Below are 62,942 nucleotides of genomic sequence, written 5' to 3' on the forward strand. Positions count from 1 at the left end.
CTGTACATCACCCACTTTATTTAATTTATACCTAGACAACGCAATCCGAGAATGGAAACAGCGGCTAAACATTTTAAATATATCCTCTGATTATAATAGGAAGAATTTTATAATGACACTCCTATATGCAGATGACCAAGTAATAATTTCTGACAATGAAGACACGCTACAAAGAGCATTATTTGAACTCCATAAAATAACTCTTAATTAAAATTTTGATATATCAAAAAACAAAACCAAATCTATGGCATTTCAAGGAACTCATCTGCTAATATGTAAACTTGTATTAGACAATAATATAATTGAACAAGTAAATACATTTAAATTTTTAGGATGTTCAATATCATATATTAAAGTGGTAGATATTGGAAATAAAGTTGAATTTTTTTCAAAAATATGGGGAACAATTAAAAGAACTTTAAAAAATAAAGTAAGAAAAGATACGATGATAAAATTTTATAAAACTATGGCAGTTCCTGCAGCTCTATATAGCAGTGAAACTTGGACAATGACAAATAGAGATAAAAGTAGACTACAGGCAGCAGAAATGAGGTTTTTAAGATCAATTCTGGAAGTCACTAAAAGGGACAGAATCAGAAATGAAGATATAAGAAATCAATTACAGATTTTTAACCTAAATGAAGAAATAGACCATCACAGAAAAAATGGCTAGATCACGTAGACAGAATGGATGAGAGAAGATGCCCAAAGAAAATATTAAATTATATACCAGAAGGAAAACGAAACATAGGAAGACCAAAAAAATGATTGAAAGACCAATGAACTAATAATTTGGAGCGCGCAACAAGACTTAGTAGGGCTTAATGCATGAAGAAGAAGAAGAAAATATATTATATACGTACACAGTATTAAACTACATGTGTACATTTATGCGCGCATTAAACTTTCAAATACAAGAGCTGGAACAAAACTGGCGAGCTCATACACGCTGAAATAATACACGCTGCGGAAAACAACTTTTAAACTGTTGTTGTTGTTTTCTAATGCCAGGCATTTGACAATAAAGTCATTTGACCTCTTGCACTCCAATATTTTTCAAAGATATTATCATGACCAGCCACTGAAGCACAAATTTTGAGACTTTTAAACTTTGCTAATGTATGTGGGGTGTATTCCTGATAAAATAACATAGAGCCAGCTAATTTACCACTGCAGAGTTGACTGCTTGGACACAGCAAATGAGAATACTATTCTCGAATCAGGTAGTACATACTGTAAAATTTCACAGCCCTTAAACAATAGCTCCCGGCCTTGGAGATCAGCTTCAACCCTTCTCTATTATTAGTACTGTTAGATCTACAAACTGGTTACTCCACCTAGTAGTCTGACAGTTCTCCTTAACCGAAAGACTCAGAAACGCCCTTCGCTCATACAAGCTTTCTTTACCATGGGAACCAAGTGCTGTATGAGAATGGGAACCCAAATAATTTCACCTCTACAGTATTGTAAGTTCCAATTGACATCACTTGGTGCTTGTAACAGTTGACATTATTCTATTCAGCAGACAGTTACAGGTACTATTTATACATACTAGGTTCAAAAAGTTCCCGGAATTTGCTAGCATCATAGAAACAACGTACCTTAAACACTATTCTACAGCATTCCCTTCAAAATAGTTGCCTTCCGCAACAACACACTTTTGCCAACGCGTGTAGAGTTCCTGCAAGCAGGCCTGGAAGCCATTTTGTGAAACCCGTCTTAGTGCTCTCGTCGCGTTTGCGATAACCTCTTCAGCATTGAATCTCCGTCCTTTCAGATGACTTTTCAGACGGGGAAACAGAAAGTAATCAGGTGATGAGAGATCAGGAGAGTATGGTGGATGATCCAAAGCAGTTATGTTGTGCCTGGCAAGAAAATTCTTTACAATAATTGCGCGATGAGCAGGTGCATTGTCATGCATAAGGAACCAGTTTCCTTCTCTGGACGTTTCCTTCTCACTGCGTCCCGGAGGCGACGGAGGATTTCTACGTACAATTCTTTCGTTACAGTACGACCTTCTGGAATGAACTCATGGTGGATGAGACCCTGAAGAAAACTTCCAACATAACTTTGCCTTTGGAAGTGTCCCTAGGAAATTTCTGCTTCCGAGGGGATGTTTTCGATTTCCACTCAGATGACTGTCGTTTAGGGACTGGGTCGTACAAGTAGCACCAAGTTTCATCACCAGCAATAATTTTGTTTAAGAAATCACCATTTTCATCAGCCATACTGATCATGTCCCCAGCAAGAGTCATTCTTGTTTCTTTCTGTTCTGCCGACAACATTTTCGGAACTAACTTCTGAGACACGTAATGCATGTTGAGATGCTTGTGAAGAACATTGTATACACTTCCGACTGATATTCCGACCTCTGCTACTATCTCTTTTATGGTTTTACGTCGGTCGTCCCTCGCAACATTAAGCACACGCTGAGCGATTGCTTCATTTGTTGCAGTTGTTGGTCGGCCGCTGCGTACGTCATCTTTGATGCTATCGCGGCCACCAGAAAAGCGTTTATGCCAGGCATACACTTGAGTTTTTTCATTGCTGCTTCGCCATATGCTTCTTCCAACAATCTTAATGTCTCTGCAGGAGTTTTGTGTAACAAAACACAGAACTTCATGTTTGTACGTTGCTCTGTGGACATAATTACAAAATGCGACGAACAAACAAAACACTATGATAAACAATTGCCTACAACTCAAAACCAACAATCGCCATTATCAACAAACTTTAAGGAAATGACATCATGAATGTTACCAACAAAACAAATGTATAATATCCCTTGTTATATATTAATACGAAAAATGGTAGTAAAATTCCGGGAACTTTTTGAACCTAGTAGTACAACTAAACACTGTTCATAACAACTGAAAAGAAATTCTTTTTTTATTTTAGAAATACGGTAATAACTAGAATTAATTATTAATACGCGATAAAATTGTGTTTTACACATAAATAGGTGAAGGATCAACATTCAATCTACAGCAAAATCTGTGAGGGCTGTGTTCAACAAAGTAAATGTGACTCAGGTTTCATACGAGCACATCTGTTCCACTTTTGTTTCTTCATCTCCTTTTCAATGTTTTCCCCTCTCCTTAATCTAGGACTACCACAACAGACTTACCACTTTTATGGCTATTAAAATAGTGCCATTTACTAGTATTACAGCTAGCCGTAAACCAACTATAAATTTTAATGCATTTCTTATTATTTTATGTTTCTCAGCTTGGCATTCGACAGTAAGTTACGCGGAGACTTAACATCTCGGACAATTCAGAATAATTACTTCCTGCTCTATCAAAACTGCTCCTGAGAAGAATTTTTAAGGTATATTTATCTTGTTGAATTATCTAATCATACCTTGTAATTTTTTCTAAGGAAGTGTAGTATTTCTGTTCTCTTGTTTTAATGCAGTCCGGGAATTAGTGTGTGTTCCTGCTTCTTTTATTCTTGTTATATTTTGTGAAGTTAAAGCACTAAATTGAGAACTATTCCTGAGATTTTATCTCAATGTAAAATTGAGTAAAGTTTATACAGAGTGGAAGGATTTCGGTGATAGTCCTTTGACAGTCGAATCCCGAGCATAGTGTAACTGGAAAAGTTCTGTACCTTTTGGGCTTACATTTCTCAGAAATAATTATTTTTTAGACTGTTGTTTCATAATGACGACTTTTCAATTCTCATTTTAGTATCGAAATGTCATTTATTTCCGTATTCATAAATTAGCGTGCTTAAAAGTAAATTTCCATGCCTAGAAGTACTTTTAAGCATGCTAATTAGAAATACTGAAAACACAAAATCCAACTATTTATTATAAATATTCACAATACAATTATTTAATTTGGAAACTGCAACATTTGGAGATTGGATACATACATGCACATTATTCACTTCCAAATCACTCATTTTTATAATTATGTTTTATCACTTTCATTATAACAATTATTTATTCCAAATTGCAGAAAACAATTTTCTAACAACCTCGACCAGCCTCGTAGTCAGACCTTCTGGCTATAGTTCATGAGGGCCCGTGTTCGATTCTCGGTTAGAGCATAGGAATTTTTCCTGTGTTCGTCCATGGTTTGGAAGTTAGGTTAAGTTTAGATTTAAGATCTCTCCTGGCACCACATAATCATCCTATCATATCATCAGGGTAATGTAACTCCTCCCCTTCCAGGCACCCCAACCTCAGAAGTAGGTTACAACTAAGCCAAAGCCAGGAGAGAAGACCAGAAATGTTGAAAAGACAACTGGTGGCATTGGGAAGGAAAAGAACTTCCTAACAACCAGCAAAACAATCACCATAGCCTACTATATGAGTATATCCGAAGGCCGTGATATCTATCTCCATCCATACAAATGTAATACTCTTTCGTCTTTAACATCAGAAGTTCGCTATTGCGAGAGACCTAATCAACAATTTTATTCCCTTTAAAATAGCCTATAAATACATTAGGGATTCTCGAGCGACTGCCTAAAAAATCTTGTATGAAACACATGCGAAGCTAGCGTTTTAAGCATGAGCAGTGAAGATTGTCCACCGAACTGAAGAGGAGGTGGGCAACACTACAAATTTGTAGTTGCCCACTTCCTCTTCAGTTCGGTGGACAATCTTCACTGCTCATGCTTAAAACAATATCATTTCACAACTTATTGTATAAATAACTATATTATTTTTGATACTATCATCTTTTAAACAAATTTACAACCACACATTTTGTGAAATGTCTACATTACACTTTCCAGTTGCAACAAATAATTTTGCATAATGTTGTTGTTACATTTATGGCTTAAGAGTAACTACTCTAATATTAATACTTCAATTAATAATAAATCAGTTTAAGTAATGGGTACCTTGTAACGCCGTTACAAGAGCGTACTTCACCTTAAGCCAGAGCACCGCGGGGACAGGATATAAGGGCAATCTCTTGGTGACTGCCATGGGTGCTGCATGGAAGAGTGTTTCCGTCTGTTGGCAAGTGCTACCAAATAAAAAGATATAGTGACGAAGGAAGATTACATTCCTTTCATCTTAAAGATTTTGTGTGTGAAGTTACTGTTACTGAGCACTTTCTATCCTATTTATATTTTCGTGCAACCATTCACAGTTGAGATGCAGCTTTTTGCTTGTTTCATTCTGTTTGAACCAGCGGCAGATTTTCAGGGGAGGCAAGGGAGGCCGTGCCTCCTCTAATCTTTTACCAGAACACAATATAACAGTATTAATTCCAGCTGAATTAAGATTACAGACAAGTTATAGCAAATGACAAACATGTTTCCTTTTATATTAATTTTACTATTCACTACGATTAAGATGTAAGTTACATAAAGTCGACCACATCTAGTTGGTGATGCCCACTCGCTATCCTGTAGATAGTACAAATAATTACTATCGAAAAATAACAGATAGCGCTGTAACCTGTACAGTCGACATCTAGCAGCCTGCAGTGTCCATGCGAGAGCGGGAGAGAGGAGACAGCTACATCACTCTGCTCCACAGTAACCATGACAACAGCAGTTCAACCAATAAGATAGCTGGTTAGCGAAGTGTTTAAACTTAACTAGAACACACGAGGGGAGCCGAATTTGGAGATGTCCTACCCACCACTGATAACTGTACTGCTGTACTGCTTATAGTCACAGCTAGTTGCGGCTGTATTGGGAAGTTCTTTCTCTTTCTCTCTTCTTGGTTTTAGAAAATTGAGTCATGTGTTGTTAGTCTTCTCTCCCTGCATAAAGGTTTTTTTTTATATTGGTAGATTTTTCTTTTGTTTGCGGGTGTTCCTGTTTTTTCTTCTTTTGTGTTACGAGATATATTTATTTATACAGTATTATAATATATCGAGAGTTTAGAAACAAATGCAGATTTGTCTCTAGCTTCTTCTAGTAGCAGTTGCTCAGTATGTGACCTAATTGATCGGCTTGCGAAGAAAGAGGATCGTCCAGTGAATTTGCAGTAAAATTAGGCTATGTAATAGCCCCAGATTCTTAGGTTCCAATCAATTTTGTTGCTATCGCATTACTCTCGAAATATTGCTTTTCTTATTCGTTTTATGTAGCAAGACGTAACATTCTCAATTTTAATTTGACTTAAAAAGATCTAATTCGTAGGTTAATTCTTATAATGTCCTAAAGAGAGGCAATCTTTACCAACCTGTTGTAATATATTAACAGCATGTTGTTTATTTTTATTTATTTATTTTTTTTCGTACAATACTATAAATTCCTAAACAAAAAATTTTAAATCATATACAAATCCTAAATCATAGATCGGAAAACCTAATTTTAGTTTCTTAAAACCTATAAACTCTGTGCTTGGTAATGAGGTATGTCAGAGGCCTTATACTTTTAATATATTTAATGCAAACTCATCAATCACGACTTGGCCTCCTCAACTTTCAAACCCATCGTCCGCCACTGGTATGAAATGAAACAACCCAGAACTCACCGCGTGGAGGTAGCTGCATGTCGAGTTCCGCCCTGCCCAACCCAACCTCCCAACCATAATGGGCAAGAGCATTCAATTAATCATTCTTTGTCACTTTCAATTAATGTTCACTCCCTTCGACTTGTAAACAAATAAATAAGAAAACAAATAAAAAAGAAATAAAGAAATAAAAAAGAAATAAACAAACAAAATAAACAAATAAATAAGTAAATAGGTAAATAAATAAATAAATAAATAAACAGATAAAAACAAAAAAAATAAACAAATAAATAAGTAAACAAATAAAAAAGGAATAAAGAAATAAAAAAGAAATAAACAACAAATAAACAAATAAATTTTAAATAAAGAAATAAATAAATAAATAAACAAGTAAGAAAGTAAATAAACAAATAAAAAAGAAATAAACAAACAAATATATAAACAAACAAATACACAAACAAACAAATAATAATTAAGTAAATAAGTAAACAAATAAATAGGTAAACAAATAAAAAAGAAATAAATAAACAAACAAACAAATAAAAATATAAACAAATAAATAAACAAACAAATAAATAAATAAACAAATAAGTAAACAAATAAATAAACAAATATATGAACAAGTAAATAAATAAACACTTAAATAAGTAAGCAAGTAAATAAGTAAACAAAAAAGAAATAAACAAATAAAAAAAGAACTAAAAAACAAACAAATAAATAAACAAACAAATAAGTAAATAAGTAAACAAATAAATAAGTAAAAACCAAATAAACAAACAAACAAATAAACTAACAAATAAATAAAGAAACAAATAAATAAATAAGTAAATAGGTAAATAGGTAAAAAATAAATAAATAAGCACATAAATAAAGAGATAAAAAAGAAAAACCAAGAAAAAAGAAATAAACAAACAAATACTAACAAATAAATAAACAAATAAATAATTAATAAGTAATATAAGTAAACAAATAAAAAAGAAATAAACAAGTAAAAAAATAAACAAATGTAAAAATAAACAAATAAACAGTAAATAAGTAAACAAGTAAACAAATAAAAAGAAATAAACAAATAAATAAACAAACAAGGAAAATAAATAAATAAACAAGTAAATAAATAAACGAGTAAATAAGTAATCAAATAAAAAAAGAAATAAAGAAATAAAAAAAATAAACAAACAAATAAATTAACAAATAAATAAATAAGTAAATAAGTAAACAAATAAATAAGTAAAGAAATAAAAAAGAAACAAACAAATAAACACTTAAAGAAATAAATAAATAAGTAAATAGGTAAATAAGTAAATAAATAAATAAATAAAAAAAGAAATAAACAAATAAAATATAAATAAACACATAAACAAACAGATAAATAAACAAATAAAAAAATAAAAACATAAATAAACAAATAATTAAAAAATAGACAAACAAACAAATAAATAAACAAAATACATAAATAAGTAAATAAGTAAACAAATAAAAGACAAATAAACAAACAAACAAATAAATAAAGAAGTTAACAAATAAAAAGGTAAATAAATAAACAAGTAAATGAGTTAAAAAATTAAAAAAAATAAACAAATAAAAAAGAAACAACAAATAAACAAAGACATAAATATGTAAATAAGTAAACAAATAAATAATAAAACAAATAAATAAGTAACCAAATAAAAAAGGAAAAAACAAATAAAAACGAAATAAACAAAAAATAAAAAAATAAATTTTAATAAAGAAATAATTAAATAAACAAGTAAGTAAATAAATAAATAAATAAATAAAAAGTAAATAAACAAGAAAGTAAATAAATAAAAAGTAAATAAGCAAATAAAAAAGAAATAAACAAACAAATATATAAACAAACAAAAACACAAACAAAGAAATAATAATTAAATAAATAAGTAAACAAATAAATAAGTAAACAAATAAAAAATAAATAAATAACAAAATCAAAATATAAACAAATAAATAAACAAACAAATAAATAAACAAACAAAATAAGTAAACAAATAAATAAATAAACAAATATATAAACAAGTAAATAAATAAACACTTAAATCAGTATGCAAGTAAATAAGTAAACAAATAAATAAGTAAAAAAGAAATAAACAAATAAAAAAGAAATAAACAAACAAACAAACAAATAAACTAACAAATAAATAAATAAGTTAATAAGTAAATAGGTAAAAAATAAATAAATAAATAAGCAAATAAATAAAGAGATAAAAAAGAAAAACAAATAAAAAAGAAATAAACAAACAAATACTAACCAATAAATAATAAATAAGTAATATAAGTAAACAAATAAAAAAGAAATAAACAAGTAAAAAAGAAAAAAATAAACAAACGTAAAAATAAACAAATAAACAGTAAATAAGTAAACAAATAAAAAAGAAATAAACAAATAAATAAACAAACAAGCAAATAAATAAATAAACAAGTAAATAAATAAACAAATAAATAAGTAAACAAGTAAATAAGTTATCAAATAAAAAAATAAATAAAGAAATAAAAAAGAAATAAACAAACAAATAAATAAACAAATAAATAAATAAGTAAATAAGGAAACAAATAAATAAGTAAACAAATAAAAAAGAAACAAACAAATAAACACTTAAAAAAATAAATAAATAAGTGAATAGGTAAATAAGTAAATAAATAAATAAATAAAAAAGAAATAAACAAATAAAATAGAAATAAACACATAAACAAACAAACAGAAAAATAAACAAATAAAAAAATAAAAACATAAATAAACAAATAAATAAAAAATAGACAAACAAACAAAGAAATAAACAATAAATAAATAAGTAAATAAGTAAATAAGTAAGCAAATAAATAAACAAATAAAAAAGGAATAAACAAATAAAAGGGAAATACGCAAACAAATAAACAAATAAATTTTAAATTAAGAAGTAAATAAATAAACAAGTAAGAAAGTAAACAAATAAAAAAGAAATAAAAAAATAAAAAAGAAATAAACAAACAATATAAACAAATAAGTAAGTAAATAGGTAAATAAATAAATAAGTAAACAAATAAAAAAGAAATAAATAAACAAATAAACAAAAAATAAACAAATATATAAACAAGTAAATAAATCAACACTTAAATAAGTAAACAAGTAAACAAATAAAAAAGAAATAAGCAAACGTAAAAATAAACAAATAAACAGTAAATAAGTAAACAAATAAAAAAGAAATAAACAAATAAATAAACAAACAAATAAATAATAAATAAGTAAATAAGTAAACATATAAATATATAAACAAGTAAATAAGTAATGAAATAAAAAAGAAATAAAGAAATAAAAAAGAAACAAAGAAACAAATAAACAAATAAATAAATAAACAAATAAATAAGTAAATAAGTAAACAAATAAATAAGTAAACAAATAAAAAAGAAACAAACAAATAAACACTTAAACAAATAAATAAATAAGTAAATAGGTAAATAAGTAAATAAATAAATAAAACAAATAAAAAAGAAATAAACAAATAAAATAGAAATAAACACATAAACAAACAAACAGATAAATAAATAAATAAATAAATAGACAAACAAACAAATAAATAAACAAGAAATTAATAAGTAAATAAGTAAACAAATAAATAAGTAAACAAACAAAAGAGAAATAAACAAGCAAACAAACAAAGAAATAAATAAAGAAGTAAATAAATAAACAGGTAAATAAGTAAACAAGTAAATAAGTAAACAAATAAAAAAGAAATAAACAAATAAAAAGAAATAAACAAATAAACAAACAAATAAATAAATATGTAAATAGGTAAACAAATAAATAAATAAAAAAAAATATTTAAACAAATAAGTAAATAAATAAAAAAGAAATAAACAAATAAACACTTAAAGAAAGAAATAAATAAATAAGTAAATAGGTAAATAAGTAAATAAATAAATAAATAAATAAAAAAGGAATAAAGAAATAAAATAGAAATAAACACATAAACAAACAAACAGATAAATAAACAAATAAAAAAACAAAATATATAAATAAGTAAATAAGTAAACAAGAAAATAAGTAAACAAATAAAAGAGAAATAAACAAACAAACAAATAAATAAAGAAGTAAATAAATAAACAGGTAAATTAATAAACAAGTAAATAAGTAAAAAAATAAAAAATAAATAAACAAATAAACAAAGAAATAAATATGTAAATAGGTAAACAATAAATAATAAAATAAATAAATAAGTAAACAAATAAAAAAGGAATAAACAAATGTAAAAGAAATAAACAAACAAATAAAAAAAATAAATTTTAAATAAATAAATAAATAAACAAGTAAGAAAGTAAATAAATAAAAAGTAAATAAACAAATAAAAAAGAAATAAACAAACAATATATAAACAAACAAATAATAATTAAGTAAATAAGTAAACAAATAAATAAGTAAACAAATAAAAAATAAATAAATAAACAAACATACAAACAAATCAAAATATAAACAAATAAATAAACAAACAAATAAGTAAACAAATAACTAAATACACAAATATATAAACAAGTAAATAAATAAACACTTAATAAGTAAGCAAGTAAATAAGTAAACAAATAAATAAGTAAAAAAGAAATAAACAAACAAACAAATAAACTAACAAATAAATAAATAAACAAACAAATAAGGTAATAAGTAAATAGGTAAAAAATAAATAAATAAGCAAATAAATAAAGAGATAAAAAATAAAAAGAAATAAAAAAGAAATAAACAAACAAATACAAACAAATAAATAAACAAACAAACATATAAATAATAAATAAGTAATATAAGTAAACAAATAAAAAAGAAATAAACAAGTAAAAAAGAAAAAAATGATCAAACGTAAAAATAAACAAATAAACAGTAAATAAGTAAACAAGTAAACAAATAAAAAAGAAATAAACAAATAAATAAACAAACAAGCAAATAAATAAATAAAGAAGTAAATAAATAAACAAGTAAATAAGTTCTCAAATAAAAAAGGAATAAAGAAATAAAAAAGAAATAAACAAATAAATAAACAAATAAGTAAATAAGTAGACAAATAAATAAGTAAACATATAAAAAAGAAACAAACAAATAAATAAATAAGTAACTAGGTAAATAAGTAAATAACTAATAAATAAATAAAGAAGAAATAAACAAATAAAATCGAAATAAACACATAAACAAACAAAAAGATAAATAAACAAATAAATAAAAAATAGACAAACAAACAAATAAATATACAATAAATAAATAAGTAAATAAGTAAACAAATAAAAAGAAATAAACAAACAAACAAATAAATAAATAAAGAAGCAAATAAATACACAGGTAAATAAATAAACAAGTAAATAAGTAAACAAATAAAAAAGGAATAAACAAATAAACAAGGAAATAAATATGTAAATAGGTAAACAAATAAATAATTAAACAAATAAATAAAAAAACGAATAAAAAAGGAATAAACAAATAAAAAAAGAAATAAACAAACAAATCAACAAGTAAATTTTAAATAAAAAAGCAAATAAATTAACAAGTAAGAAAGTAAACAAATAAAAAATAAATAAAGAAATAAAGAAACAAATATATAAACAAACAAATAAATAATTAAGTAAATAAGTAAACAAATAAATAAGTAAACAAATAAAAAATAAATAAACAAAGAAACAAATCAAAATATAAACAAATAAATAAACAAACAAATAAACGAACAAACAAATAAGTAAACAAATAAATAAATAAACAAATATATAAACAAGTAAATAAATAAACACTTAAATAAGTAAGGAAGTAAATAAGTAAACAAATAAAAAAAATAAACAAATAAAAAAGAAATAAACAAGCAAATTAATAAACAAATAAATAAACAAATAAATAAACAAACCAATAAGTAAATAAGTAAACAAATAAATAAGTAAAAAAAGAAATAAATAAAAAAGAAATAACCGAACAAACAAATAAACTAACAAATAAATAAATAAGTAAACAAATAAATAAGTAAACAAATAAATAAATTATTAAATAGGTAAAAAATAAATAAATAAGCAAATAATAAAGAAATAAAAAAGAAAAACAAATAAAAAAATAAACAAACAAATAAAGAAATAACTAAACAAATAAACAAATAAATAATAAGTAAATAAGTAAACAAATAAATATATAAACAAGTAAATAAGTAAACAAATAAAAAATAAATATTCAAACAAAGAAATAAAAGTAAATAAACAAACAAGTAAATGAGTAAATAGGTAAATAAATAAACAAATAAAAAAGAAATAAACAAATGAAAAAGAAATAAATATTCAAACACATAAACAAATAAAGAAAGAGGCAAACAAACAAATAAATAAATAAGCAAGTAAATAAGTAAACAAATAAAAAAGAAATAAACAAATAAAAAAGAAATAAACAAACAAACGTGAAAATAATCAAATAAACAGTAAATATGTAAACAAATAAAAAAGAAATAAACAAATAAATAAACAAACAAGCAAATAAATAAATAAACAATTAAATAAATAAACAAGTAAATAAGTGATCAAATAAAAAAAAAATAAAGAAATAAAAAGAAATAAACAAACAAATAAACAAATAAATTAATTAAAAAATAAATAAGTAAATAAGAAAACAAATAAATAAGTAAACAAATAAAAAATAAATAAACAAATAAAAAAGAAACAAACAAACAAATATACAAACAAATAAATACACAAACAAACAAATAAGTGATAATTAAGTAAATAAGTAAACACATAAATGAGTAAACAAATAAAAAAGAAAAATAAAGAAATAAACAAACAAACAAATAAAATATAAACAAATTAATAAACAAACAAATAAATAAACAAACAAATAAGTAAACAAATAAATAAATACACAAATATATAAACAAGTATATAAATAAACACTTAAATAAGTAAGCGAGTAAATAAGTAAACAAATAAAAAATAAATAAACAAATAAAGAAATAAAGAAACAAACAAATAAATAAACAAACAAATAAACAAACAAGTAAATAAGTAAAAAAAGAAATAAACAAACAAACAAACTAACAAATTAATAAATATACAAATAGATAATTAAGTAAATGGGTAAATAATTAATAAATAAGCAAATAAATAAAGAAATAAAAAATAAAACCAAATAAAAAAGAAATAAACAAAATAAACAAATAAATAAACAAACAAACAAACAAATAAATAATAAATAATTAAATAAGTAAACAAATGAATATAAAAACAAGTAAATAAGTAAACAAATAAAGAAATATCCAAACAAACAAATAAAAATAAATAAACAAACAAATAAGTAAATGAGTAAATAGGTAAATAAATAAACAAATAAAAAAGAAATAAACAAATGATAAAGAAATAAATATACAAACATATAAACAAATAAAGAAGCAAGCAAACAAACAAATAAATAAATAAACAAGTACATAAATAAACAAATAAAAAAGAAATAAACAAATAAAAGAGAAATAAACAAACAAACGTAAAAATAAATAAATAAACAGTAAATAAGTAAACAAGTAAACAAATAAAAAAGAAATAAACAAATAAGCAAATAAATAAATAAACAAGTAAATAAATAAACAAGTAAATAAGTAAACAAGTAAATAAGTAATCCAATAAAAAAGAAATAAAGAAATAAAAAAGAAATAAACAAACAAACAAATAAACAAACAAATAAGTTAATAAGTAAACAAGTAAAAAAGAAATAAACAAATAAAAAAGAAACAAACAAACAAATAAACAAATAAAAAAGAAATAAACAAACAAATATATAAACAAACAAATACACAAAGCAAATAAATAATAATAAAGTAAATAAGTAAACAAATAAATAAATAAACAAACAAATAAATAAACAAATAAACAAATTTATAAACAAGTAAATAAATAAACACTTAAATAAGTAAGCAAGTAAATAAGTAAACAAATAAAAAAGAAATAACCAAATAAAAAAGAAATAAACAAACAAACAAATAAATAAACAAACAAATAAGTAAATAAGTAAACAAAGAAATAAGTAAAAAAATAAAAAATAAATAAACAAATAAAAAATAAATAAACAAAGAAAAAATAATTTAACAAATAAATAAATAAACAAATAAATAAGTAAATAGGTTGAAAATAAATAAATAAATAAGCAAATAAATAAAGAAATAAAAAAGAAAAACAAATAAAAAAGAAATAAACAAATAAACATACAAACAAATAAATAAACAAATACATAAATAAACAAATGACTAAATAAACAAATAAATAAATAGACAAATAAATAAACAAACAAATAGATAAATAAACAAACAAATAAATAAATAAATTACCAATCTAGGAATATAAATTACTAATTATTATTTCCAACAAAATCATTTTTATAATAACCATAAAACACAAAAATAAAAATTTAAAAAAATTGAAACCAAAGGTAAAGTTCCAACAAAATCATTTTTATAATAACCATAACACACAGAAAGATAAATTAAAAAAATTGAAACCAAAGGTAAAGATACTCATGAAAATAAGAATAAAATGTGAATAACATAAAATATAATAATTTGGAACTCAAGATATAGTAAATTAGGCTTCGAATTGAATTTCATATCAAGGAATTTTCGTGACACAGACTACCAAGGGGGGAGGGGTAACAAGATCAACGCACATGAATAATGCCAATTACTTCTTTTTTTTTTTTTTAATTTAAATGTTCAATTAATACTTCTTATTAATATTTTAAAGATATTACATTTGTTTAGAATATTTGTTTTAAATGAATATAAATAAATAGAAAAAATCAAATAATGGAAGCCTTATGAAAAATATCCCACAACGTTTCAGAAAGTACTTTACAAGTCTTCAATAGGAATACTAAAGAGGTATTCCAAAACACAAAATGACTTTTACACATTATTAATAACAAAGCCCATTTCAAATCAATTATACAAGTTCACTAACTATTGACTTAACACTTCAGGAAATATCACGTGTTATGTGAATCTCGTCTTCTACTCCTTGTTCTTTTACTAAATGCAAATCAGTCGTTTCCATTTCTGTGCATGAATGAGCATCAGGTAACCTGCTCTCAGTTTGTGATTCAGTGTGGTGTTTGCCTGACTTCCTGCACTTCCTCTTCTTGCTGATTTCCATGTCCTCCTGCAGGTACAAAGGTGCCACCGACACGCCCAGCGTGGCTGGCATCATATGCGGTTTCAACCATCCAACCAGAGGTGTGACACCAGGAATATAGTGAGCTTGTGAGTGGTAGAATAACAAACCATCCAATTTGGGGCCGTCACATCCAAACAAACTCTCTACGCTCATAACATTCATCATTGTCAGTGTGTCACTCTTGTAATACTCAAGCGACATAAATGGATAAGCATTATCACTTGCGTGATTGGAGAGACAAGACGTTTCCTCCATCTTCGACTTCAGCCAATAGAATCTGAACTCTGTCTCGCAATCACTAAGTTGCTGGTTGTTCCAAGCCAGTACATCCAGCACATAGTAGGTGTGATTTTTGAAACTCCATATACAATCAAGAATCGTACATCCTCTGCAGTCATTATGGTTACCACCAGGAAGAAGACTCTGGAATACTGCCATCTGATATCCACTTTTTGAATAAGCTCGTGTTTTTCCTGCAGTAGCCACAATTAACGTTCTGCGACCTACTGCATATGGAACCATGTACCATAACTGTTCAAAATCCTCTGGAATATGCAACAGCCATTCAGAGAACATCAACAGGTTTTTATATACATTGTGTTGTTTTCGTTTGGCCTGAACTTCTGACCATTCCATATCATTTTCCTCAGCAAGGGCGACTACTTCCTCTATCAGCCCACGGTTCTCATTAAATAACTCCCTTCGCTTCGCTTTTTGTTCTTCAAGGAGGCGTCTCCTTCTTTCTTCTTGATCGGGCATACTGTCGCGTACTTTGTATTGTGACAGTCTAGGATAAACTGTCTGGCTGCTTTTTAATGAAGGTGACGTACATAAATTACTTGGATTCTCTGCCAATGAGTCCATAATTATCTGATATTGACAATCCTTACAAGAAAAAGTATTTTATGCTTTTAAATGTAATTTCTACACAGTTCAAAACTATACACATTACTGACTCAAAAGCTCTCCAACGACTATAAGATCGGAAGGAGCAACCCTTTCTGCGGGGACAATACACAGAAGATCATGTCCAGAGGCTCTAAGGTGGCAGCCCCACCACTAGACTTGTCCTGTGCAACGCCCGTAACGTGGCCAGGAGACATCTATATTACTGATAATCATCAAGTGAATAGCCGGACTGATCAATTTAAAACGACCAAGGCAAAAGATAGGAATAAATGATTAGGACTCGTGGAAAATTTGAGAACTGCTACTTGGAATGTTAGAGGACTAACGCATAAAGAAGAAGAACTTCAAAACGAATTAAAAAGAGCCAATGTAGATATCTGCCTACTCACTGAAACGAAAAAGAAAATGAAAGGTACAATTGAACTAAAAGATTATATATTATTGTATAGCGGAGTTGCCCAAACCAAAAGAGCATCTGCAGGTACAGTGATTTTAGTAAAGAAGCAATTTAGGAATGAAATACATAGCTATAAATTTGTGAGCGAAAGAATAATGAATGTTCGTTTGAAAACAGCAAGAGGACATTTGACAGTGGTTTGCATATACGCACCTGAGAAAGTGCGCAAAGAAGAAAGTGCTCAATTTTATGAATGCTTACAAACACACATGCACCCTCTTAATAAGACAGATTTTATAATCCTAGGAGGAGATTTTAACACCCGTGTAGGAAAACAAACTATAGAGAATCTGATTGGTAGTAATGGCGAGAACACGCTAAATGAGAATGAAAAAATGCTGAGAAATTTTGTCAGTTTTAATGAATTAAAAATAACTAACACCTTCTTCCGCCATAAAGATATCCACAAATATACTTGGGCAGCGAGAGACACTAGATCAATAATAGATTACATAATCTGCAATAAAAAATTATCATCCCATGTAATAGAAACTCGTGTGTATAGAGGATACGATATTAGTTCAGACCATTTCATCGTTATCTCCACCTTTCACATGCCAAATAAATGGATTTATAAGAGAAAAGAGAACATAACAAAAGTGAAAAGAAACTTCAAAGTGCATCTACTACAGCAAGAGAGCATAAGGAGATTATACTCTCTACGACTATTAGATTATATAGATCAAAGAGCTGTAAGCACTAACATTAACGAAGAATGGCACGATCTTAAAGAAATCATAATAAAATCTGCTGGAGAAGCCCTAGGGACAAGATCAACTAAAAGAGGGAAAAAGGGTTTATATATATGGAATGATGAAATTCAAGAAATTATTGAAAATAAAAAAAGAGCATACCTAAAATATATACAATCAAAATCAGAGGATGATAGAGCAGAATATAAATACAGAAGCGCCATTGCTAAAAAAGAAGTGAGGAAATTAAAAAGGCTTAGCTGAGATAACTATATCTCAAACATAGAATATGATTGCCATGGATCACAGGATATAGCCTATAAAATTCTGAAACACCTAAACTCGACTGAAAAAGATACGGCTAAAATAAATAACATAACAGAAAAAGAATGGCTTAAATACTATGAAACTTTATGGACAAATACGTCCGAAGTAAACACTGACCCCACATTAAAGGAACTGGCGAATGTAGACCTTATTGAAATAGAAGAATTAGATAACACTATTACAACATTAAAAAATAAGAAAACTCCAGGTATAGATTGCTTAAATATTGAACTTCTAAAATATCATCCAAAAGAAGTTAAAGAGAGATTCTTAGATATAATAAATGTATGTTGGAGAATGTGTATACTTCCGGATGAATGGAAAAAAGGACTTATATGCCCTATATTTAAGAAAGGAAATAGACACGAGTGTACAAGTTACAGAGGAATTTGCTTACTAAGTATAGCTTACAAGATATATGCTAAGATTATCACTAGACGACTAAATATAATCAACGAGCATATGTTAAGAGAAGAACAATGTGGCTTTCGAAAAGGAAGATCATGCTCAGATGCCATATTTACAATAGAACAACTTATCCAGAAGAGAAGAGAGTTCAATTTACCAACTTGCATACTTTTCATCGATTATGAAAAAGCATTCGATAGATTGTCAAGAAATAAACTCTGGGAAATAATGTATGATAAAGGATTCCCAGAACATATCATCAAAGTTGTACACAGCTTATATTTTAAATCAAACATAATTATTGACAAAGGAGACCCAATAAGCGACAATATATTAGAAATCAATCAAGGAGTCAGACAGGGCTGCCAATTATCTCCCGCACTTTTTAGCATATACATTGACGAAGTAATTGTACAATGGCAATCAGTACTAACTACGGATTTTAAAATTAACAATAAAATCTTAAACACTATACTGTTCGCAAATGTTCAGACAATTTTTAGCGGTTCTGAAAATGATTTACAATTAGCAGTGTACAAATTAAATGAAATAGCAAAGAAATTCAATATGACAATCTCTGAAAGCAAATCGAAAGTAATGGCATTCAACGGAAAAGATCATATGAGATGTAAAATCAGCATTAATGACAGCATAATAGAACAGGTGAACAATTTTAATTATTTGGGATGCAACGTATCATACTGCCAGAAAGAAGATATTAATATTAAATTAAATAAATTCTACAGAACTATAAAAAGAACACTGAAAAATAAAACACTACAGAGTACACAATTAAAATTTTATAAAGTGATGGTGGTACCTACCTTAACATATGCAAGTGAGAACTGAACTCTTAATCGTGCAGACAGAAGAAAAATAGAAACTGCAGAAATGAAGTTCTTGCGTTCAATAGCAGGTGTGACAATATTAGACAGGAAACGAAATGAAGATATTAGAAAAGACTTAAATATTTTTAATTTAACAAATAGAATCGAAAGCATGAGAAATGACTGGTATGAGCACATTCGAAGAATGCCTACAGACAGAATTCCCCAACAGTTACTACAATACAAACCAAGTGGGAGGACTCATTAAATTTTGCTTGATGTGAAAACAGGTCAAAAGGCCTAATTTCATGATGCAGAAGAAGAAGACTTCTTAAAGCACATTAACTATTTCTGTTATTCTTATTTTAAAATGTTAGTAGGCATATAAGGGGCAAATACGTGAAATTTGAAAAATAAATGTGGAGAAAAATTAAAATAATATTGAAAAGTCATCAGTAGGACAATCTTATTACCCCCATTGGTAAGGGGACGGTTAAAACAATTTAATTTACCATCACTAGTTAAGAAAAACGTAAATTAAATCAAATGAATCCTTCAGGTCCTAAATTGAAAGCCTTACCTAAAATATATAAACGAAATATTCCAATTAGACTCATAAACTTTCGTACAGCTCCCACATACCATATTGCAAAATTTTTACAACCTATTTAAAAAAAAGTTTTAAATTTCACATTATAGGGTAAAAAACATAAGTAACTTTATAGAAACATAGGTAAGAAGAATTATTCATGAACGAAAACTGCAAAATTGCATCTTTCGATATTACTAATATGTACACCAACATCCCAGCAAATGACACGATACAAATCATAAAATCAAATCTAAGGACACATAATATAAACAGAACGGAAATTGAAGAAATAATAAAATTACTACGTATCTGTACCAGTCAAAATTATTTCTCTTTCAATAATAAATACTACAAACAAAACAAAGGTCTTCCAATGGGTTCACCACTATCTGGCATCTTAACTGAGATTTTTGTAAACAATTTAAAAAAGAAATTCATATAGTTTAATCAACAAAAATAGTCAAGTGGGTTCGTTACATTGATGATACTATTATGAGAACACTACCTCACAACAATTATTAGAGAATATAAGCACCCTACATTCTGATATTCAATTCACGAAAGATGAAATAGATAATAAAATAAATTTTTTGAACATAACAAAAGAAAGAAAAGATAATAATTTACAGTATAGTATTTACAGGAAACCTACTCAAACAGACGCACTAACCATTACTCCACAGGTGTGAGCTTTAATGTAATCAGTTTTAATCATAATTAACAATTTATTATCATATCATTGCAGTTCCCACACAAGATGAGGTAGCATACAACACCGAAACCTGTCTGTATTTTAAATTTTTAATGATTTTTATGAATGTGATCATACAACTGTTCCATTGATTTTTATTTATTATCATATTGTAAAAATAAACTGTACAAACTATGCTTTCGACAGTATTACTATACCTAATACAGTTACTTTCTTTTATTTTGAAAATTCTATTTGACACAGTGAGACAAAATTGTACAACTAATATAGTTGGTTCTCAATACACAGTGTGGCTCTGACCACGGTAGAGTACGGTTGAATGGTGTACGCTCGAGATGCTGACTGAGTACAGTGCCGAGTCGTTTGGTCGCATAATAAACAACAGTGCACATCCAGTGTATTTGTTCTTACATATATAGTGTTTTTGCGTTCATATATTTATTTTGTAAGTTTTTTTTTGTGTGTTTTATTTTTCCGAATGTTATAAAGACAGTGCAACGAACAATTTGAACAGAACATGGCTACTATACGTCGTGTTAACACAATAAAAGTTCAATATGAAGCAAGTGCCCCACGCCCTACAGCGACGGAGTTACACGTGTGGATACAACAAACTCTGAACATAAACACAGATCAAGTAGATATGTTGCAGATGAACATGCAAGAAAAATCATTGTATATAAAAGTGATATCGCCAACTGTGTATGAGAAAATAGTGCAAAAACATGAAGGTGAAACAAAGTTTAAATACGGCAACGGTGAACAAACGCAAATTAAAATTAGTAAAGCTGATTCTCCTGCTATAGCAGTTAGAGTATTTAACCTTCCTCCCGAGGTGCCGAACTCAATGGTGACGACAGCTTTGACTAGGTATGGTGTTATCCATTCAGTGAGAAACGAACAATGGAGCACAGCATTCCCATTTCCCGTTAATAACGGTATCCGTGCTTTAAAGATGGAAGTGAAACAATATATTCCAGGCTCAGTGCCGATAGCAGGTATAATGCACATGTCACATACACTGGTCAACCGATTTTATGTGTTGTGTGCCATGAGCCTGATCACAAAAAAGAAGAGTGCCCACGAAGGAAAACAACTTTACCAGTGAGTGTTCAGTCACGGAAATTGTTATTGAGTGACATTGTTATGGGAAGATCTTCACAAGGACCATCGACATCAAAAGAAGAGTGAACGATGACACGGCCCGTGGAGCGAGACGCACCAGTGGAGGACGATGCAGATACATCTTCCGAGACAACAGAAGTCACAAATATAGTGACCGACAGGACAGAGCAGCCTACATTGGAGACAACAGACCGGACAGAGGATACAACAGCAGAGGAGGTCAACACAGATGGACGAAATGCAGCTCCGGAGTTAATGGAAACAACAGTAATCCCGCCAGAATCGAAGTCACCCTCGCAGTTCGGAGAGGCATCACTCGAGGTAAGCCGTACTTTACAAGTAGAAGAACCAATGGAAACTCCACCGAAAAAACTAAAACCCACAACACAACAGGAAACTTCAAGGGATACATGTTTGCGAAGTCGAGACGCGGGGCCCAGTAATGCAGCCACAGATAAAAACTCGCCACATGTAAATCCGAGTAGTAAAACAAAGAATAGTCCAACAAGACCACATCCATATGCTATATATGGACGTACCAAAGAGAGCAACAAGAAACAGGGTGCTGAAGGGAAATCGACTCAGAAGGGGAATATAAACAATACCACCACTGTCGAGGGTATTACTGACTTGGACATGTTAGATGTGTAGGATGTATGTACGTCCGCGGTCCTGTTTCTTTATGTTTACAGCATTATGTATTTTCCATTCGATGGTAATATTACGCAAATACGGTACCTTAAATGTCAATTATATTCAAGGGAAACATAAACAACAGTCAGTCAAAGAGAGCAACCAGAAAGAGGGTGTAGAAGCAAAATCGATTCAGAAACGACATATAAACATTACTACCACTGTTGAGGTATACAGACTTGGACATGTTAAATATGTAGGGTGTATGAACGTCTGCGGTCTTGTGTGTTTGTTTATGTTGCCAGCTTGCTTGATTCCCATGCGACGGTAATAGTACGAAAATACGTTACTTTAAATATCGACTGTATGCAAGGGAAACACAAACAACAGCTATTCAAAGACAGCAACAAGAAAGACGGTGCTGAAGCAAAATCGACTCAGAAAGGGCTTTATAAACTTTACCACCACTGTTGAGGTTATTACAGACTTGGACATGATAAATATGTAGGGTGTATGTACGTCCATTGTCTAGTTGGTTTATTCTTACAGCCTTCTGGATTTTCAATTCGATGGTAATATTACGCAAATATGCGTAAAAAATGTCAATTGTATACAAGGGAAACACAAACAACAGTTACTTAACGCTTTAATTAGGCAAAATGATATCGATGTGTTTTTATTGCAAGAAGTAAACAATGATAATTTCGATTTTTTGGGTCCGCAATATGAATATGTTGTAAACACCGGCGAGAATAATCGTGGCACTGCAATTATTTATCGTGCGCGAATGAATATTGAGCAAGTGGAAACACATCCTAGTGGCAGAGTCATTTCCATGAATATTAACAATACACAATTTATAAATGTTTACCTGCCTTAGGGAACGAACTATCGTCAGGAGAGAGAGAATTTTATTAGTAAAGAAATTCCTTTCTACCTTCGCCATCGATACAATCGATTACTTATAGGTGGAGACTGGAATTGTGTATTACACGCAAAAGACCAGACAGGAAAATATAACCCATCGCCAGCATTAGAAAATTTAACAAGAGAACTACAATTAATGGATACCTGGGAACTCTTTCATGGTAATGATGTAGAATATACTTTCCGTCGACAGAATGTTTCATCCAGATTAGATCGATTTTATATCACGCGACCGCATTCAACAGACGTATACAGAATACAAGTGATACCGACACCTTTTTCGGATCATGATTGTGTCTGTCTTTCCATGCAGACAAATACACAACTTCCCCTCTTTGGGAAAAGCTATTGGAAACTGAACGACTCTTTATTGTTTATACCGGAGTATAGAGACCAATTTGTTCAATATTTCGAAACATTAAACAGAAGGGTCAGAAATTCAAAATTCAATATAATGGAAAAATGGATTAAAAGTAATAAAGCCAGGTTTCAAATCCTTTTATCAGGCCGCAGGGATTCAGCGAGCTCAGGAAACGAGAGCAACTTTGAATTTTTACTACCAGATGTTAGCGGAACTGTATGAGACACAAAAAACGGAGGGAAATAAATGGAGAGACATCGTGGAAACTAAGTTGAAAATCTGTGAGATCCACAAAAAACTGATGCATGGCATGATGGTTAGGGCCCGTGTTAAGTTTTAATGGTTGGAAACATTAAGGAGTGTAGGTCTACATAATTTACCATTAGCGTAACCAAATTGCTTAACTATGGACAAATGGGGAGGGAAACACAGGAACACACCGAGGGTGATCTATCTGAAAATGGCTCTTATTGTTAGACATAAAATTTATGACTTGCGCCTAAAAAGACGACGAAGTCTTCGATATACATACCTGAAACACGTACAGCAGCCACTCTTCCTACTTCTGTCCTTACCTTGTTCTCCTTCTGCTGATACGGCTAGCATGAGATCTGGCATGGCCGTTAGCACAGGACCTGGCAAGGCAGCTGGCACACGATCTGGCTCGGCATCTGGCACAGTATCTGTCATGGCAGCTGGCACAGGATCTGGCACAGCAGATGGTACAAAATCTGTCATGGCTGCTGGCTCTGCATCTGCCACGGCTGCTGGCACAGTATCTGTCACAGCAGCTGGCACAGTATCTGGCACAGCAGCTGGCACAGGATCTGGCACAGCAGATGGCACAGATTCTGTCACAGCTGCTGATTCTGCATCTGGCACAGCTGCTGGCACAGTATCTGGCACAACAGCTGGCACAGGTTCTGGCACGGCAGCTGGCACAGAATCTGTCACGGCTGCTGGCTCTGCATCTGGCACGGCTGCTGGCACAGTATCTGGCACGACAGCTGGCACGGCAGCTGGCACAGAATCTGTCACGGCAGATGTCACAGAATCTGTCACGGCTGCTGGCTCTGCATCCGGCACGGCTGCTGGCACAGTATCTGGCACGACAGCTGGCACAGGTTCTGGCACGGCAGATGGAACAGAATCTGTCACGGCTGCTGGCTCTGCATCTGGCACAGTATCTGTCACGACAGTTGGGACAGGTTCTGGCATGGCAGCTGGCACAAGATCTGGTATGGCAGATGGCAAAGAATCTGTCACGGCTGCTGGCACAGAAGATGGCACGGCTTCTGGCACAGTATCTAGCACGGCAGTTGGCATAGGATCTAGCATGGCTGCCGGCACGGAAGCTGGCACAGGATCTAGTACAGGTGCTGGCACGGCAACTGGCACTGTATCTGGCTCGGCAGGTGGCACAGGATCTGGCACAGCACGTGGCACAGGATCTGGCACAGCAGCTGGCACAGGACCTGGCATGGGTGTTGAATCTCGCATTCCATTTTCTATCTCTGTGATCATAAACTCTGCAAGAAACAAAATAAACTTGATCGTTAAGCATGTGTAATTCCATTCACTGGCTTTCAGTGAATGGCACAACTTATTAATAGGGCGAGGAGTCGTATGCAACTGCTTATTTTGCCCCCCCCCCCATTTTATACATGTTTTGAAAGACTGTAATGACGAATACTCAAAATTAATTGTATAGAGGAGAGTAGCGATCGATGAACCGCTGCTTTCAACGGACCGTTGCCATATTCTTGGTCATATTGCCTGCGTATGCGTTAAACGTCACCTCAAGGCTCCCCCTCGTGTATGTCACTCCTGAGTTGTCTTTGGTGGTGGCAGCAAACACGTGGGCTGAACATGAAGCTCAGATATGTTTTTGTCATTTCTACTGTAATTTTAAAGTAACTTTACGTGCAAAGTAGATTGGCTTAATGACATTTACTTATGAAATTACATATATAGTGGAAGCAGTATTCTGTCTGCTTCCTCAAAGTGAGAATCCAAGTTTCACAACCATAAAGAACAACCGGTAATATAACTGTTTTATAAATTCTAACTTTCAGATTTTTTGACAGCAGACTGGATGATAAAAGCTTCTCAACCAAATAATAACAGGCATTTCCCATATTTATTCTGTGCTTAATTTCCTCCCGAGTATCATTTATTTTTGTTACTGTTGCTCCCAGGTATTTGAATTTTTCCACCTCTTCAAAAGATAAATTTCCAATTTTTATATTTCCATTTGTTTGTCAACACGTAAAATATTTCTCTGAACTGCACTCGATGGCGGGAAATTCCTTATATATGCAAGGAGTCTAAGGATAAAGAGAAAATTATCCTGCACGCTTTGGTACAGAAGATAATGATATCTTCAGTAGAATGTCAGTACTCTATCTAATTATTTTATTTTCCTATTTTATTATTTAATTGTATCACATATTCATTCCTTCGACCACCACTTCAGGATGTAAACAATTACCATACCTTCAGGAAGCATGTAACAACTCCACAACGTGATGAGGCTCGGTGATCTATATTCACTTGTGTGGGCGTCGCTCTCTCCATGTCCACCTAAAATGCAATATAATTCTGGGTTCAAATCGTCATAATAAACTGTTAGAATAAATAGGTTGCATATTAAGTAGACAATATGTACATCATCAAACTATTAACAATAAGTAAATCATAAAAGTGAAGTTTGAAATGAATCAAAAGCTGAAGTGTGTACTTTTAACACACATATAGCCTTAAAGAAAAAAAAAAAAAAGAAAAATAATAATCATAATAAATAATAATAATAATAATAATAATAATAATAATAATAATAATAATAATATTTATTTATTCTGGCGAAGTTAAGGCCATCAGACCTTCTCTTCCACTTAGCCAGAAAAAAAAGAAGCTGATGCAATTTTACAGATTAACATTTATAGAACACTAATAAAAAATTTACATAGTCATACAAGCAAAAGTTGAGTAAAATAATGCGAACATATTAAATAATAAATACAAAATAATATAAGGCTAGAAGTTACATTCAATGAATATGCAAGCGGTAAGTGAACCATTACTACAAATTACAAAAATAACAAATTCAAATGTTGTTGTTGTTTCCTAATGCCAGGCGTTTGACAATAAAGTCATTTGACCTCATGCACTCCAATATTTTTCAAAGATATTATCATGGCCAGCCACTGAAGCACAGATTTTGAGGTGTTCCGAATCCATTTCTTGGTTTGAGTTGCACAATGGGCAGTTAGGGGACTGATATATTCCAATTTTAGAAATTAGAAATAGAGTCAGTAGAAGAAAAAATCAGCAGATACAAATTCAATTGGCTAGATCATGTAAGAGGAATGGAAAATTCAAGAATCCCAAAAATTATGATGCAATATAAACCTAGAGGACATCGTCGACCAGGAAGACCTTTAAGAAGACTGCTAGATGGGGCCGAAACAGGTCTACAGAGGCCTAATTCGTGAAGGATGATGATGATGATGATGATGAAATATTCCAATTCTATGCAGGTGATTGGCCAAACAATCATGGCCTGTTGCCAATCTAAATGCAGCTACAGACGATTTTCGTGGTAAATCGGGAATTAACTGTGGATTTTGATGCAAAGAGTTCCATTTTTTCCCTTGGGATTGTGTTATCAAATTTTGTTTGTTGAAGTCTAAGTATGTAGATTTAATAAATTTTTTCACAGAGTAATACGTAGATTTAGTAACAGGTCTGTAAGTAGCAGTGCTGCCCTTCTTTGCTAAAGCATCCGCATTCTCGTTTCCCAGGATTCCATAATGGGATGGTATCCATTGGAATACAATTCTTTTATTGAGTGATATTAATTGAGAGAGCATTTTAGTTATTTCTGCTGTTTCAGATGAAGGTGTGTGTTTAGAGACGATTGATAGAATAGCTGCTTTGGAGTCTGACAATATAACTGCATTTTTAAATTTATTGATGTGGCATAGAAGATTCCTAAGACTTTCACTTATTTCAATGATTTCTCCATCAAAACTTGTTGTTCCATACCCAAGACATCTATAAAGTGAGTAGAGACAGCACGTAATACCTGCACCGGCACCTTGTTCTCTGGAGATCAAGGATCCGTCAGTGTATAAATGAAGCCAGTTTTGTGGAGGGTACCTAATATTAATTGTCTCTAAAGACAATTGTTTTAGTATTTCAGTGTTTACTTCTTCTGTTAAATTTAGATTATACTCTATATTTAATAGAGTTAAAGGGTTTGGTTTAATTTGTAGGTTTTCTTTTAAATTCGGAATATTGATACAAATTCAAATGTAAATCGTTCGACAGTTCCTGAGAGAGCTGTGTAGGGAATTCCAAAAACGAATTGCTGATAAACTGTGAAAGAGGAAGAATAGTGAGCTGTTTTATGGCAAGGCATTGAATTTTATTTAAGAAATGAAATTAATTTATCCTTCTTCTTTTATTTACAGCTTCTAAATGTAGAGTGCCTGTGTATAAACTGGCGTTCAAAGGCATCTGGCCTACAATTTTCTGATCATGTAAGAGTGAGCGAACTTCCTAACAGTGGGATAGATCAGAATCAAATATATAACAAACTGAGAAACTATGAAATAGTTCTACTAGTTTTCAATAGGTGAATCTATTACAGGGACGGATAAAAAAGTGTTTGGAAAAATATTGAGGTTATTATTCTGTATAGGTAAACTACACAAATCCACAGTACCTGAGCTATTACAGGACATCTGAAACAGAAAATGAGTCCCGCACAGTGGCACCGAGGTCTAAGGCATTCTGCCTAGGACTCACATTATGGATGCACGCTAGTTCCAGTCCTCATGGGGGAACAAATTTTCTCATGAAATTTTGGACAGTGTATGGGACCAGTGCCCACCTAGCATTGTCATGCACTTGGGAAGCTACGAAAATGAGCGAAATCTGGTTGCGAAAGTGAGCTATAACAGCTGAAGGGATCATTGCGCTAACCACATGCAACCTCCATTCTAGATGGATGATCGTCCACCTCTGCTTCGGCATCTGAACGTGAGGCCAACAGCTGACTGCTGGTCTGAAGCCTTCAAGGGCTATGGCGCCACAGGTTATTATTATTATTATTACTATTATTATTATTATTATTATTATTATTATTATTATTATTATTATTATTATTATTATTAGCAGTATTTGACTTTTGACATAAGGATGTGAAAGTAATTCCAGGAAGAACGTTAGCGATAACATCATCACGCTGCAAAGAAACATCTGAAAATGTGAAATTTTCACTATCCTTGCAAGAATAAATACGCGACTTTCTTATTTAAAAAAAAAAATGTAAAAGTGACCTTTGCGGTTCCTTAGACCAGGATGAATAGAAGAAATAGTGTACGCACTCTGTGAGTTTACACTGCTGTTACTGCTAAGCGCGGACTCGGAAGGAATTCACAATACTTGTTACGCTGATTGTAGTTCTTTTTAAAAGCAAATTTCTTCCAGTTAACCTGGCTATTCGTAACTTAAGAAATACCTTTATAGTCTGTTATTCATAATTAATAGTCTTCTGTGAGGTATTACTATTTTATTGGGTTATTTTACGACGCTGTATCAACATCTAGGTTATTTAGCGTCTGAATGAAATGAAGGTGATAATGCTGGTGGAATGAGTCCAGGGTCCAACACCGAAAGTTACCCAGCATTCGCTCATATTGGGTTGAGGGAAAACCCCGGAAAAAAAACCGCAACCAGGTAACTTGCCCCGTCCGGGATTCGAACCCGGGCCACCTGGTTTCGCGGCCAGACGCGCTGACCATTACTCCACAAGTGTGAACAGGTATTACTATTATGAACGTTCGTAACAGAAAATACAATGGGAAAATGTTGTGAGAGCAATTATAAGTTCAATATTTAAATAATCTTTTCGTAACAAGTTGCGAATTCAGGGACAGAAAAACCTACGAAATGCTAGTAAATAAAGAGTTGAATGATATTTTATGTGCCTATAAATGAATTAAATCAGTCACCATGATTAGTTGCCTGCTACCTTTGAGAGTTTGCGAGATGACTTGACGGATTTACGAGCTTGTAAAAATCTTCGGATTTACTTTGTCCTGAAGAAGAATCGGCACTTTAAATAGTGGTAGATTAATTTAAGAATAATATCGATGATGTGTTCTCTGCAACAACCTGCTCCCCAAGACTGGATCGAAAGAGCATCAAGATAGATGTCATCCCACATTGCATTTGTTGAGCTAATCTTTTCTTGTATTTTCAATTCTGTTTGAATAAGTACGTCATACACAGCTTGGGAGGGATGAGTTAAAAAACCGACGTTCCGTAGTCTTTGATTTGGGTGAGAGCTGCACAATATTTAGACCTATTACATTCCTGTCGAAGGGCACAGAGGGTACACGCAATAAACTTAAAGGAATGATTTACGACATAACCGGCCACATAATACACTAAACATCTGTCAATCAACACAAGCAGGAATGGTATTCACCAACTTGGGCACAGCACTTTCCCAGTATTGACCATGTATTTTTTCATGAATAACACTTTTTTTTTATACAAGTTTCTACAGACTTCTTAATTGTCTTGTTGAGTAATTCCACATTTTGCGCTAATGTTTGAATTTGGTTCACAAACGATGTGAGTAGTAGTTCATCATCACTTTTTGTTTCAGAGTTTCCAGCAATGTTAAGAAGGATCTGCTTTGTAGTAAATGAATATGGAGGAAATCTATTGTCAAAGGATGGTCATCTGAACTGAGTGAAGACAAAATTCCGAAGTGATGTTCCAAGGGGTCTTGGGCGAGTTCCCTGTTAGGATATATTTGTATCATTTGCTCCAGAGCCATTCGCTCATTTCTAAGGTACTCTGCAAGGTTACTACTAAACATTGTTGTAGCAGACGCAAATGTGTTGGTTGTAATTGTGAGACACTGAAGAAAATCAGTAAGGAATTAGTGATCAGAAGAGTCTTTATAGAGAACCTTAGCAGAAATATGGGAATTTAATGTGGCGGCAATACAGTTTAAATTCCTTGCAAATTCTTCAGTGCCCTCACTGCCTTGGAAATCCGATGAACCTACTTCCTGATAAAATTTGAGGCCTTTGGCGACACTGTTGGTGAAGAGTTGGAACGCGAGTCTGGTGGCATCCTTTCTTTTAAAGGACGAGAGATCTAAATGAGCTGTTGTCAACTTGGGACAAACCCTACACATTCGCACAAGCAAATAAGTTTTCCTTAAAAATTCTCCTATAAAAACTAAAGTTGATATTTTTCTCCTTGCAAGAGAGTTCGATTTTAGCATGGAAATAATTTCTTATGCATTTCAGTATGTGCACAAAATCTGAGAATGCCCGTATCTTTCTTTTTATCGTCGAACGGATTAGGAATATAGTATTATGCTGGAAATTTTTTCCATTGATTTCTAAGACTTCCAGGCCTTTCTATTTGTTTGACTGCCATCACAAGTGAAACCGACTACTCTTGTCCCAACTGCTTCTAATGTAGTATAACTTGTATAAGAATTTTAGCGACAATATCACCTGGAGTAGGGTTTCTGCTAGTGTAAATAGCAATTGGTTGAATCCAATCTTGCATAAATACTAATGCATGATTTGCTAATTGTTTCTCTTGGACATCAGATGTGAGATCTCCGAAATCAACGAATACATCCACTTTAAGGGAATAATTATTAAATCGAATTTCTTCTCTGAATTTCACCTCATCGAATATTATCACTCTGCAACGTTTATTTTCATATACTTATTTAATCATTTCGGTAATTTAGGAAAAATGTGAGGTACAACTCTTGGTTGTAATTTTCAACGCACTTGCGGTATTTCTGTCTTATGACTTTTTTTTTATTAAAACAGTCTTATTGGTTATTTACTGAAAGTCGCCTATCTTTCCTCTCTGGCCCACTTTCCAAACTCATCTCTTTCTTCGGGAGATGAAAAGAAATGTCTTGTTACACTATTTCCACTGTATTCCTATCTATAACCCAGAACAAAACAGTACGGAATTTTTGTAATTAATTTTTAAACCACCCACAATATTCTTTTGTCACTGGTTAATTCAAAGCACAACAAATTGAAGACATCTACACAACTCTCAACAACAAAGGATATTATCAACCTCTAGCAAGTTTCATCATTAAACGCGCGAGAAATATATTTTCGAGGTGTCCGACTTCAGACGACAGATGGAGCCTAGTGATCAAAGCGCCACTCATTGTCAGGTCTGCCACCGACAAAGGGAAAGCATAGAAGTGTGTACACTATTTCTTCTATTCGTCCTGCTTAGATGATCAAAGAACCCAGAACGATAATGTGAAGTTTACATTAAAAATATGAACTATCAAATGCACAAAACATTAAACGAATGTTTCACAATTATGTCATAACGCCAACAAACTGGTGAATATCACTCCTAAATTCAGTATAATAAAATCGACAGTGCACAATATTTAACATCTGCACTACAGAACTGTCAAAACAACCTTTTCAGTTTCATATTGTGTCAGCTTCAGTTTATTACAGGGTTGGTAGGAGGCTGTAGGTCTCCCTGTATAAAAAGATAGCATTGTTATAATTCGTATGTGTCGCAGCACCTAGCACAGGGATTATACTGAAGAAGGGGTAGGAAGACTGTGCCTTATACTGATGTAGATTTTGTTACTCAGACAGTGAAAAATTAGAAATAGAAAAAAAATTGTGGCTAAAAAAATATTCAAATCTAAATACTGTAAGTCATTTTTTTTTTCAAAAAGTTCAGAGTGGGTTCAAACCCTTTTAGCCCCCCTTTTCACAACATTAAGCTTAAAAATGCAGGTTTCTCAGAGCTTTAAATTTTGAGTTAAAACAACTCAAAATGGACCTTCGATATTGTATTCCTGTTTTGACTGACTGCACACTGTGATAAGAAACGATTTAATACTATGATATGATTATGTTTACTGTCTTATTAAAAAGATAAAGAATTTCGTGTTAAAATGTTAAATTAATGGTCGTCTTCCTTTCACTTTTAAATTTAATATTCTCTTTGGCAGTCCCTCCCTTTCCATTTTTTAAGGTGCCCAAACCTTTGCAATCTCTTATTTCTAATTACCGAGGCATGCTTGCACCAGTAATCATTCAAATCTCTTGAACTTGTGCATACCCTGAAAGCACAGCTACTTAAGAATGTAAACAGTTACTGTACCTTCCTTAAGCTTCCTCACGTTCAGCCTCACTCTTTCCACGGATGGGGTGTCACTGCCGCTACTTGAAGTGTCGCCTTCTATCATCATCATCATCATTCTTGTGAGTTCATCAGCATGTGTTTCATCTTCTGCTAAAAGGCAGTGTATTTCTGGGTTGAAATCTTTGTAACACAGTGATTGCTATCTATGAAAAGGATAAATACTCATAGGTACTGTCCGGCTGAATGGTTATGTCGCATCCCGGTTTGTCCCACTCCTCTCTATAATGGCTAGTGGCTGTTAGGCTCTTCTCTGCAAATATTTGCTGTACGGAATTGAAAGTCTATGTAGTATTATATAACTGTTTAAAATACTTTGAGGAAAAGGGCTTCCTTAAGTAAGTAACTTTCATGTGATTTCCCCCTTTTGACGACCGACATAACCACTTGGATGGACTGTAGTATGACAACATGTACATCACCAAACTGTTAACAATAACTGAATCATAAAAGTAAAAAGGAATCAAAAGATGAAGCACGCAGTGACGGTTACTTCTAATATAGGTATAACTTCAAGGAAAAATTAATTCAACAAACTGAAATAAAGGAAGTTTAGACTTTTATTTAAAAAATGAAATTAATTTATCCATATTCGTTTAGTTACAGAAGGCTCCCAAATGTTGTGTGCTTGTGTGTACCAGCAATTATCAGAGTGCTGTAAGTGAGTGTTGTATGTTACAGTTCTCAAATTTTCAACTGAAGAGGATAAGTTATGTGGCTAGAAGCTACTCGTAGGCCTATGCTACAAAATGGCCTAAAAATTCTAAACAGGAGAGAAAAAGAGGTATATTAAATGGGATGATTTTTACAATGAAAAAATTGAAGATGAAATAGAATATAAAAGAAAGCGGACAATTGCAAAATGGAGAAAAAAGGGAGCGACAAAGAGAGAAATGGAATGATTTTGTTTCAAGATTAGAAAAGATGTATCATTACCAAAACTCAAAACTTTAAAAATTTTAAAGAAAATAAACTCGGAGATAAAAGAAAATCTTGTTACAAATCCTATCCCAAATGAATCTCTTCTTAATCACTTTAAAAATACAGGATGAATCAAAAGTCTGGAACCATACAAATATCTTCCATATGTTTGATTTTTCCATTACTATAGGTGTTACCAGTATTTGTAAGACCAAATATTCTACCAGTGACACATTCAATTCTAGCCCTCAGCTATCTCAAAAACCGTCATTTTGGATGCAACTTTGAAATTTTAAAAGGAAAGGGGGTCATGTAGGTACTCAAAATCATGTGAAATTTTCTTAAAAAAATCAATGTTGCAATCCGTTTAGAGATATCTCAAATCATTTTCTAGTTATTTAAAGATCACTGTTATAATGACACAAACATTAGTTACTGCATCTACAGATATTTTGTGACAATATGGTAAGTGCTAAGGGGGCTTTGGAAAAGGTATTTTTACGCAATTATTGTAATTAACTTTTTCTGTTTTACTGCTTGATTAACCTGTGACAGTTTCAATGCATTGTTGTGATTATTTGAAGCTTTCCTATAACAAATTTCTTGATTTTCATGATGGCATTATCGAAAGAGGGAAAAATTGATATCATTCTTCATTCTGGTGGGTTTAGCCACAGAAATGTTGCATCAGACTGGACGAACAGTTCCCTGGGCATTGGATTGGTCGGCGTGGACCAGTAGAATAGTCAGTCAGGTCTCCAGATGTAACACCCCTTGATTTTTTCTTTTGGGGTTACATAAAGAACTTGGTATATGATGAGAAAATTGAGAATGTGGAACATTTAAAGAACCATATCATTGAAGCTTGTGCTTAAGTGCTACAAAATGTTCTCTCCACATTCTCAATTTTCTCTTCATATATCAAGTTCTTTATGTAACCCCAAAAGAAAAAATCTAGAGGTGTTACATCTGGAGACCTGACTGACCATTCTACTGGTCCATGCCGACCAATCTAATGTCCAGGGAACTGTTCATCCAGTCTGCTGCAACATTTCTTTTGCTTACCTACCAGAATGGACAATGATATCAATTCTTTCCTCTTTCGATAATTCTATCACGAAAATCAAGAAATTTGTTATAGGAAACCTTCAAATAATCACAACAATGCATTGAAACTGTCACAGGTTAATCAAACAGTAAAACAGAAAAAGTTGATTACCAGAATTGCATAAAAATACCTTTCCAAAGCACCCTTAGCACTTACCATATTGTTACAAAATATCTGTAGATGCAGTAACTAATGTTTGTGTCATTATGACAGTGATCTTTAAATAACTTGAAAATGATTTGAGATATCTCAAAACAGATAGTGACATTGATTTTTTCAGAAACTTTCACATGATTTTGAGTACTTCCATGACCCCCTTTCCATTTAAAATTTCAAAGTTGCATCCAAAATGGCGGCTTTTGATATAGCTGAGGGCTAGAATCGAATGTGTCACTGGTAGAGCGTTTTATTTTACAAATACTGGTAACATCTATAGTAATCGAAAATCAAGCATATGGAAGATATTTGTATGGTTTCAGACTTTTGATTCACTCTATATATGGTTCCAGAAAAATATGCCTCTTACATTAACGAACTCCAACAACAACACAACGGATGTTATTACTTATGATGAACTCACTAAAGTATATAAACGCTCAAAAATTGGATAAGCTCCAGCTGGAGATGGTTTAAATATAGAGCTTTTCAAATGCGCTGGGGAAGGATTTACTTATAGATTTTTATACTTCTTAAACAATATTTGGGGAGGATCAAAACTCCCAGAAAGTAGGCAAAAGTCTGTTATAATACCCAGCTATAAGAAGGGGAAAAGAACAATGTGGAAGTTACAGAGGCATAGGCCTTCTCAATTCAGGTTATAAAATCTACACAACCATAATCAAAAATAAATTATTACACCTTTATGAAGACAAAATCACTGAGGAACAAAATGGATTCCGAAAAGGAAGATCATGTTGTGATAGCTATTTTACTATGAAGAATTTAATAGAAAAGCACAGAGAGTTTAATATCGAAACACACTTAGCATTTATTGATTTCGTGAAAGCATTCCATAATGTTAACAGAAATAAACTTTTACAGATTTTATGCCATGATAATGTACCAAATTCAATCAGTTTTTCCATTTATAATTTATATCAACAAAATGAAATTGCCATAAGAACTGAACGTGGAACTACTAGCTGGACTTCAATAAACCAAGCTGTGAGACAGGGGTGAGATCTTTCCCCTCTCCTATTTATCATATAAATATGAACCATATTTTATACATTTGGAGGCAAATCATCATGCCGGAATTCAAATTAATCGAAACACGCTTCTCGATACATTACTGTTTGCTGACGAAAAGGTACTCATCGCTAAAACAGATCTACAAAAATCCAAGTAAAATCAAGATAAATAATAAACTAATTGAACATATAAATTCATTTACCTATTTAGGCTGCAATTTATCTTATATTACTGATGAAGGTATAGCAAGCAAAATATGTAAATTTATAAAAACCACTGGAGTAATCAACACCGTCTTCAAACACTCCCAAGTTCACAAACATAAGAGGCTAAAAGTCTACAAAACACTAGCTCTACCAGTTCTGACTTTTGACAGTGAAACAGGGATATTCACTGCATCTCAGAGTTGGTAAGTGAAACATGAAATTACAAGTGTGGTCCAAATTGGACAGCATTGTTCTGAAGTGTGTAAATTGTTCCCTAATAATTATTACAACATAATGAAGTTATTGGTAACATTGAAATCATGTTGGCCACATATGTATGTTTACTGAAGTATAATGATTTATAGGAGGAAGTATTCAAAAAACGCTTTTTATGTTTATTGGAACAAATTTCAAACACATTAAGGGGTTAGGTACAGCTTACAGTAGTAAAATTTTGGAAATATTCAACATTTTTTTCCTCCATTACTGTATCTTGTACAATAATGAAAATTAGTGTGTGTAAAACATTGTCCTTCTGCTATATGAAAAAACTATTTTTATGATTAAAAAAATTATTTACAATTTTTCTTTTCAAAATTCAGTTCACTGAAGCATTTCCCACATAACTCAAAATTATCCAACATTCTGTGATGAAATTTTTGTGTGTATTTATGCATGTCATATCTACAATATGATGCAAGATCACTTCCCTATCTTTGAAATATTGTCTGATAAAAAATAAATTCATTTAAAAAAATGGTTTTCTAACACAAAATGGAAAAAAAAAAATTATTTATTAAGGAATGTAGTTCAAAGAGCATGATATCGTAAACATGAGTTTCAGCAATAAAATAAAAGAGCGAGAACATGAAAAAGTTAACAAGTTTATGAGTTATGAAGGAAACGCTTTATCACTGCACAGTGAACTGCCACCATTATGAATTCTGACAAAAATATACAAGTAACTTTTTAAATCGTAAAATAGTAATATACATTACAAGAGTGGTATGTTGACGTTTTCATGGTCGAGGAAAAGATTGAAAAAGCGAAACGTAGTTGAGATTTTTTAATTTCCGAGAACATGAAAACAAACATACCGCTCGTGTATTGTACATTATTTTGTGCGAAGATCGTTTATTACATACCTGAAAGTCGAATTTCTAATTAGTTGCAATGAAATCTCCAACTTCAGAACACTAATATATCTTTCTTCAACATTGTTGCTGTAAAATGTTTTCTGTGTTTACTATACTCTAGGAGGCCGTGATATACGTCTGTCTTTTTTCCCCCAGTCTATAAATGCGAACTTAGAACAAACGGTAAGGTTATGTAATGATTTATTTTTCATTTTAATATTTTAACAATATTATTTATATAACATATTGCAGTAATAACATCGGCATCTGGAATCTCGTTGATTTTTTCACGGCTTCCTTAATGTTACTTGTATCAGGAATGCAATGGAGTAGTAGACTTTACTTAATTTTTGCAAATATTTAAAAACAATAATTAACTTGCAATTTAGGTGAAATTGCAGTGGTAAGTTTCCAATTTATAATTATTACTATGTTAAACGTCTCTAAAAATAATATGTTAAAAGCCTAAAGCAGTAAAATGAATGTCGCGCTTAAGCGGTAAGAAGAGGGAAATTGTTATGTGTGTTACATTGGGAATACTGAATGTGGTATTTCACACTTACAGCGTATTGGTTCTGTGCGGAAAACAAGCAAATACGCACGATCTCGCACAAATATTTTTTTTCATATAGCAGAAAGACAGTGTTTTACACATACCAATTTTCATTATTCTACAAGATACAGTAATGGACGAAAAAAATGTTGAATATTTCCAAAAATTTTACTGCTGTAAGCTGTACCTAAACCCTTTACTAAAATTCCAATATACTTATGTGATGCACTGTACTGTAGTGCATTTTTTGTTGTACGAATAGTCATCTTCCTCCTACAGTGTTATCAGAAACCGTCAATATTATACACTAGTAGAATATTGAAGTCTTCTGACAAATGCAGTAAATCAATAATAATGACCAATTTTTTCATTCTTGAACCCATGTGCTAGTAAACTTCTCTAATGGGTTATTTTACGATGCTTTATCAACTGCTATTATTGTCTAGTGTCTGAATGAAACGAAGGTGATGTCAGCTAAATGACCGCAGGAACAAGCGCCAAAGAGATCCAGCATTTCTTCTATATGGGTTGTATTTAGCTACTTCTTCCTACATTCAAAATTTACTACACACTACTGATGTAAACAATTACTGTACCTTCAGAGGAAGTTGATGAGTTACCCTCTGTGATCTTGATTATTCCTGACTTCATGCTTAGGCTCGGCGATCGCGGCTGCTGAATCCCTGATGGTCCGGGTACAGCTAGAAAGCAATAATATTCTGAATTAAAATCGTCGTTATCACACTGATTACACTTAACAACAAGAATTTTGCTCTGACTTAAAACAATGGTTTGGTGTGCCCTGAATCCGAAAATGCTTTTCTTCTATATGGGTTGTATTTAGCTACTGCTTCCTACTTTCAAAAATTACTACATGCTACTGATGTAAACAACTACTGTACCTTCTGAAGAAGTCGAGGAGCTAGCCTCTGTGACTTTCATTATTATTTCAGATTTGCTGCTATGGCTCGACGTCCCTGATTTTCTGGATCGAGCTAAAAAGCAATATTATTCTGAATTAAAATCGTTATCACACTGATTACACTGAACAACAACTTCAAACAATGTGTCCCTTATGGTTTGGTGCGCACTGAATCCGAAAATGAATCCCTTTTTTTTTTTTTTTTTTTTTTTTTTGTAAGGTTTTTAAGATTTACTATGATTTCACTTTTCGATAAGTGCTCCCCCAGGAAATATATGCCACGAGTTCGGGGTTGTAAACCAAAACAAAAGCTAATGCAATTTATGAGTGCATGACTTATTTCCGATTTCTTATGGCTGTTGGCGTGTTGAACAGGGTAGGTGATAAAGGGCATTCTCGACGTACTCCTCTCCCAATTTCACTTCCTTCTGACATTTTATATACTGTATATGTATATATCCGACAGAGTCGAAAAGATGCAACTGAATTTTCTATCGCTAACCCTTGTAACTTTACTTCAAGGTTGAGCCTAATAATAACCCATACGAACTGAGCAGTAGGGAGGCTAAGGCTAAACTACAAGGGCCGTAATGCCAATGATGATGATGATGATGACGACGAACTGAGCAGTAATAAAATTCTATTATTCCACGTTGTTCAAGAAAAAGAAATACTCCAATAAGGCTCGAACTCTCTCCCATCCTCATGACAGGCTCATTTTCTCTTCTTTCCATGTACTTCATTTTCATTTGAATTTACTTAGAAAATGTGGGGGAGCATACCGGTATTTTGGTTTAATGACTTGCAAATTTGAAATCAAAATCTTAAAGTTTTGCCCTGATTGTACTACTATTAGCCGTAACACTGTATATGGTTGACTTACTATAGTCACTGTGAACAGAGCGTAACTCTTCACCATTATTCGAAATATTATCTGTATCACTTGCATCTAAGCTGGTTTTCTGCGTCAGTAGAGCGGTACTGATGTCAATCTCGCTCGTTGTGTCCACCGAACTTGTCAAGCAGTACAAACTCAATATAACAACATAACTAAATTGCTTTCATCAAACATTTTACTTGGTTCGCATTACTATGTTCTAATTTAGCATTTTAAAATCCAGGAGTACAAGAAGAACAAGTTGAAAACAAAGGAAACTTGTGGAATACAAGGAGAACAAGGTGAACTGCAAATAGAAAAAGAGCAATACATGGAGAAAACGGGGTATACAAAGAGAACAAGGGAAATTCAAGAGACATTGGACATTCAAAGAGGAAAAGTGAAATGGAAGAAGGGAAATATAGGAGAACAACGGAATACGAAGGGAATAGGGGAATATAAGGAGAACAAAGGGAATGCAAGGAGAACAAGAGAAGTGCAATGAAAGAAAGGGGAAAACAAGAAGAACAAGGAAAACAGTAGAACAACAACAGAAATGCTGCAATGCGCACAAGGCGAATATAAGGAGAACAAATGGGATGGAATCAAGGATAACAAGGGTAATAACGAGGCGAAAATGAAGAGGAAAGTTAAAGACATGGAGGAAAAGAATACGAGGAGGAAAAATTCAGGTAGTGAGAACATGAGCTGCAAGGAGAATAAGATTAATAGAACGAGAACAAGGGGAATAAGAGGAATACAAAGAGAACAATTAGAATACAAGGACTACAAGAGAAATGCAATATTAACAATTAAATTAAAACGACAGCACAGTGAATGCAAGCAGAAGTAGCTGAAGACGAGGAGATCAAGGCAAATACGTGGAGAAATAAGGTGAATATAATAAGGAAAAATATCATTGTAAGTAGAATAGAGGAAATGCAAGGAGAACAAGTGGATTGAAACGAAAACGATGTAAGCTGAGGAAAAAAGAGGAAGACGTGAGAAAGGAGAAGACGAGAAGAATATTAGTAGGAAAGGAAATACAAGGAGAATAAGAAAAATTCAAGGAGAACAAGGAAGTGGAAAACAACAATAACAAAGCGCATACAAGTGTTGCTTAGGGAATACAATGGCAACGAGAGAAATATAAGGAGAATAAAAGGCATTAAAAGACAGCATAGTAAATGCGAAGAGAATAAGAGGAATACTATGGGAACCAGGGGAATCCAATGACAACGGAAGGACAAGGAGAACAAGAAGAATACAGGAAGCATAAGGGAGAGCCCTTCCATTCGCTAAATTGGGGATCGATCGTTACATTTTTTTGGTGCCTTCTCTTACGCCCAGCCAGATTCTAATTCTAATTGAATACAAATGGTTACATAATTACTACATTAATATCTAGACCGTAAAACAACACGAAAGTGAATAAAAGGTAAAGGTATCCCCGTAACATGCCATGAAGGCACTTGGGGGCATGGAGGTAGAGCCCCATGCTTTCCATGACCTCAGCACTAGAATGAGGTGATGTGGTCGGCACCACGCTCTGGCCGCCTTTTACCCCCGGGAAAGACCCGGTACTCAATTTTATAGGAGGCTGAGTGAACCTCGGGGCCGTTCTGAAAGTTTGGCAACGAGAAAAAATCCTGTCACCACCTGGGATCGAACCCCGGACCTTCCACTTTCACATGAAAGTGAATAATAAAAGTAAATGTAAATAATAAAAGTTAGATAAGTAATGTTAGTTAATAAACATAGCTATGAAATAGTAATGATAATAATAATAGTAATAATAATCATAATAATAATAATAATATTAATAATAATAATAACAATAATAATAATATAATAATAATGAGATAAAATAAATGTTTATTATATATATATATATATATATATATATATATATATATAAAACCATTAAACATTGAAAAAATTGTCACAGTTATATTTGTTAACCAGAATTGTTTGAAAAATATTTCCTTAGTTTATTCTTAAATTGGTTTGATGTCTGACAGTCTCTGACATTACTCGGTAGGGAATTCCAAAGTCGAGGAACAGACACAGTGAAAGAAGATGAATATGAGAATGTTAGGTGGGAAGGAATGGAAAATACTGGGGAGTGTGGTGATCGTGTGTCTAGATTATGGTGGGTGGATAAATTTTGAAAACGAGACGCAAGTTAGACGGGAGTGGAGAAAAGCAGTATGTGAAAGAGGAGGAGAAGACAGTGGATTTTCCTACAATCTTCTAGTCGGAGCCAAGACAACATTTCGAGGGATGGTGTTACGTGATCAGACCAGCAAATATTGCAGACGAAACGGACGCACACATTATGAACACGTTGCAGTCAGTAAACAGAATATCACAGTAATCAAAGTGGGGCATCACGAGTGTTTGCACTAATATCTTTTTCAGGGAAAAGGAAACAAAGTTCTTCAATCGACTAAACGAGTGGATCAGTGAGAAGTTTACAAGTTTCTGCACACTGAATGTTCCAATTTAAACTCTTGTCCATTTAAACACCTGGGTTCTTTACTGATTCATTTGAATGGAATTTCGGTGCCGTATATTTTAATCTGAGATTAATTTGGTAAGGTAATTCTGTTCAACAAACGTGAATGACTCACAATAATTATTGACTGTGATTTTTCTGGATTTAGTTTAAGTCGGAATTTCCGTGTCGAGATAATCATTAATTTTAGTTATTAAGTCATTTATTTAGTCAGAGTAGAATTTTATGTAATACTTGAAGGTCATCTGCATAGAGATGGTATCGGCAGTTCTTTAAAGATTCCTGATATGTCATTTATATAGATTGAAAGTAATTGAGGGTCGTGAACTGATCCCTGTGGGCTCCTGCCAGTCAAGAGGAAGAACGATTTCCAGGTATCACACTTTGCAGTTTACATTGGACTACAGTTATAGTATGTCATTTTTAACTCTATTTTCCCCTCTAATTTAATAAGTAGAGATGAAACAATTTCTTCGTAAACAAGTATAACAGTATTATAGTGTCTACTTAGGTGAACAGTTTTGTAGTTAGTGAGTGAAGTTACGTTTCTGACGTGCTTTGCAGTGTTATTAAGATGGAATAAGTAAGCACTAGCACATGTTATTCAAATTTAATGACATGGTTGTCCTGCTAGCTTGTTTAGGAGGGAATTGTTCCAGCTCTATTCATCACTACATACTTAAAAAAGACATGCTATATACATCACTATTACTTACTCCTCCAACAACAGCAAAAGAACCGGGAACAAAATTTCTTCCATCTCGCCATCGTTTTTCGTCCTTTTCTTGTTTTCTTCGGTGGTGGTGATGATGTATCTTCTACAGCAACAAAAAATATAACATTTTCTATAAAATGACTAGTGAGCAACAAAAGACCAAAAAATGCAAATAAACGCAAAATAAAAGTAGGCTACATTTATTGGTTCGTGTTGAAGTGAAATGAGTATATATTGTATCCTGCATTGTCTGTGATTCTAAGAAAAATATGATGTCATCAACATCCAAGCCCTATTATCAATCATCAACTCACCACTATTTTCCCACCTCACTTCTGATATTCCCATCACATCCACTCTGTTTCATCTCATTGCTTCCTTCATGTTTTCTAACTTACCTGGTAACTGATGATCCCGCGTTGCTCTCTTCAATCTTCTTTTCTTCTCTTCAGTTTCTTCTACCATGATGTGCTCGTCCCAGGTATCCCCCACCCGGACATCCGATTGGGGGGAGAGTTTACGTCCGGAATTTTTTACCCGGGCCGAACTCAACATGATATACAAAGGAAAATTACTTTGGGATATATATAAATGCGGTAGCCTCCCATTGCTATCCGCACACCACTCTCTCTTTCGCATCTCAAAAGATCCCAGGGGGCCCCAGCGTGGAGGTGAGGAGAGTGGATTTGGCTAACTAGGCCCTCCGGACTTCACCGAAATTCACCACAGGGGTTAAATATCAATTCCATCAGGGTTTTTGACCCGATCAGAATCGGGAAATCCCAATTAGCCTTTGCCCCCCTTATTGAGTCTAAAGATCGTCAATGTTACAAGACCAACTAAGATACTTATCGAACATGACACCAGGAAAGTTAGTCTTCAAGATTTAAGATTTATTTTTTTTAGTAGGTCATTTTACGACGTTTTATCTAGGTTATTTAGGATCTGAATGAGATGGTGATAATGCCAATGAAATGAGTCCGGGGTCCAGCACAGAACGTTACCCAGCATTTGCTCATATTGAGTTCTTTCACGTCACACAAACCTGTTGATGAAAATAGACCTCCGACAGGTAGGAAACGAAAGTGTAATAAGAGAAGACAGTTTTTTCAGGTAACTATTTCACAGTGAGTCACAACTAATCAGTCTGGTGGCTGCCATGTTGATATTCATGTCACGTAAATGAACATCAATTTAATTCATAAAATTTAAGGTGATGACAGACTATTGGCCCATATTGCTTAGTGTATTTATCATTATAGGAAACTGACATCCATACTAGGGTTACCATGAGAAAAAATTCTATAGGAGGACATGGAATCTAAAATAAGAGGACATTGCTGAAAAAAAGGAGGACTTTTCAAAAATTGGTATGAACAAAATTAAAGATAAAAACAATGGCTCACTTTAGTCAGTTTTCTCACTAGTTGCTGGATCAGTATTACATCTGTACCCTACGTATCGATGGAGCCCATTTTGTGCACAAGAGCCTGAAGAGACAGACTTATATTTTGTACCAAATAACAATGGAACTGTTCACAGGACATCTCCTTGAAATTATATTTCACCATGATGATACCTCTGACTGTCTCCGTTAGCATGTGATTTCGTTCTTTTGTCCATTGAGCAGGTATTAGGGAAAATACTCTCTCAACACTTCCATTGTGACTTGGGATAAATAAATAGAATTGACATATTTTTAAGAGTTTTGAGAAAGTTTCAGTGCTCGCAGAACTATTCGAATTGAAGAATTTGCACTATTGTTTATCTAAACTTAAATCTTTGTCCAAATTAACTTGATTGGCATATCTTTGTATACTGCAGAATAAAATTGATAAATTAGCTTCGAATCATGAATAGTGACAATTTGAAGTGCAAGAATTCAATGCAATGTCAAATAGCTCATCATATTTTATGTTTTTTTTTTTTATGTGCTCCAGCTTCAACTATTCAAAACAGTTAAATTCTTTCAAAGATTTTCACCATTTGTGCATTATTCTATGCAAAATATCGCACATTATTTAATATTCATTTTAATTCTAGTTGAAATGGGAAATGCCAGACATTTCAAATTTCTTTAAAACACCTGCCGGACAGGATAAAATGATTAAAAAAGAGGATGTGTCCTCCTTTTGCCGGACGAATGGTAACCCTACATCCATACATACATATATACATATACATATATGTATACGCATATGAAGACAATATAACAAGAACTGACAGGTTATACTTATTCAGAGAAGAAATGAGTCCTATTTTACATTTCTTTGTTTCAGGATGATGAATGCAGGATCGCAATTCAGCACATGGCTCAAAAGAGATCTGAAGAACTGCTGGTGCAGCAGGAGAAAGAACACTTGGAAAGAATAGCAAACATGAAAAAAGAAATGGAAATGAAGGAATTGGAACATAAAGAAAGAATGAGAAATATAAAGGCGGAAATGGACATGAGGAGGAAAGAATATCAAGAGAGAATGAGAATTAGTCAATTGAAATATGAAGTAATAAATTTAAAAATGAAATTATTACAATGTAATATTCTCAATTAGGGTCAACTGTTCCATCTTCTTTTGCAGGGCCGCCTACGGAATTTATGGGCCCCTATGCAATACTGAACTGGACTCCCGTTGAAAAAAATAACAATTACAAGTTACCAGTTATTCTAACCATAATAATTATTTGCAAAATGAATAAAAGATACCCCATACACAGATACGAATTTAAAATATACACTTTTATTATGTTGAAAAGTTTTAGCAAAACTTCACATTGTATATATTATATTCATAAAACATTATTCTTGAATACCTGTAATTTCTAACTTGCAGTCCAACATCAACAGACAACTCTCCTTGACTTCATTGATGCAAAATCATCAATTATATCATCAAAATTTAAAGACCTAGCAAGATCGCTCTCCAGACTAAGGAGGCCAAGGTTACTCAGTCATTCTTGACACACTGTTTATCTGAATACATATTTTATTTTCTCTGTTTTGCTGAAGGATCTTTCAGCATCAGCAACTGTCACAGGAATTGTAGAGAATATTCTAATGGCTATACAAATATTTGGAAATAAATTACCCAGTTTTAATTCCCTCAGACTATTTAGGAGATTCAAAGGTTTCATAGGTTGGCCCTAAATTAGAGGCATGAATTGATTTTAAATATTTCGGCTCATCATGATCTCTTTGTTAATATCTTCATAATATTTTTCACGCAGTCTAGCACCCATATTAATATCTTACAATTTTTTCTGTCTCTCCTTGTGCTTCTCAGCTCCTGACTTATGCCTGTACTTGTCCATTGTGCAGTTAAACTATAATCGGTAACACTAATGAACAGAATTTACTAGAGAAACGACAACAAAAAAACGAAAGTTGTGACACGAAACATACAATGTACTGAAAAAGAAACATATCCTGCGACTTTGGTTTGGGAGAGTCCACTAGCATATTTTGGTGAGCCAGCGGGGATTTGGTAATTAAAAAGAACAAGCCAATAAATAATTGAACGTGTTTGGTACAAGCGATGGGAACACAGTTCAAGCAAATGCCGGGGCCATCATTTTTCGTGTCAGTGAACGTTAATGCAGGAAACCAATATTCTATTATATAAAAGTCAAATATTTACATATGAAGTGATAATTTGTATTAATTCTACTATTATTGAGTTAATATGTCAAATTTATGTAACAAATGTTCTTAATTACTTACTTACTGGCTTTTAAGGAACCTGGAGGTTTATTACCACCCTCACATAAGCCCACCATTGGTCCCTATCCTGAGCAAAATTAATCCATTCTCTATCATCATATCCCACCTCCCTCAAATCCATTTTAATATTATCTTCCCATCTACGTCTCGATCTCCCTAAAGGTCTTTTTCCCTCCGGCCTCCCAACTAACACTCTATATGCATTTCTGGATTCACCCATACGTGCTACATGTCCTGCCCATCTCAAACGTCTGGATTTAATGTTCCTAATTATGTCAGGTGAAGAATACAATGCGTGCAGTTCTGTGTTGTGTAACTTTCTCCATTCTCCTGTAACTTCATCCCTCTTAACCCCAAATATTTTCCTAAGAACCTTATTCTCAAACACCCGTAATCTCTGTTCCTCTCTCAAAGTGAGATTCCAAGTTTCACAACCATACAGAACAACCGGTAATATAACTGCTTTATAAATTCTAACTTTCAGATTTTTCGACAGCAGTCTGGATGATAAAAGTTTCTCAACCGAGTAATAACAGGCATTTCCCATATTTATTCTTTGTTTAATTTCCCCCCGAGTATCATTTATATTTGTTACTGTTGCTCCCAGATATTTGAACTTCTCCACCTCCTCAAAAGATAAATTTCCAATTTTTATATTTCCATTTCGTACAATATTCTGGTCATGAGACATAATCATATACTTCGTCTTTTCGGGATTTACTTCCAAACCTATCTCTTTACTTGCTTCCAGTAAAATTCCCGTATTTTCCCTAATCGTTTGTGGATTTTCTCCTAATATATTCACGTCATCCGCATAGACAAGCAGCTGATGTAACCCGTTCAATTCCAAACCCTCTCTGTTATCCTGGACTTTCCTAATGGCATACTCTAGAGCAAAGTTAAAAAGTAAAGGTGATAGTGCATCTCCTTGCTTTAGCCCACAGTGAATTGGAAACGCATCTGACAGAAACTGACCTATACGAACTCTGCTGTACGTTTCACTGAGACACATTTTAATTAATCAAACTAGTTTCTTCGGAATACCAAATTCAATAAGAATATCATATAAAACTTCTCTCTTAACCGAGTCATATGCCTTTTTGAAATCTATGAATAACTGATACAAATGTTCTTACAAAATTTTATAATACCCGTATATATGTACGAATAATTATTCATGATAATAAAAAGTAAACGGACTCACTTAATCTGACGGGCCCTTATTGCTCACGGGCCCATATGCACTCGCCCCCTTTGCCCACCCCTCCTTCTCGGCGGCCCTGTTCTTTTGATTTTGAAAATTTCACTTATGTTTGTCTCTCTGTGTTACTCTACAGTGAACTTCTTGTCAGCAGCAACTTGAATGTCACATAGTTTGCAATAAAATATGTTGCCATCCATACTAAATACATTTTACGCACTGTACTTTTTACTTAACATATTTTACACCAATATACCTTCCTCCAACCACTTTGCACAATGACTGTGGATTTCCTACCTGCAACAATCTGGATAGATGGTGAGAAGAGAAGCTGGTTTTGATGTGATTTTGTTGTTTGAAGGGTAGGGGTGATAAGAAAATAGAAGTGGAAATATCTACATAATGGAGGTGGAAGAAGGTGTGGCGCTGAAGACAGAATAAGGACAAAGAGGGTAAATGAATGCATAAAAAATTATGGACAAGTTCATATTACCAATATAAAAAGGATATTAAGTACATGGAAAATAGGGTGACCAGGTGTTCTGCATTTTGCATGATACTTTGTTTTTAGCTCATCCTGCAGCCTGTGTAAAAGCTTGAAACCCCTATAAATAACCTGCTTCCTAAGTTTTCCTTGCTAAAAGTCTTGCAAAATAAAATTTGAAGTGAAAGTTCTGTTTTTCCTGTTCTCTCAGATAAAATAAGTGAAAAGAAAACACAGAAAATACTTTGCAGCAGCGAATAATATGTAGACATCTAGACTGGAGCCAGAAATATTAAAACTAAGCTATGTTCAATTCTGTACTTCCTTCTTGGAAAGCAGCAGTTCAAAGCAATATATAGATATCAGAAAAATGTCGTTGGTCAGTAGCTGAATCATGCTACAGCAGCAATATTTTGTATGTGTGTTCTAAGTCGCGTGAGCATGAGTAATAAACAGTGGCGGCTCGAGGGTATTGAATTCAGGGGGGCTGCATACAAAAATAAACCATGCAACTTATCTTATTTAAAAATTAGTTCCATGCGCCTTGTCTTGTAGGTTGCAAACCTTTGAATCATCTTCTTATTAAAATCCGACATGTCATTTAACATAATCTTTACAATGGAAAACATAGCTAATGCGGTCAGTCTCTCTTCTCTCATCGTATTTCTAAGATAAGATTTTACTCTTTTCAAACACGAAAAGCAACGTTCTGGTTCGGAAATTGTCATTTTTTTATGGTGATAGCTATGCGTAGTAGTTTCATAACTTCTGAAAATGAGGCCTGCAAGTTCTAGGATAGAAGAAACTGAAAGAGCTTGACTGCGTCACTGATATTTCTGAATTCTTGTCTCTGATACAACACAGTGAGTTACATTTTTAGTTTGTCTTTATTGAACATTAGAAAAAGCTTCACACATACATTTAGGTCATTTTCAGGATATGAGCTTTTGTAGCAATCAAATTTTTCTTGACACAGAAGAGAAGATAATATCAGATTATCTATGAACTGGAATCTGGTGTTAGCTTGTGTGATAATGAGGTCACACACTTCCATGGCTGCCGCAACCCTTGTCTGAATCCCTTCGACCTTACAACGCTTTTTAGGGTTTTCATTTTCACAGATCTCGCTGCTCAACTGTGCACTGTTCCGTATTGTCTGCATGACATTAACAAAGCTTGACATGCAGAGTCGGCCTCGGTAGCATAGTCATTGCGGGTTCGATTCCGGCCCAGGTTGATGCCATTAAATTTTGTTTAAATGAGAAAGCTCATGTCAATAGATTTACTGGCATTTAAAAGAATCCTGCGAGACAAAATTCCGGCACACCGGCAACGCTGAAATAACCCCTGCAGTTGCGAATGTCGTTAAATAAACCATAATTTAATTTTTATATGCAGATATGGACCTTAGAAATATCTAACTGGCGATGTTGTAGTTGGTTGTATAATATATCTATTTGGCACATCAATAAATGAAAAAAAAAAAAAAAAAAACTGAGCCAGAAATTGAATTCAGGATCTTCAAGAGCACGCAAAAGGACGCTTGCCTCATTTAGTGTGATGTTGTTAGATGTTTCAGATTCCATTATGGTTTGAAAACATTCTAGCAATGGCTCCTTCTTCTTATGAACAACATTTACTGTTCTTATTTTAAAACTCCATCTTGTTGCCCCAGCTGATAGAATTGTGTTTGAAACACATTAATCTAATACAGACTGTGTGGAGATCGAGAGAAGAAAGCAGGGATATTGGATAAATCAGCAAAAAATATGCGAGCCTTTGTATTTTGTTTAGCGGCTCTTTCCATTACGAGATTCAACTGATGGACACTTAATTTCACATTTCTCCTGAATTGTTAAGGTTCTGAACTTAATACACTGTAAATATTGCACAGAATTAAACACTGTCGCACTTGTTATACTCACAACGTTAAAGAAGATGTATTTATAACTGCGCACTACTGACAAACTGCTGCAAATTTTGCAGCGCCTGGTGACTCTGGATTCACGGCCAGGGGCAGCAGGGGGAGGGGTAAAACTAACGCGCAAAGCATCTGAGACGAGACTGGCAGCTCCAAGGGAGGAAGTGGCTTCACCCATAGTCCTTGTCTCTGACTTTGCTCTGGCAGCACCAGGGGAGGAAGTGACTTCACTAACGATTGTGTTCATGTCAATGAGAGCGAAATTTAAAAAAATTCGAGCCGCTAAATAGAGACTGTATAATAAATGTATTTCACAACATAAAACGAGACAAGTCACAAATGTCTGGGGGTGCTGCAGCTCCGCAGCCCCTCTTCGAAAGCCGCCCCTGGTAATAAATACATGTAAGGCATATAATAAAAACGTCAGACAGCTCTTTACAGAACAACTTTTAGGAAAGGGTCCTGCTTTGTGTGTCTCAAAATTTGGTCACCCTAATGCAAAGTTTTCTTACCTCACCTTAGGTGTACAGTTATCCTTAAAAAGAATGAGACGATTCTTGGTCGTCGGAAGTTAAGTTCTACAGCGCGGTTCACTCGATATCGACGTAACGATACATAACATGAGAAATAGTCCAAAATTGTTACAAGGACCACAACAAGGACAAGGACCAGAATAAGGATCACGAAGAAGACTGCCATTTAAGGCCAGGATTTCACAACATAGCTCGAGTCACAAAATATCATTGCTTCACTGTACCGAATGGCAAATGCCTGCTAAGGGATCTACATTCTGGACTGCTGCTGTCACTGTCTTGTCTCAGTAGCTCATATAGTAGCGTATTGGTTCCGCTGTATAACCGAAACGTCTCGTGTTCGATCCCGGATAAAACTTTTTTTTATTGAGGTGTAATTAATTTGTTCAGAGTTCCTCGACTGTCTAATTTGTCGAAAAATATGGAATAATTTATGCCCAATTTCTGGGTTTTACAAGTTGGCTGAACCTCGTCAAAAAAAAAATAAAACTTACTTAGAAGTTAAAAGTATTCTTCCTCAAACAAAAATCATAAGAAACAAAAAGAGACCTGTTAACTTAAAATCTTGTCCACATGCCATCAGCTTCTATTACAGATCTAAGTCGATCCGGCATGGATGTCACGAGATTGTGAAATAAGTTCTGATCCCCGGCGAGATCTTCCCAGGTGTCAACAACTTGATCCCACAATTCGTCTCGATTTCGAGGGCGTCGGTGGGCATAGGGACTATCCTTATCTTTTTCAATTCCACCCATAAATTTTCGATGACATTCAAATCAGGTGACTTCGGAGGCCAATTAATGATTTTGATCTCGGGTCTCCTTTGAAACCATCTTTGAATGCTTGCAGCATAGTGCACGGGATGGCTATCCTGCTGGAAGAGCAATGTTCCTTCGGGAAAACGTTCTCGGGCGGAAGGAAGGAATATATTTTCCAGAATGTGCTCGTAAGTTCCCGCATTAAATCGGCCATAGATGCTTCTATAACGCCAGGTCCATCATAAGACATCCACCCCCAACACGATATGCTAAAGCGCCCCGATCTTTCACGTCGGTGCACATAGCGCTGGTCATGTCGGAGACCATCCTCACGATAGACACGAACAGGACCTTCGTAATCACTCGAGATGGTTGTTTCGTCGGAGAAAATTACATTTCTCCAATCGAAATCCACTCGATTGGTAGCGAAGGCAAGACGGTCGACAGCTTGTGCTTCCCCCAATATTTCCATTTGCGCAGCCCTCCGGCTCCTAATACCGTGGTTCCTCAACCTGCTGATCACAGTCTGTGAAGAGCCGGGAAAGTTAGATACTGCTCTTATTTCGTTAGCAGTCAGAAAGTGGTCCTGTCGAACTGTCTCGAATAAGAGAGCATCCTCTTCCAATGAAGAAATCCGCGGACGCCCAGGAATAGGGCGATTTTCGACCTCCCCTAAATTTTGGTAATGATCATCCACCTCGCGGCTGTACTTCCAGGAACACCGACCAAACGGCCAGCAGATCTAGCCATCATATCCAGCCTCAACTAGAGCTATAACTCGCTGTCTCATGTCACATCAGTTCGCCATTACGATGAGAAATGAGGGATGACGATAATACTTTAGTGTAGACAATGACTATTTAACGTGATATAGAATTATTGAAATAAGAGGCATCTTGCATAGTAAGAAATAATAAATCAACCCTAAATTAAATATCTAAATAACAGGATATAACAGTAAGTCCAACTGTTGCGAAACTAATCAAATTAAATCTAAGCTGAAGTAGCACAGCCATTGATAAATGTTTTGTACACAGAATTAGACTGAATTCCTATTCGATAGAACCTATAATCAATAGCTTGTCTGAACATGATAAACAAAGTGTTTCCAATGTCACTGAACAATTTCAAAATATTAATTTAAAAACTAAGAAAGGATCGTAAATGTTGTATCTAATGATTATTTACATTTATGTCTACAAAATGAATCTTGGAAAAACGGTTATGATACTGGTACTACTGATATTAAGAGTTAATGTATTGCATTTTTCACTTAATTTCATAATCACTTCAGTGGATTTTCTCCACTCAATGTTGTGAAAAAATTCAAAAGTAAAAACATGTAGATAACGCAGGGACTTCAAAATCTCATGTATTAAAAAGAAGAATCTATATGTAATGAGTTGAATGTAATGATCCTCATGTTCTTAAATACTGCAAGGAGTACAGTGTAATTTATCAAAAATTATGAAAGAGGGAAATAGAATATATTTAAATAGAAAAGTACAAAATTCAGATAATGCAATTAAATCTATTCAGAATATTATTAAATTTAAACTTGTAGATATCCTAAGAAAGAAAATATTTTTTCACTAAAACCAATGATTATAAAGTAGAAGATCCCAAATCTATTGCAAATTCTTTTAACGTATTATAGTATATAGTACAGAAATATTATTGACAACTTAAACATTCAAGATTTTGCAAAAGATATTGCAATTGGTTACTTAACAGATGCATTTAATAATTAGTATTAATATATGTAATTAGTCAATAACTGCAATAGTGCTTTTCCATTCAATCATAACATGAATAAAATTGAATGCATACTAAATTAAACACTATTGCAAACACGTAGATAAAATAGTTAAAATTAACTGAAGGTGTGAGAATGAAATAATCTAAAGCCATACTTTTAACAAAAATTGTTTTGTGCGAGTGCATTTCTTACACATATGGGAAAGCTATTAATAAAATATTGTAATAATTACTCAACAAATTACATAGCCTAAGGACTCTAAACCTTTGTAAAAATTTGTCTATTATTATATATATTTTTATAGTTTCATTTTAATTGTTAGTTTTTAATATATATGCATTTACATTGTATATGTGTGTATAAATACATTCATTAGATTAACGTTTATAATATTATAACTTGTAATTTTGTATTGTTTGCGATCATTAACACTTAATCTCAGGACTTTGTAAAACTCTATTTCAACGTTACTTAGCTATTTCAACGTTATTTAGACAAAAAAAATCGTTGTATAGACTAAGAATCGAACTCGCACTCTTCTACACAACACGCAGAAGTCTTACCGTCTGAGCTATTGAAACGACATGGAAGCTTTCCTTTCTGTGTGGAGTGTCGATCTAGTCATGAAGGTCCATTGTCGATTTAACTACACAATTTATGTATATATTTATCTTTCATTTACGTAATATTATCATATTTTTTGCAGTTTTTGAAGTGAATTTCGGAACGATGCTAGTAACAAACCAAATAGTCTGAATTTAAGTAACTCAATATTCGTTATCTTGTGTATCAGTGCTCTGGTCTCCGATCATGCGCAGTGTCTCACATCTGAGACTTAGGAATATTCAATCGTCTCATCCTTTTTCAGGGAAACTGTACATTTTCTTGTTGAAAGTTCTTATAATACTGATAATTTCACTCAAATCAGAGAAATGCAGTTTTTTGGAAAAGCAAACAAATAATGCATTATTTATCTCTAATAACATTCCAAAATTCACTAAAAAAATGTGGCTAACAGTTCAGCTTCTCACCACATTTTCAAACTAATGCACTAACACTCAATCTTATATGAAACATGTAATGTTAAATCACGCAACTTTTCTATCAGAAGGAAAAACGATGCAAAATCGTAGCTTTAGTGGTAAATAAATTTTATTAATATTGCTTTGGTTTTGGTCATTAGGCCTATATGATATATGAAGACTATTGCAAAAAGGGGGGTTTTCATAATTTCGTAAAATATGAGTTCAAGATTCGGTATTAAACATGTCATTATTCCAATACATTAAATTCACTGTAAAAACAATTATACTTTCATTAATGTTAAAAGTGTTAAATTAGTATATCTTCGCTGCACCTCCTAAACCTGCCATGTTTTTTTTTTTTTTTGCAAAGCATTTCCACTTTTAATTCCCTTCATTTCCAAAGCTACTTTCGGCATAATTTCAATCATTACAAGAAAATACCGGAAGTAGCTTTCAAAATCAAGGGAATTAAAGGTGACAATGCTTCTTTCTTTGTCCTACAAAATCTTTTCAACAGCACATAGGAGATATAGGAGGCACAGCGACAATAAAACACAAAAAAGAAAATGTTATAGGAAAACAAGGACTGGGTTTTAAATTAAACAACCAAGAATACTATTGTTGTCAGTCAATAGTGTTTAATTATTCGATTTTTTTTTGTTTACTTTTACTGTGATGTCACAAAGATCACTTCTGGATATACACACAGAGACTTAAACTAAAATGATTCCAAGTAACCTCTTTGGAGTATCACAATGGTTTTCAGTCTTTATACAATACTGGCTTACATATAAGAATTTTTTCCAGGTTACCTATTCAATTAATAATAATAATAATAATAATAATAATAATAATAATAATAATAATAATAATAATAATAATAATAATAATAATAATAATAATAATAATTTGTTTTTGCATTATAATTCATTAAAAAGAAAAGGAAAGATTACTCTGAATATAATTTTAAAGTTACAAGTGACGTAATAACATATATATCATACAATAACAGTTAAAATCCCAAAATAAGAGACACCTCAATAAAAATAAAAGCAATGAAAAACATAATAAACACACACGCACGCACGCACGCACACACACACACACACATAATTTGAACTGGTAATGGAAATTATGGGAAAACGGCTGAACGGATTTTAATGAATGACCCATCATTTTGAGGCCTGGCATCCAAGGATTTTCAGAAAAATAGTAACTTTCAGTGAAGCATTAGTTTTCCTACATAATTTTCCTATTTTCCAAAATCCATCTTTCGTCAGTTTTGAGAACTAATTACATTTCAGAATAAAACAAAACGCACACTTCAATAAACAAAAGGATATTACACGAAGGCCATGACCTGCAGGATTGATGACATATTTAGAGCTCCAATTCAAATGGTTATTAAAAACTTCAAGACTTACTAAAAATAATTTACAGGTTTGATTCTGCAGTGTGTAATTTTCTGAGTACAGCTGTGTATTGGATATTAAAATCTACAAACTTGAGGTGGTTTGATGACATTATTACCACTAGAAAGAAATATTATTATAGTTAATGCCATGATGTGACTATTTTTCATTAATTATACATACTACTTACTTACTTACTGGCTTTTAAGGAACCCGGAGGTTCATTGCCGCCCTCACATAAACCCACCCTTGGTCCCTATCCTGAGCAAGATTAATCCAGTCTCTACTATCATATCCCACCTCCCTCAAATCCATTTTAATATTATCTTCCCACCTACGTCTCGGCCTCCCCTTTGCTGTGGTTGTGCTGGAGAATCAGTCCCATTCCAAGGCTTACTGTTAGGTTTCGTAACAAGCTATCTTTTACGGTGATGGGTTTTAGCCCTTCGCCCAACCCCAAGCTGGAGGACCACCCCTTATTGGCTGTCCATGACTGCTTATTCAATATATTCGCAGCTACCCTCCATATCTGGAGGCCGTCTCCTCTATCTGCAACCTGAGGACGTGCCATGCCGTGGTGATAGGGACCCACTATACATGGATTAATTATACATATTAATGCTATATTGATGATACGAAAGTGAAACTTTTCGGGTTATATAAGTAGATGTAGAGAATATCTTAAATTATATCTTCATTTCTATAATTTACTGAGTGGCGGCTATATATAAAAGTACAAAACTTATGTAAGATAATAATATAGTTACCAAAAAATCAAATATTTTTATAGTTATTAATCAAGTGGGGTTGGGTCTTTTTCATATACTTAATGGTGGTGTGGTGTAGATATATTTATATTCGTCATTCTCCTCAGTATTGGCTCGAGAGAGCATAAAAATTACAGTTCCTAAGGAAAGACCAAAAGGTATTACTTACTGATAAAATAAGAGGCTTACAAAATTAGTCTCCCTATCATTTCAATAAGATCACTAAGAAGGATAAAATGATTTTACCATCTACATTTCAAGCTCTACATGCAGCAGCTATACCAAGATGCTATGTCTATTGTTCGAAAGCATAGCAAACCTGACTTAACTTTCACGAACAGTACAATCCACAATGACCTGAATAGCTATTGCTTTACTCCCATATGAAAAACCCATTGACCATCCTGACATTGTTAGGCTTACTTGCGTTTTCGCGTTGAAACTCAAAAACTGAAGGTGGATAGATTCAGGAAAAAGTATTTGACATAAAAAATCATTCAGAGAGAGTATGTTTCATTATTATCGAAGCAAATAACTTCATTGAAAATAAATCTGAAAAATTTTTATTTTAACGTACCTAATGAATTTAGTTTGCAGCATTTGCATATATAGGTATAGCAAAACAAATGTACAACATAGCATACAAAGCAACACATTGCAGAAAAATCTCAACATTCACACCACACAAAAAATAAATGGGAAAAACGTAATACGGTGAACGCAAAGCTCCGCCCACGTCCCCTTTCCACTTTTCCCCTACAAGCTCACCACACACTCTAGCGGGAAAGAGTGGAAATAGGCTCCATCTCTGTTCCTTGCTTCATGTCTCTCTCTTTTTTTTTTTCTTACGACTTCGCAGGAGGGGAGATTCGATCCGAGAAAGTTCGTAACTAAACCTAAACACACGCTTTAGACCTCTCAGCTACGCAGGCGAGTTGGGGGTAGAAGGGAAAATGAATCTATTTATGTTTAAGGGAACTGCCATAACGTATTGTAGAAGGGGACAATGACCGAATAGCATGGGTAGAAACTGGTGGGCTTGTGAATGTCGCTTGGTAGGGGTTGACTACGGGGGTGGCATAAGTGTTAACGCGCAGAGCTTCATTGTGTCAGTGTCCAACTTCGTGTACAGACGTAACCACGTGTAGTGATGATCTGTACCGAAGACGTGTACTTCTTCCTGAAATGTCCAGGGAGAATTTGAAGGCGGATACGGTAAGGTACTGTGAGGAGCATGGACTACTTGCTAGTCATTACGAGTGTCCAACCTGTGGGAAAAAAAGACTATTGTGTTACTTCGAGGATGTGCAAAGTTAACAGGTGAGTGTTGTTTAATGAAAATCACATTACATTGTGTTGTGTTGTGTTGTGTCAGTACATGTTGTGGACAGTTGTCTAATGCGTATTGCATTGTGGTTGTGGACAGTTGTCTAATGTGTATTGTCTAATGCGTATTACAATGTGGTAGGCAAACCACATTACATTGAATAATTTCGAGGGAAAAATTGTTCCGGAGCTGGGTATCGAACCCGAAACCTTTGGTTTAACGTAACCCGGGACCTTTGGTTTAACGTACGTTAAACCAAAGGTCCCGGGTTCGATACCCGGCTCCGGAACAATTTTTCCCTCGAAATTATTCAAATCAACTTTACAGGGAGTTATACCTGAAAATCTTGATTTGCACATTACATTGTGTTGTGTTGTGTCAGTACATGTTGTGGACAGTTGTCTAATGCGTATTGTCTAATGCATATTGCATTGTGGTTGTGGACAGTTGTCTAATGCGTGTTGTCTAATGCGTATTACAATGTGGTAGGCAGTGATCCATCGAAGCGGGACAGATAGTAGAGAGAGAGAGCATGCGAGCAAGGTGCCGAGCGGCGCGGGTTGGGATAACTTCCCCTACTGGCGTTCGCCGTAAGACGTTTTTGCCAAATAAATACCTACAGTTCAATTGGAGTCTAAAAGTTGAAATGCAATAAGTTTGTTGCCCAGCTTTCCAAATAAGACACAACAAATATGTTGTTGTTTAGCCAACTGTGCAAAGACAGGTCTGAACCTCATAAGTGATACCAATGAGGCAACTAGACCAGAAGATAATGGGGTGGAGTAGCCAGTTTCTTTCCCCCTCCACCGACTAGCTACATATTACACTAGTCAAACACAACGGATATATGAAAGTATTAATGGTAACCGAACCACACAAGTCATCAAATTATGCAGAACACATCATTGATAACAATCACAATTACAACAATATAAAAACACTGGAACATACTACACATCACACTGAAAAGTCAACAACTGCACATATTACAATAGTATGAAATAAATAAATACCGGTACACAATAACATATTCACAACATAATACTCAATATCCAATTACAATTCAATACACATACACTATTCCACATAATACTACACAACACACAAAAGTCTTTACTAGCACCTAAACATCCCCCATTCGACAGAAAATAGAACATGGCAAAGCAAAATAGAGACGAACACCAGTAGGTCATTAGTCACCGACAATGGCAAAATGATACTATATAGTTATCAAATGTACCATACATTACCTTTTATCTTAAATACATTTAACATTTTCAAGTTTTACATTCTAATATATGTGTTCAATTGGAGCATATTAATATAAAACTTAATAGCTTAAGAAGCTGTTGTTTACAGTATATTCTCAGCTGAAAATAAAATGAAGTTTTATATTAATATGCTTTGATCAGCACATGTAATAAAAAAACACCATACAGTACCCAATATGATTAAAAAATATTGAGTGTCAATATAGTTTACTTGGAACCTTAAGGGGACCTGGTACGTCTTATCTCGGCTACGTTAAAATCATGATTATTCATGTAGCTTTTCTCAGAAAGTGCTAGGAGTAGGAACTTGATTTTTTTAGACATTATTGTTACATATACTGACTTGAATTTAACACGGTCTTTTGAAGGAAAAGTGCATAGTACAATACATAATTTTTTTTTGTTCCGGTCCAAAATTTAACTACATTTTTCAATATATATCAGTACATAATTATTTTCATAATTTAGATTTCTTGAAAATCTCATGATAAATTAAGGACAAGACTTGTGGCAAATTGCTCTGAAAATTTGAAAGTCCTATGTGTAATAGAAGCTGAGAAAAACTTCATTTTGTAAGGAAAAAAAAAAACAAACTTACAAAAACGGAGCGCTGAAGTTGTTGGTCACCTGTCAGTACATTCCTGCTCCACAGGCTGGCCCATCTTGGTCACCCTCCATCTCATCTTCTAATCTTCTTTTTGTTGCTCTTCTCTGCTTCCTGGCACTCTTCTCAAGTTCATTCTGAGTTTTTTCTACATTCCTTAAACGTTTCTTGTCATGCACATGAGCAGAATTTATCATGTGAAGTCCAGGCTTCATCCCAAGTTTTACTAATGCATCACATCTAGCTAAGTTCCCCTCGTTGAATGTGGCAACAGCATCATATACTCCAAAATGGTTGTAAAAATTTACACCATACTCACAGTATTTACATTTTTAAATTAATGTGCTTTTTTATCTCAAGAGAGATCCCACATTTGCCACAGCCTTTACAGAGTACATTATTTTGCAGTACACTAGATAATATGCCAACATCTATAATCTCACTGGTATCACTAACACTGTGTTCTTGTTTCAGGGTTTCATATCTGATTTTAGAATATTCAAGTTTCTTTCCTGATGCACAGCCACTATTTACAGATTCACTATGGCCACATGTGCTAGAGGGTTGTAGATTAGAATTCACATTACTAACAGTGTTCTTACATTTACCAACATTTCTTCTCTTCTTAAATACTTTCAAACTACTTCTGTAACCCATACTGTAAGAAAATATCACAAAATTCACATCTATAATGCAACTCAATTGTATCGTAACACAATTAACAATATAACTCTGTACAGCACGTGTACAACATCACGACTGTCAAGTGTAAATAAAGCCGTTGCCATGGATAAATATATCATTTATCCATGCCGTTGCTACGAAACAAAGCACAGGACGCTAAACCAGGTGTGCCAATACATATAAATTCCCTACAATGAAAAAATTTCGCATATAAGGCGGAAAATTTGAAACTAATATAGTAGTATCACAGTCTAATATTCGCATTGAAAATAATACATATTTGATAATATACACAATTATAACTAAAACCGAGATGTATATTACCAAAAATTTTACCATATAGATTTCATTACTGTTACAGATTGTAATTAAATGAAATGAAGCATGCTTCATTACGAAATTCTTGCACATTCATTTATGCATGAATCAATAATTTTCAGTCGCATCGCACGTATATTTTGAAGTTTTAAAATTATAGGTTATGTTTACTCTATCACTACTTTATTTCTACATTCGCAATTATGCTATTATAACTAAGCATAACGTTACGTATGACGACTTGTAAAGGCAATTTGTCTACACATCAGTTGCATTTATTCGTTTCATACAGTACTTCAATCTGAAGTCTGATTAGTTAAATATGTTACTAGGACTAAACTAGCGCACATCTTCTTTGCATATACGAATTAGTTTGATTAATTTAGACTTTTATTATGCCTTGTTTATAGGATCAAATGCATTTCCACAAAAAATAAATTGAACGGTTTTCACTTCCGAAATCACAAGAACTACCTCAGCTCTAGTAATCAGTAACGTATGCAATGTAAGGGAACAGGAACTGGCCACTCTACCCCCATTATTTCTTGGCTTAGTTGCTTTATGAGTGATGCTTTATTGGTCTTCGGACACTTGACTAAATGACAGCTGTATTGCAATAAGGCAACCTCAAAGCAACCAGATTTACAAGGTTATGTTGTCATGTCGAATGTGAATGTGATAGCACAATTATTCAAATTACAGACCACTGTATTAATATATGTATAAATATATTGCTGAATAATTTTTTTACAGCGAAAGAAAGCATTTGTGTTGAGAAATCTTCACATATAGACTACTAGTTATGGACATTGATAAAGCATTTCCGGAAAATATCAGAAATGCTTAATGTACTCAGTTCAAATTAAGAACCAGTTATATAATATAACCATTTCTGTCTAATTTTGATGTTTTTCAATGCCCCGTCATTCCATAACTACGTTATGATACCATATAGGAATTATAGGTAATGTTACTGTATTTACCTCATATTTCTATATCCGCAATTATACATCATAATTAAGCATAATGCCACGTATGATACCCCGCACTTTCAATTGTATTTTAATTAACTTATTTATTATGATACTGAGTTGTATTGAATTGTATTTATCTACTATCTACGAGGGGAAATAATATACGGTAGGCCTAACCTATGTAGGCTACATTTCATAGGAGACTGTGGTGAATTTTCTACCTACAAGTAAGGATGGTAATCGTGTTCTGAAATCTATCCTAAATATATTCTTCGGTATAATCCAATAAACTGTTGCCAAGGCGAACTGTCATGGCGGACGCGCGCAAGGCTACTACGTAAATCAAATTAAGCATGTATGCATGGGAGCCAACACTACACTCCTTAGCGATAGCGATGAGAGAAAAGCTGCCATCATGTATTTGAAAAGGTAATAAGTTGTAACTGTATTAAATCGTGGACGTAGTTTACAGACAGAACACCAGAGTCGCAAAGACACTATGCTTACAGCTCAAGCTACCCGTACGGCAAAGAACTGTACAACAAACAAATTATTACCCGGGTTCGAACCCCGAATAAATGCAATCCCAAAAAATATGTATGAGTATGACAGATATGCAAATTGTTGCAAAACCAGATCATATAATCCCCAATGACAGGAAAGGAAATACACTGAGAGCACATACAGTGGACTGAGAGGACAGAGAATGGACTGAAAGAACACTGCGTGGACTGAGAGGACATAAAGTGGACTAAGAATTCAGACAGGGGAATATGAGTACAGAGAGAGTACTGGTTTGACTGTGAGTGAACTGAGAGGAAGCAGACAGGACTGAGAGGACAGAGAGTGGACTGAGTGCACATAGAGTGGACTGAGAGGACAGAGAGAGGAGTCCAAGCTCAGAGAGGGGACTCAGTGGGCAGAAAATGGACTCAGAGGACAGAGAGTGGACTGAGAGGAACCACATTGGACTAAGATGAGAGAGAGAGAGTGGACGGAGAAGAAAGAGTGGCCTGACAGGACATTGAGTGGACTGAGAGGACATAGAGTAGAGTGACAACTCAGAGAGTGAACTGGTGGGACTCTGAGCAGACAGAGAAGAACCAGATATGACTGAGAGGAGAGAGAGAGTGGGCCCAGAGCACATAGAGTGGAATAAGAGCACATAGAGTGGACTGAGAGGACATACAGTGGACTGAGAGCATACAGAGTGGATTTAGAGCACATTGAGTGGACTCAGAGG

The 62,942-nt window shown here is 33.1% G+C and overlaps 1 protein-coding gene and 1 long non-coding RNA gene across 2 annotated transcripts; both read right to left on the minus strand.

The window, feature by feature from the left end:
* Window positions 1-23,483: 23,483 nt before the first annotated feature.
* LOC138705214 (calphotin-like) lies at window positions 23,484-32,863 on the minus strand. Its single transcript, XM_069834021.1, has 3 exons — window positions 32,758-32,863; window positions 26,047-26,133; window positions 23,484-25,079 (listed from the first exon to the last, which is right to left on the minus strand). Exons 1-3 carry the CDS (start codon window positions 32,852-32,854, stop codon window positions 24,037-24,039), a joined length of 1,227 nt encoding a protein of 408 aa, XP_069690122.1. The 5' UTR covers window positions 32,855-32,863; the 3' UTR covers window positions 23,484-24,036.
* Window positions 32,864-35,549: 2,686 nt separating this feature from the next.
* LOC138705215 (uncharacterized) lies at window positions 35,550-45,033 on the minus strand. The gene is made up of 4 exons (XR_011333664.1): window positions 43,342-45,033; window positions 42,945-43,046; window positions 38,814-38,906; window positions 35,550-38,612 (listed from the first exon to the last, which is right to left on the minus strand). It is a non-coding gene; the product is annotated as an uncharacterized lncRNA (long non-coding RNA).
* Between the last annotated feature and the right edge of the window lie 17,909 nt (window positions 45,034-62,942).

The sequence above is a fragment of the Periplaneta americana genome, chromosome 8, assembly GCF_040183065.1.
Source record: "Periplaneta americana isolate PAMFEO1 chromosome 8, P.americana_PAMFEO1_priV1, whole genome shotgun sequence".
NCBI classification, from domain to species: Eukaryota; Metazoa; Arthropoda; class Insecta; order Blattodea; family Blattidae; genus Periplaneta; species Periplaneta americana.

Bases quoted from the DNA above. Each gene is read 5' to 3' on its own strand.
- LOC138705214 (XM_069834021.1), bottom strand. From the start codon at position 32,854: ATGATGATGATGATGATAGAAGGCGACACTTCAAGTAGCGGCAGTGAC. The intron at 26,134-32,757 runs GTACAGTAACTG...ATTGCATTTTAG, and splicing joins CGTGAGGAAGCTTAAGGAAG to GTGGACATGGAGAGAGCGAC. The intron at 25,080-26,046 runs GTATGGTAATTG...TGTTTCTTGCAG, and splicing joins TTGTTACATGCTTCCTGAAG to AGTTTATGATCACAGAGATA.